The sequence below is a fragment of the Pangasianodon hypophthalmus genome, chromosome 17, assembly GCF_027358585.1.
Source record: "Pangasianodon hypophthalmus isolate fPanHyp1 chromosome 17, fPanHyp1.pri, whole genome shotgun sequence".
Taxonomy (NCBI): domain Eukaryota; kingdom Metazoa; phylum Chordata; class Actinopteri; order Siluriformes; family Pangasiidae; genus Pangasianodon; species Pangasianodon hypophthalmus.
Genome location: NC_069726.1, coordinates 8,066,392 through 8,138,480, shown reverse-complemented (window position 1 = coordinate 8,138,480; position 72,089 = coordinate 8,066,392). Strand labels below are relative to the sequence as shown.

Here is a 72,089-nt window from a genome sequence, read left to right as displayed (position 1 = left end):
TGTAGAGGAGTATTGCTTATCGGCTGGAGATATGGTGGGGCATGAGAACATTGTCTCTGTGTCCCACATGAAGAGTGCAATTGTAGTTTTCCTGAATGATGTCAATAGGGCAAGCAAGCTATGGTATTGTGATTAATAATGAGCTTACAATCGTTTCTCCCCTCAGTTCCCCATCAATCCCCCTTGACCGTAAGTCCCCACTGGTTAAACACCTGGTGTCTTCTAGGAGAATATTTTTTATGATTCTCAAAGATGGTGTAGAAGAACTAAACCTAGTGTTTAAATTCAGTGTTGATGGTTTTGACTACATTATCTTTGTAACTTCTGATGCAGACATGAAATGTTTTAAACAGTTCATCTTGTCCATGCCTTTCCTGAGAGACAGAGTGACCCCGGTGTTTCTAAGCGGCCAGGGCAGGATGCAGCTGAGCCTGCTGGGGCGATTCCTCCTGCGGCTGCAGCTTGGCTGGCTGCTGAGAGCCCCGGAGCTGCTGCTGCACCAGAGCCCAAGGAGAGCGAGCCCGAAGCCCAGCCTGCAGTCCAGAAACCCACTGGAGCCGCACTAACTCACGAGAGGCCTTGCTCAGCTGATCTGGCCAAGAGAAGAGTAGAAGAATTTTTAAATAGGAGTCTTTGAACAGTGAAAGCTTTTCATGAGAATGAGATTTTTTTTTTTATCTGCATGTAGATTCCCACCAGTGCAGTGGAAAGAATGTTTTTTTTTTCAGATAAGCTGAATAATGTATTTGTACTATATAATGTACTGCAGCACTGCCGATATTTTAATTTTGGGTGGGGAATTTAATTGCATAATTTAAATTTGAATTTAACTGATAACTTGGATAGGAACCATGCAGAACCTCATGTGGCCTCCCATAAGAGCCTATGGGAGATGATGGCCTGTGAATTAAGTGATATATGGAGAACTTTACATAAAAAACAGAGACAGTACACATGGGCCCATTCTATAGACAACACACTCTCCCTGGCAAGACTGGATCGGTTTTATGGTTTTAAACATCATTTGAGGTATTTTACAAAATGTTTTATTGTTCCAGTAGGTATGTCTGATCACAGTATGGTGCAGTGTACTATCAGTAAAAAATGTAAAACCTAGGAGAGCTTACTGGCACTTTAACACTGCACTTTCAGAAGATACTAATTTTAGAGAATCCTTTATTTATTTTTGGAAAAGTTTTAAATTAGACAAACTGGCTTTTATTTCTATACAACAGTGGTGGGATGTGGCTAAAATACAAATTAAAGTATTTTGTCAACAGTACACTCTTAAGTGACATTGTCAGATCTGTCAAAGCTCTGGAGATTGGAATAGTGGAACTTCAGTCTTTGGATACCACAGGAGATCGAGGACATATTCAAGCCCTCAGAAGCAAAAAGCCATAATGAATGACCTGTTAGGCATTACAGCACAGGGGGCGCTGGTTCTTCTATGATCTAGAGAAAAAAAAATGGACAGAAAAGATTCATACATGCTGTGCAAAGAGACTTAGGGGATCTCTTATCAGACATATCAAATTTGCAAGCAGACAGTCAGCTTGAAGCTGTACAGCAGTGAGTGGTCAGGAGCACAGATGGTGGAGGAGAGCTTTCTGAAGAACCTGTCAAAACTCTTAGAGCAAGTTGCCAGAGAAATAGACAGAGAGCTGACACTGGGAGAGCTCCATGAGGCTCTCCAGGGTATGGAGAATGGACAGGTGCCAGGCATAGATGGACTCCTTGTAGAGTTCTACAAAGCCTTCTGGGCAGTAATAGGGCAGGATGTGCTAGAAGTTCTACAGGACAGTGTGAAGGGAGGTAAGCTCCCGTTGAGCTGCAGGAGGGCCGTCCTGACCCTACTGCCAAAAAAGGGAGACCTGACATACCTGAAGAATTGGTGCCCGGTCTCCTTGCTGTGCACTGACTGCAAGATGCTCTCAAAAGCATTAGCCTCAAGACTGACAAAGGTAATGGAGCAGATCATTCACCATGACCAGATGTACTGTGCTCCTGGCAGGTCTATATGTGACAATGTATACTCAATTTGTGACATTTTGGACATTTCCAGGCTATTAGGTCTCATTTTTCTAGATCCGGAAAAGGCTTTTGACCAGGTTGAACATGAATACTTGTGGAAAGTGCTGGAAACCTTTGGGTTCAACCCAGGTTTTATAGCCATGATCAAGACTTTGTACAGTGAAATTGTGAGTGTACTGAAGGTTAATGGTGGTTTATGTGCACCTTTTAGAGATTACAGAGGCATTAGACAAGGTTGTTCTCTGTCAGGCATGCTGTACACTCTAGCAATTGAACCTCTTTTATGTAAACTGAGAAATCAACTATCTGTTTTTAATATACCTCACTTCAGTGCTCCTCTCTGTCTTTCAGCATATGCAGATGACCTGGTCGTAATGGTAGGAACACAGACAAATGTGAATATTTTAATTCATATTTTAAAAGACTTTGAGATTTTATCATCTGCTAAGGTCAGCTGGGTCAAAAGTGAAGCTATTTTAGTTGGAGAGTCGGGTGATGGACAGCCTTGTGGAAAAAGGGGGGTTTTAAATACTTTGGGAGTTTATTTGGGCAGCACTGAGTTTTTAAATAAAAACTGGGAGGGCACTGTTTAACATGTAAAGGGCAGACTGAGCAGGTGGAAGTGGCTGGTCCCAAAGATGTCCTACATGGGGAGAAGGCTGATCATCAACAACTTCGTGGCATCATTCCTGTGGCACAAGCTGGCATGTGTCAATCCGCCACCAAGTCTGCTACCAAACATCCAGGCCCTGCTTCTGGGACGGTCTGGATATCTCAGAGTATTCTCTGTCTGCCCAAGGAGGAGGCAGGGGGTGGTCCAACTGGCTAGCACAACTGCAGCCTTTCACCTCCAGAGACTTCTCACTGGACCCAGGAATTTAGAATGGACAGCAGTGGCCAATGGAATGTTACACTTCTGGGGTTGGACAGAACTTTGATTTTAATGGCCACAAGAACACTGGATGTTGCTGGATTACCAAATTTTTAAATTTTTATCATGGGCTTTTTAAAATTTGGACTTTTTTTTAAAAAAACAAAATAAGGGGTGCAGAACATTACACTGGCTGCTGGAAGAGCCCCTGGTTTATGGTGGGCATTTAGACATCTGTACTGTGGCACCTCCGAAACTGTCCAGGGTTTGGGTCTCCTCAGGGATTGTGACACTAAGGCAGCTGGTGAACATTACAGGGACAGACCTATCATGAGCAGAGGACTTGGCAGCACGTATGGGTCTGCAGTCCCTGCGTGTGGTCAATAAGCTTTTAAATCGCTGGGGATCCACCTTAACATGAGAGGAGCATGTTCAGCTGATGGACTACAAAACCAGCGAGATGGTGCAGAGGAAGAACCCTCAGCTGAGCATTGCTCCAGACCTAGACGGGTGTGGGGGTCCTCTCCTGGAGTGCAGGGTTGAGGGATAAATGAACATTGTCGGAAACAGTGTTGGGTAAGCTGCTGTACAGGGCTTGTGTAAAAGTTTTAAACAAGAAAAAACTGAATGGGAGGGTGGACACCCCATGGCAAAGTGTACTTGATTTTAATGATGATATTAAAGCAGGGTGGAGAGCACTGTACAAACCACCATTAACCAAGTGCTGACCTCCAGTGGAGGATTTTACATGGTATTGTCTTTGGGAATTCTTTTGTCTCCATTTTAAACCCTGAGGTCACACAGGAATGTCCATTTTGTTCACAGAGGGAAACTGTTTTTCATGCTTTTATACATTTATACATCCAGGTTGCAGTCATTGTTTGTGTTTTTACTAAGCATGTTTGTGTTTTTGTTTGTGTTTTTACTAAGCAAAATGTCAATATACCTGAGCAGAAAAAACAAAGTGGCACAAAGACTTATTGTATTACACAGACTGTAATACAATAAGAATTCTCTCCAGACTAATTAAATCAAACATTCTGATTGATTTTAATTTTTTACAAGAGTATGGGGGATTTGAAGATGTTTGAGGTAGTGTGGTGGTGTGAGGAGGCTCTGTGCTCTGTAGTGGAGGAAGAAATTTTGTTTTGTACGAGCATTAGATTGAATGAATCATCACACATTTTATTTAAATGCCTTTTTAAATTTTTTAAATTTATTTATTGAGTCACCGTGATCTTATTGTGTAAAATAAAGAACTGTAAAAGTCAAAGTCTCCCTCTCTCTCTCTCTCTCTCTCTCTCTCTCACACACACAGACACACACACACTCCTTTTAACAAAAGGAAAAAAAGGAAAAGAAAGTAAACAGCGCCCTCTGCTGGGCCTTCTGTAGCATCACTGATTAGGAAATACAGAGCTTGACTCATACACACACACTCACACTTAATCAGGTAGGGCCAGTGTGGTGTGCAGATGAAAACGACCGAGGCCAAGGCTAACTCTAAACAACGGGGATTTTATTACAGCAATACCGCCGGACAACCCGAGTCTCTCTGCAATCATCCGAGCTCTCTTAATCTCTCTCTATCTTATTACTTATCATGTTATTATAGTGCCACCTAGCAGTTATGTGCAGAATCACAGTGTTTCACAGAACACAACATCTTCCCTCTCTGTAAAGAACATTTCCTCAGTAACAAACACATTTCTACACGAACGGAATTATTGTCATAAGGCAGCAACAACAGTCACACAAGACGACACATCAGTATAACCATAATCAATATATGGCAATAACAACTGAAATGAAATTATTTCACCTACATGAAACTCAGAACACTTGCAAAGGAATATGTTTGACCTTGTGTAAAAACAAAGCAAAAGCAATTCTATACACCTACTTCAACATCTCAGTTAATCCCATTATGTAATCCTTATGCCACTTAGGTTTCGATCTCAAGCGTGACTGTTCTGAAGGATTATTCAGAGTGGGTTGTGTCGAGGTTGGCGTAGTGGGTAGTGTTACAGTTGGAGTACAGTCCAGACCTCCACTCTCAGGTGCGGAGGCAGAACGAGCCAAGTGTGTGGCATTCCATCTCTTCCCATCGCTTAGAAGAAAGGTGTTTGGTCCCACACGCTTTTCCACAGTTAAGGGAGCAGAGAATTTAGGGTGTGCTTTAGGAACAAAGCGAGGAATTCTGACCCTCACTTTCTATCCTTGAGCAAATGATGGTGTATGTGCATGCCGCTTAGTGTCAGTGTACTGCTTCATCTTGGCTTGTTTCTTTTCCACCGTGTCATGGACAGATGTGTTTGGCACATGCACAACTGGCAAAATGTCCAACTTGGTTCGCATTTTTCGTCCATAGAGCAGTTCATAAGGCGAGGTTGAGGTAGTTGCATGAGGTGTAGCACGGTACACTTGAAGCCAGTTAGTCACAGCCTCCTTCCAGTGCTGTGACTGCAAGATGGCTGTTTGTGTGCAGCCTTTCAGGGCACGATGAAACCTCTCGACTGCTCCATTGGCTGCAGGTTGTACACGGATGTCCTGTTGTGCTGTATACCTCTAGTCCGTAGAAAGTCACAGAAGGTAGCCGATGTAAACTGCGTTCCATTATCAGTGACGATGGTTTCTGGATTCCCATGACAGCTGAAAACGGTAGTCAGGAAGTCTAAGACTGCATCAGTTGTGGCAGACGGGCAAAAGGCAAGTTCTGGCCACTTCGAATAGTAGTCAGTCAGAGTCACAGCATACCGACAAGCAGGAACAGCAGTCTCAAATCGCCCTACAATATCAAGGCTCAATTTCTTCCAGGGGCTGTCAGGGAGTGGAACAGGCTGTAGAGGAGCTGGGTGAGTGAGAGCTGTCTTATCATTGGAAAGGCAAGAGATACAGGCAGATATGCAGGCCTGCACCTGGGAGTCCATATGAGGCCACCAGTAAAGGTCACGCAGACGCTGTTTAGTGCGTACAATACCCTGATGACCTTCATGGGCCAGGATGATCAGTATGTGGCGCAATGAGACAGGCACCACGGGTCTGGCACCACGGAAGATGTAAAGACCCTGGAATGAAAACTCATCCCTCAGCTTATAGTAAGACGTTAGATTTTGGGCAACGGCATGTATGGAGGGAGGCCACCCACGGCTGATCTGTTCCCGGAGAGCCACCATTTCTGAACAAGAAGAACAAGCACGGTCAAAATCAGAAACTGGAAGGGAACTCAGTGCTGAGGAAATCAGTGCTACCAGTTCTGGTTCCACATCTGTGGATGCATCTGCTGGCCCGTGCAGAGGGAGGCGGGAAAGGCAGTCCGCGGTGTGATTTTGTGAACCTGGTTTATAGACAACCTCATAGTTGAAACAAAGCAGGCGTGCTGACCAGCGAGCAATGCGCAATCCTGCTCTATTCATTCCCTTTGTAGTAAGCAATGTTGTAAGAGCTTGGTGGTCGGTACATAAGGTAAAACGTTTACCCCACAAATATGTGCACCACTTCTCCGTAGCCCACACACACGCGAGTGCCTCTTTTTCCACGATTGAGTATTTACTCTCTGTCACCGTCAAAGTACGCGATGCAAAAGCCACTGGTTTCTCTGTGCTGTCTCGCTGAATTTGGGAAAACACCACTCCCAGTCCATAATCACAAGCATCGGTCGAGATGACAGAGCGAAGGGAGAGGTCGTATAGGGCTAAGGCAGAGCTGCACACCAGGAGCTGTTTCACATCATCAAAACTGGCCTGTGCAGCTTCAGACCATGAGAAAGTCTCTTTGTCCTTGGCACACTCGTGCATGGGGGCTACCACCATTGCAAAATTTGGGATAAACTTCGAGTACCAGGATGCAAGACCCAAAAAGGATCGCAGAGCAGCAGCATCAGATAGTGGTGGCACTTTAAGTATTGCATCAACATGGTCATGGTCATGCAGAATACCATCTGCTGTGATGACATGACCAAGAAAGCGCAGTGTAATCTGTCGAAAGTGGCACTTCTCATTGTTTAGGACCAGTCCAGCCTCTTTTAGTTTTAGCAGAACAGTATCGAGAGTCCGGTCATGTTCATCAGCAGTGGCCCCATAGATGATTAAATCGTCCAAATAGTTCTGGATACCAGGTACCCCTTCCAGGATGGTTGCCATCATCTTCTGGAACGCTGATGGAGCTGATGCGAGGCCATAAGGGACCCTGCAAAATCGAAAGAGGCCTTTATGCGTAATAAAGGCTGTAATGTCCCTACTGTCCTTGTGGAGAGGTACCTGGTAGTATGCATTGGCAAGGTCGATAGTAGAGAAAATTTTAGCACCACGCAGGCTGAAAAGCAACTTGTCTACATGTGGTAGTGGGTAACAGTCAGTGACCACAGCCTTGTTTGGCTCACGAAGATCCGCACACATTTGGCACACTCATGCCTCCATTTTTTTTTGTAACTACAATGGGAGAAACCCAAGCAGAGGCATCAATTTCTTCTATGAAATAGTTAGGTCGCAGTTGTGGACAGGACAGGAGTGACTGGCATGGCTTCTGCAGTTGTGACTGTATCAGCATTAATCAGTAGCTTGCATCTCTCTATTAAGTCCATACCTAATAATGCAGTGCCGTCCTCTACCACAAAGAATGTGGCTGGAGCGCTAGAATTTCCTACACGCACCTGAGGCTCCTTTGTCTGAGACCATTTTTTTAGCTTGATCAGCAGCCGCTTCCATCTGCGTTGCAAGCATTACGGCTGTATCTAGTGTGAGGTCTGACTCCAGTAACAGCCTTTCTCTGATACTGTCACTACACAAATGTTCCAGTAACTGGTCTCGTATCATGTCGTCAGCTTTATCTTCAAAACCGCAAGTGGCAGCAAGGGCACGCAAAGCAGCTACATATTGCATGATAGTCTCGTGTGGAAATTGAGCACGTTTTCTGAATGCATAGCGTTCAACGACGACATTGAGTTTTGGAGTGAAATGTTTCTCTAATGCACTGATAGCAGAGGCATACGTGTCACCTGTTTCAGGTAGAGCATAGAAAATCCGCTGTCCCTCCGTCCCTAAAGAGTGGAGTAATGTAGCTCTTTTGCGGGCGTCTGGCCAAGCATCACCCGTCGCATTAATCACTAATAAGTAGTTTTGAAACATCCGCAACCACATGTCGAAAGGCATAGATGGCTCCCCAGGGCAGGGAAGAAACATCGCAGGTGCCGGAACATTCATGGACATTTTGAAATCAGCAACAAAACAAACTTGCAGGCGGGTTATCCTTGTCGCCAATTTGTGGTGTGCAGATGAAAAGGACAGAGGCCAAGGCTAACTCTAAACAATGGGGATTTTATTACAGCAATACCGCCGGACAACCCGAGTCTCTCTGCAATCATCTGAACTCTCTTAACCTCTCTCTATCTTATTACTTATCATGTTATTATAGTGCCACCTAGCAGTCATGTGCAGAATCACAGTGTTTCACAGAACACAACAGCCCGTCAATCACGCTCATACACTCTTACACACTATCACTCGTGCATGATTTCATGCAACATTCAAACCAATTATGCGCATCAGACTCAACAAACACAATACAATGACAAATATACAAACAACACATACAAAATACAATGACAAACACAATGACAAACACAAACACAAGGCCTTTTACGCAGACACTATGAATTCTACCCACTCAATGAAACCCGAATAAAGCCATTACTGGAGTAGAAACTACTGAACTGCAGCCGGGTTCTCATCACAAACAAGACAAATACAAATGTAAAAAATTCAGATAGCAAATAAACAATGTATTGATTATACAAATTTAATTTGCATACTAAAAATAAAAATGCCAGGTCTGTTTGTAAGAATCCAATGACTCTTAATTCACTGGCTACAAGATGCATTAAATTTTTGAAAGGCACCTGAGTTAGTGTCTCTCTCTCTCCTTCTCACTCACACACAGACAAAGGCACCTGAGCCAGCGTCTCTCTCTCTCTCCCCAAATTGACACCAGACAGAAGCTCACCGCAGGATGTGATCTGTGACATGTTTCCATATCTTAAAGTTTACAGCATTTATAGCAAAAGAACTTTGATGACTGTTGATCGGTCATTTTGTTTAGTAGCTAATGGCATTTGCCTTAGCTTTATGACTTAATTATAACTTTTAAAATTCATAATGCCAACAATCACCACTGCCAACACAAAAAATTAAGTAACTATATGACCCAATTTTTAACAATCCTGAGCCTGGAATTGATTCAGAAAAAAGCAGATAGGGAAGCTCAGCCCACCACCTATTTAAGATGTAAATTATTTAATCCTACAGAGACTACAGAGAATTTCTGCATTGTGAAAATACCCATGTTACTGTGCCACATTACCATGTGACTTGCAAGACCTTGCAAGTCTGCATCCCCTGCCCAATACTAAAAAGAATGGTTCGAAGTTCAAAGACAAAACTGGAAATAATATTCCATATTAAGTAAAAGATAGAGGAAAAATCTCTTAATTGTAAATGTATTTTTCAAGTAAAAATACATAAAAAATTTTTTGTGTGTGTGTGTGGCAGTGGTTTACAGCTTGATTCAAATCATTGCACATGTGCAAAAACGTCACGTTACAAATCTTGCCTGCCCACGGTTATATGGAACAAACAAAAAGGCTGGAATATGAACGTTTATACCACCATACTTGAAACAATTAATGGTAACAGCCTTTTTTGATATTATGCCATTTATGTTTAGATAAAAGTTTGTATTCAGCATTTTTGTTTGCTCCATATAACCGTGCATGATGAACAGACCGTACAGCATCTTCCCTACCTGACCACAATCCCTTCCCAACTTACACCACATGTTCGTGTCACAAATTGGTCTGTGCATAGCTGTAAGCCATAATGAAAAGGGATCTGCTGATGGAAGATTTAATGCATGCCGTGTGAACTTTATATATATGGAATATATAGGATATATAGAGACTGGTATGATTTCCGACAGTTGCCGAGACATGTAAAAACTATTTTAAAATAACAGCTTTACTGTTATTTAACTGAGGTGTTTGGTGTCCATGATCATCTGTGTACAGTGTAGATCTCTTTTTACCTTCCTTTACACATTCAATTCAATTCAATTCAATTTTATTTGTATAGCGCTTTTAACAATGGACATTGTCACAAAGCAGCTTTACAGAAATAAATGGATTCACAAAAATATATTGTAAATATTTAAATTTATCACTGTGAATTTATCCCTAATGAGCAAGCCAGTGGCGACGGTGGCAAGGAAAAACTCCCCGAGATGATATGAGGAAGAAACCTTGAGAGGAACCAGGCTCAAAAGGGAACCCATCCTCATCTGGGTGCAACGGATAGTGCAATTATAAATAAATCCCTTCTATTGTGTACTATATGGACAAATAGTGCAATTGTGCAACCAATAAATTCATCACAGTATTTGCAAGAGGTCCGGCTGGTTAAAATCTATCCACTGTCCACTGATGGAGTCCTGAGTACGAAGCTGCTCGTGGCAACTGCAGCCCCAAAGCCACTAAAGCATACAGCATACATCAAACTGCTTCCTGTTCACATCACTTAAATCATACCTAATTAACATTCTCTGCATTTGTCTCTAGATTTTAGCCTTTTCAGGTGCTGTTATGTGGCCAAATAATACTTTTATCAGCAAAGGCAGGCGTCAAAATAACTTCCACTTCTGCTGCTGAAAAATTCCTTTTCTTTCACCATGTTTCCAGCCCTCTGTGCGCTTTACCTTTTATTGAGTTTTGTGGGTGTCACTAAAAGCAAATGAGCTGTGTCAGGAACACAGTGTCACATTGTCTTCTCACTTTAAGGGTGACTTTGCACTTTAAGGGTGAATTCACATTCAGGTGAGTACAAAGAAAATCACTGTTTCCAAAACTTCTGTAAATCTGGCAGATTTTTTTAGTTTGGTCTGGCTTATGCAAACATTTACACATAAACTTTACAAAAGATTGATAAATGAGGCCCAATTAGGATAAGTTGCCTGGGAGTATAACTTTTATTTTGTCCAGCTACAGTCAGACAGAAAGTTAAGAATAAGGACTAGGAATCTGACTACTGAGTGATAGTGGATTTCTTTCCATGTATTTCCTACTTCTAGTTGCTCATCCACAGCCCATAGCTGAAGAATGTTTCTCCTCAGGATTCACAGCATCCTGAAAAGAGCAAAAGAGAAAATAGGATTTAGTCACCTCAACAAATCAGAAGGCCTTAGAAGAACAGCACACCTTCCTTATGTGGCAGATGAGTAGACCAGGAAAATAGAAAAAGAAGGGCAGAATGCTGCAATTCCTGAACAGGACAGAGAGAGAAAGGCAACACCAGGAAAGAGCTGGGAGCACAATTGAAAGTTGCGAGAGAAGCTCTTTTGTAATGGTTGGTCCTTGTGTTATGTTTCGTGATTTTTGTAAAATATTTTTGTTAATCAACATTGTCATAAAAAGCCAATTTATGAGAAAAATACAACAAAAATAAATCTGTGCACTTAAAAGAAATTATAGCTATTTCAAAATAGGTAACCCAGTCTTTATTTAGTGAATACAAAATAACATTTTAAATTATCTTTGTTTATTGGGCAATAAAGTTGGTAGGCCTACCAGTATTGAAAGCCTATCATGATGTATCTCTAAGAACAACTTGCATTGCAAGAATTGCTTTTAATATTAATTTTCCTTATAGCTTCCCTCTAACTGTTTTTGTTACATGTCTCAGACAGGAGACATTGTATGCAGAAATATACATTTATAAACAGGAAAAATAATGAGACAAGTGAAAGTGTTCACAATAAGAGAGAGTGTTCACAACAGGCTTCTCTTCATTAATGATTCAAATAGAAGTTTTGACTTTTCAACTACTCCCTCATTACAGTGCTCCCTCTAGAGGTCTTGTTAGTGACTGTGTCAGACTAAAGGTCACAAAGAAGTTGGCTGAATGAAACAGGGAAGAAGATGAGAAATTAAATTTTGAGACCCCACATACGTGGGGAGTTACATTTTTCTATATTTTTTTGTGTGGTAACTTTAGATAGATTTAGATAATAAATGGTTATAACCTGTTTTATTTCTTCCAAGCAAGTGTAATTTCTGTTACATTCTGTTAATTTCTGTAAATTTTTGATTATGCTTTCATCTATCATCCACTTACTGTAAATACTCTCAAATGGCATCTATTTATACTGTTTATGTTGCTAACCCATCTATTACATTTACATCAGGACTTTGAATCCATTGTTTGACTACTACTTGTGCAGCTTTTTGCCAGACTCTGGTGAATTAAAAAAGAAATACTTAGAACTTGGTCACTAAATTTGGTAAACCCTTGCAAAACCAGCTAATACCAAATGTATGTCCTTGACTAAGTTGTTCATTATTCACTAAGATTCATCATTATCATTCATTGTTATCAAAAAAAGGAAAAAAAAAGAATCCAAAAATCCAAGAATCCAGAGCCACAAGTGGTGATCACTGGGGTCCAAGCACTATTGGGCATTTACAAATGCTATTGCAGGCAATAGCAGTTAGTGTTAAACACAGCTATACCTCAAACTGCTGAATAGATTTTGCCACAACTATGTCATTTGACACCATGTGCATGTTTCTTTTTTTAGTAAGAGCAAGACATATTTCAATTTTAACATAACAATAGATGTTCCAGTTTTCCCTAATTGCCACAAGCCTGGGCACTGAGCAAACAAAACATTATGAATGTTATGCTGGTGCGGTACAAATTATGCAGGTTATAGCACAAAGGAAACTACCTGATTGCATGTGCAATTTAGAAAAATGCAAGTAGGCATAGTGTAATAGTTTTGAGATTTTTGTGTTTGGTTTGTCAAGGAATTGAAAGAAGCAAACATTTTTACTGAGCACCTTATGGTGCAGGAGTTATGGGCTTAAATGTAAAACATTATGGTATGGTACCACCATCAGGCCTATAGTAGTTCCTTTACTTGCATGAGAAGGGGGAAATTGTACCTTTCCTCCATATAAGAAGAATCGGAAGAAGAAAAATAGCTTCAAGCTACAATCATCAGGGTCCAAGCAACAATTGGCAGCTAAGTCCTAATTTGAAATTACCGAAACTGAAGCACTCCGAGGGATCAGGTAAAACAGTAATTATTCCATGTGTATGTGGTGAACTAAGGTTTAAATGTATTGGTACACATCTATTGGTGAAATGTTAAATCCTAAGGAGCTGTGGTATTTGACACCATAAGTATGCAACATGATTATTTTATTTTAACAGCTGGCTGTTGGGATGGAGCAGACAAAGAACAGGAACAAACAAAAACATAACGTAAATGGACCACACTTCATCCATTTTCTAAGACCAGTTAAGGAGCCAGGGAGTTTGGATGACTGGGAGATGCGAATGAATATCAGAAGACAGCTCAAATTCCCAGAGGAAACTGCAGTGCACTTCTGGCATCTGGTTGAAAGACATAAAGCAAGTAATTTTAATTGAGTTGACACTGCCCTTGGAAGAGGCAAATGAGTGAAAGCTTGGGAAATACCAGCATCTGATCTTCAAGAGTCAGCAGAGGAGGGGAAGGCCTGGAATCTCCCGGTTGAGCTCAGAAGAAGTTGGTAGTGGAGGAAGAGTGTCCATTTAAAAACCTGAAGAAGTTGCAAAGGTCTGATGTGTAGATATGGTTGTGTAGTGTTAGAAGAAACCCATACGGAACTGCTGGCACTGAGCGTGCATTAATGGTGCCAGTGGGGCTGGCTACATCCTTAGTCACTGGGAAGACCTGTATGGTTTTTGGTTGCGTTGGATTGTTTGTGATGGGCTTGATTCTGTGAAACACCAGTGAGGAAGTGTCAACCGGTTCACAAAAGTCACAGGGGGTAAAACCCTGTTAAGTTAGCCTGCTGCAGTGACCCCACTGTATTTTAGATGAACATAACTAATAGAGGTTCCAAATTTACCTAATTGGTGTGGTGTCCTGAGAGCACCACTAGGGAAAGTAGAGAGCTGGATGGGGAATGAGCTGAGTCTTGTGACAATGTACTGAATGTAGAGAGATGACTAAGTTCAATTAAAAGAGTTATGGTTGAACCACACTGCTACAGTTGTTCCTCCTATTATTGATATAATGATCCAACATATGACAACAAGGATGCCACTGAACTTCACCCAGATGATGCCTTTTCTTCAGATAGTGGGGGAGAACTGCTAGTACCTTTCAAGGCTTGGATTAGAGTGTTTGACAGCTGTTTGCTTGACAGCTGTTTGCTAGCCCTGGAAGCAGAGCTAATGAATACAAGAAAGCACACCCTTTTCATTCATTGTTGAAGAGCTGAGGGTCAGAGAATATTCTAAACCCTGACTTTTGATGGTGATATGTTTGCTACAGCTTCAGTGCTTCAGGAATTTTTTTGTGCTAGAAGGTAATGTGGTGGCTGAGTGCTATTGATTATGCCAATGTAGCCAGCACCACTACAGACCAGTGTATTTCTGCACTAAGAAAGCTAGCAGCTACATGCAAATTTGGGGCGTTGGAGGAAGAAATGATCCATGACCAACTGGTTAAAAAGACAAATTTGACTTGCACTTGCAACAGCTGCTCTTAGAAGTGCTGCACGACCTTAACAAAGTTGCTTGCCAGACTGAAACTGCCATGGCAGCTAAAGCTCTGACAGAATCTACAGCCAGTGCAGTTCAGGACAGCCAACTAGCAAACATGGGCTAGGAATCAGCAACAATAGACAGAGGACATGAAAGTGTCCATTCTACCCATGTCAATGTGTGAGTGATTCTTCTCCCATACTGCCCTTACTGCACCCAAGCTAAACCTGGTTAATTTTGGGAAGAATGCCATACACATCAATGGTTGTTTGAAAGCAGATATAAAATCCAGTGATCGTTGTGCCACAGCAGAGTTATACATTGTGAAACAGAGATCTGCAGTAGGTAGAGGCTTGTTTTTTCTGTTACAAAAGCAATTTCTGAATGGCTGTGTCAGCTCAGCTATATGCGCTTATCCTGTCCTAGAAATAGTCCTTGGTTGTGCAAGGCTCCACCACATACTGACATGGTCAACCTTTGTTTATGTCCCAAATTATACAGCTCTAACATTGCATGTCCTACTTTGGACCACTATTTTGCTTGTCTGGACAACAGAGGCACAGCAGAGTTTTCTCACTGTTACATGTGCTTCCTGCCCAGTACTACACAATGGCATGAGTTACATGCTTCCAGATAGCCGAAATCCTCAAAGGGGCTGCATTACAGTCTTACTTCAGACTGCAACATGACCTCTCCTTCCAGGATGACCATTTAGTAAGAGGGACAAACCACCTTCTGGTTCCGGAAGTCTTTTTTCTTAACACATCAGGGCACTGTTTGAAATAAGAGACTGGGAGAATTGTCCTGGTGGTCAGGAGGACAATGCACAAGTGGAAGCAGTCATCAAAACAAGTGTGCTGTGTCAGTGTTGCATGAGAAGTCAGCTGTCACACATACTGTACAACTCCAATGCAACCTGAGCCATATATTACTGATCTTGGGAAAACCTGGCTATTCACAACATGAGGCCATTTGACAATGCACCCACTGACTGTCTCATTCTGGTCACACTTGTTGACTACTATGACCTGAGATTGCATTTGTAACACCTGCTACAACATACAATGTGATCCAATTCTACCCTACTGTGTTTAGTAGATAAGACAACTTGAAAGAACTTAGATCTAATAATGGGCCCTAATTCATTACTCATGAATTCACAAGATGGAGGTATTGTTCATAGGAATTCATCTGTGTACTACCTTCGGGAAACAGTGAAGTAGACCACTTTAATCACAGCTTGAAAGACTTGGTTGCAGACTGCTTCACTGGAAGGAAAAGGGTGGAAGGAGTTTACCAAGGAGTTCACCCACGGGTCTTAAGATGCCAACAGCCAGCAATGCAGGAGGACTTTTCCAGAGTGGCAGCACAACAGGCCAAGAGCAAAGCCTACACAGGTAAAAGGAGAGGGGCAAAGCCTATAAGTCTTTCCAGTGTGGTTCAGTGTGAAGAGTAAAGAGAACTGGCCTCTCCAAAAACCCAGTTCAAGTTTGGGAAACCTCTCAAAATTGTGGATAAGAAAGGGCCATACACCTACAGGGTACAAGGAAGGCATGCATCAAGACTCTTCTCTGTTCTGGCACCAAGGTGGTGGAATGAACTTCCCCTAGATGTCCGAACAGCAGTCTTCAAACGACGTCTAAAGATTTACCTCTTCATAAAGTACTTAAGTACTTTAGTACACAAAAAAAAGCCCCAACAGAGTTTTGGACTGATGGTATTCCTAGTTTGTGACCTAGTGAGCCAATATCAGAATGTATTTTTGATAGACTTCAAAGCACTATTGTAAGTCGCTCTGGATAAGGGCGTCTGCCAAATGCCATGAATGTTAATGTAAATGACTTACAAACTATCTGATGGATGCTGCTGGAATGCATCTCACCTGGCTCCTGTGTCTCTACAGGGAGAGAGATTATTCAACTAACTTACTACACTTGGACTTTGAGACTTTGCAGCCTAAAGAAAACACACTTGGCATATCCCCAGTGAGACCCTGGACAGCACCTGTGTGGACTAAGGATTTTGTTAAATTTCTGAGATCGTATTGAAAGGTCTTCAATATGATCTCAGAAATAGAGCATGCCAGTATTGCAGTGCCAGCATGCATCCTAATTTTTAATATAGTTGTAAACCATTGAATTTTAGTTTAGGTGGTTAACATGTTAATGAAATAGATGAAAACATGCACATTAGGCACAGTTACTTATGTGAACAGTGTTTTTAATTTGTGCTGCTTTTCATATACTCTGTTTAACTAGAATTCTCAATTGTGCATTTTTAAGAAAGGGGGTTATGTGGTGTCCTGAGAGCACCACCACAGGCAGGAAAGAGCTGGATGGAAAATTAACTGAGTCAGGTAATGATGTATTGTACTGAGTAGGAGTCATCCTGTCCCAGCAGTTTGGAGAAAAACTGAAACTGCACCCTGTGGCTTATTTCTCCAAGAAACTCTCTCCAGCAGAACAAAACTATGATATTGGGAACCAGGAGCTGTTGCCAGTCAAGCTGGCTCTCGAAGAGTGGCGCCACTGGCTGGAGGGGGCCACTCATCCGTTTACTATTTTTACTGACCACAAAAATCTTGAGTATCTCAAGATAGTGAGACATCTTAACTCAAGCCAGGCCTGTTGGTCCCTGTTTTTTGCCCGGTTAGATTTTACCCTCTGCTATAGAACTGGTTCCAAGAATATTAATGCAGATGCCTTGTCCCGCATGCATGCAGCCAATCCTCGTAAAGAGAACAAAGAGCTCATTCTTTCCCCCTCTTGCTTTGTGGGGTCAGTCACCTGGGAACTGGACCAAGCAATCACTTGCATTTCTCTGCAGCAAATTCCCCGTTCATGCCCTTTGAACAAACTGTTTGTACCTGCTAGTCTGCGAGGGAGTCTCAAGCAATGGGCACACACTTATCTAGCTACTGGGCACCCTGGGACTCAGCGCACATATCACTTGCTACAGGAAAAGTATGGTGGCCCAACATGTTGGTGGACATGCACAGAACCATCTCCTTCTGTTCCATCTGCGCCCAATCCAAGGTTCTATGAACCTTACCAGTGGGTAAGCTTCTGCCTCTGCCCATGCCACATGGTAGGAACTGGGCCCAATCCTCCAGGTTATTGGCACAGAATGTTCTCAGGAAGCAGCTGATTTCCTGATTTCCTGGAGGCCGTCTCCACCTGTCCATTCGACTGTGGATGGTAGCCGGAGGTTAAACTGACCTTCACTCCCATTTTGTCCATAAAACTGGACCACACCCGTGAGGTGTTTTGAGATTTTGAGAATCTGGCTATAATGACCAGATGGTGGTGTGGCCATGAGATTCAGGAAGATCAGTGAATGTGGGACCATTGTCTAATGGTGGACAGGTGGAGACGGCCTCCAGGAAATCAGGAAATCAGCTGCTTCCTGAGAACATTCTGTGCCAATAACCTGGGGGATTGGGCCCAGTTCCTACCATGGGCCGATTATGAACAAAATTCACTGAGGCACTAAGCACACACTGAAAGGGGGTTAACTGGGTGGCTGAGTGCCTCAGTGAATTTTGTTCACTGAGGCACTCACACACTGAAAGGGGGTTAACTGGGTGGCTGAGTGCCTCAGTGAATTTTGTTCACTCAGCCACCCAGTTAACCCCCTTTCAGTGTGTGCTTGGATATCAGCTCCCTCCGTTTCCTTGAAATGTTAACAAAACTGAATCCCCAGCAGTGGACATCTGGTTCAGGAGAAGTGAACAGGTCTGTGAAAGCACCCATCAGCATCTAAATCAAGTGACCAGGTTTCATAAAGCTAACACTGACCAACACTGAGGAGAGAACCCACATTATCAACCAGGAGACAGAGTCTGGCTCGCCACGAATGACCTCTGACAAACCCAAGCTTGTAAGAAATTAAGCCCCAGGTACAAGATTCTGAGACCAACGAATGAGGTTACTTACAAACTGGACCTGCCACGACTACTGCATCACCCCTTGTTCCACGTGTCACACCTGATACCCGTCATACCCGGACCGAACCTGTAGATTTTATCATGGTATTCAATCTTTTTGGGTAAGAGTCATTGTCATCAGTTTGGCACATCTTCCTTGCAAAAGCATTCTAACTCCTGTGCACAGCCCTCTTCAGGTCACCCCACAGATTTTTGATTGGATTTAGATCTGGACTCTGTTTAGGCCATTCCAAAACCTTGATCTTGTTTTGGTGAAGCCATTATTTTTTTGATTTGGAGGCATTTTCAAAATATTATCAAACTAAAGAAAACATTTGGATTTATTGAATAGTAGGTTAAATTTCTATACCAACTGATTTTAACAGTTTATTAAACATACAGTTTATATCAGGGAACTTAATTATTTCCTAACCTGCCTAACTGGACAATGAAAGTTCTCTGTCCCAACTGCTTGTTAAAAGATTTTTTTTTCTGAAAATTAAATAAGCACCCCTATACACACAATTCTCACTCTGTTAGACTATTTCAAAAGATTTACCCTTTGGGGAAGAAACAAGGTGCTGCTAATTATTTGCTTGTCTGTAGCTGTCCTGGAACTTTAGACACTAATTCATGTGGGATAGTCGTGAGCACTATCTATTCAATTCAATTTAATTCAATTCAATTCAGTATGGCAATTAGGTGACCTAATGCCTTCTCTACTGTAAAGAAATGTGGTGAATTTTATTTATGGTGGAAAGGCCGTGCTTCCCTTCTTCAAAGAAATGACCAGTAGGGTAGCATTTATGGCCACTTCCTACATCTACCACCATGAATGTTTTAACAGTGAAGAACTAGTTGTCGGTTCAGATACAAACTGTGTACGAATTCTTCTTCATTTCACTGTGATACATCAGAGAGTGGATTATCTCACCACTGAAAGTGATCCTGTTGTAGTAGTTTACACCTTGCAATTTTTGCACATTTCTTTCTTAAATTGCTGCTAAAATACTGTAATGAAAATTTTATTCCACACTAGAACGGTGCACTGGTCAGCGCTGCACTGTCCTTTACTGTGCCTATTGTCCTGTTTTAGTAGTTATTGTGCTGTTTTGTGCTTTTTGCACATGTTTGCACACTTTATTTAGTCCTGTCTAGGTCTGTAGACTCTTAATTAGTTCTGTTTTGTCTCATGTAGCTCTGTGTTGTTTTACATAGCACCATGGTCCTGGAGGAAAGTTTTTTTGTTTCACTGTGTATTGTACCATAGGCACATACTGAGTACTTTTAGCCATATCTATCAGTTCCATGTTATAGGCCTCAAACAGAAAGTGCCCACAATGGCCCCCAGTTTAGGACACTTATTGTGGTATGGAGGCAAAGGTGAACATTGTTGTTAACATTGCTTAAAACATACAGGGGCTCCATCTCCATCACAACTTGAGTAAGAAGATCCTGTGCTTCTGACAGCTGTCGTGGTGTAATAAATGTGGTAAGAAGTAAAGCTATACCACTTTGAGCCAGTGATTCAGGTAATTGTCAGGAAGAATACCCTTAAGAATGGGAATGCTATAGAAAAGTAGCCACATCAACCATCATGGCCTTTCCAGTGCTGTCTATTATGTATGGATCTGGGTGTTCTGGACACATTACCTCCAACAATCTTTGGCCAAGTTATGGAATGGACCTACCTGTATATGAAGAGGACTGATGATTTTCATAGTTGAACCACAGTGAAGTAACAGATCTACTAATACTAAGTAGGACACTATGGACATGGTCAGGGACACATCCCTCTACTGTGTCAAATCCTGGTGGAAGGTGTAACACGTAAAGACCTTTAACCTGGTGTGCCTGTCTCAATAGCCCTCTCAACTAGCTCCAAAATCTGTCTAACATCTCTGTTCAACATCCTCCCTATATGGGTACACCCTGGCCTTGCTGGTACCGCAAACCCCATCAGAGGTACACCAATCAAAGCCAAGCAAATTTGCAAATGGTTCCAGATAAATATTAATTAGTGGCTTTTTTAGGACCAAACCACAATGATGTCAGCTTAATGAGTCTGGATCTCAGATGGGGAGGAAGTTCTTTGAGAGTGCACAGTAGGGGCCATATGAAAACTGTAATAAGGATTTAAACAAAGGTACACCACCACTGCTGAAAGTTATTGACAAACCGTTAGAGTTGTGTGGGGGTCGGAAGTTTCTCTGCAATTTTCTGGAGTCAGGGTTTAGTTTAGACTGTCTGTTGCCGACAGTCAAAATAAAATTCATGCTGCTCTATAGTGTTCCGTAATTGTGCTTCTAGAGGAAGGACAGTGAAATAGTGGCCCAATCTCATATGCTCTTTTGCATCCACTTCTTGGTCCATGTACGTTGCGTTTATTTGATTTTTGATTCTAAATTGAAAAACAAAACTCGAATTATGATGCCTTATTCGTTTTCTGTTTTTAAAATTAAAATGAAATTATGAAATAACTGTGTTTAAAAAGTATTTTTTGCCCAAAATGTAAAATATTTAAAATATACCTCATTTATAGTTTCTTGCTATCTTATTATTTGTTATTTCATGTTGTGGTATTCTTGAAAGACCCGGATGTGGGTTGGCATCATCATGGCATCATCGTCTCTCCGAGAAATTATGGATCACTACAAGCTTTTCAAAAGCAACAATAGAGTGACAGTGACAGTGACAGTGATGGGAGATGACATGTCCACTTAGAAAATTGGCAGGATTTTCCAGGTGCTGCTAATTAAGAATCTTATCATATTAATTAGGCAAAGGTGTTAAATGCACCATGAAGTTCTAGCTGGCTAGTGGCGGTTATAGACTGCACGATGAGATTGTACGTTAAGTTGGTTAAGTTTATAAAAAGGCAACAATAACAATTTGGCAATATTTTGCAGGTCTCCAGACAAAATTTGTATTTGACTGATGATATGAACATGGCGATTTTTCCTGGAGTGAATGGACTGTTCAGCACCCTCGACTTGACACCAAGGGGCCATTATGAAGTACATGGCGAGTGAGTCGCGTCTGTCACCATCTTCATCTGCCAGTAGCTCTAGTGGCAGTCAGCGCTTCTCATTTTTACATATAGCATCCAGTATTGCAGGTTCTTCTGTTGCATCCCCTGTTCAGGCTAGTGCTGCACCTCCAAGGGCGAGCATGTCCCGTTCATTTCAGAGGTAGCTATGCTCTCTCTCTGTCTCTCTCTCTGTCTCTCTCTCACTATCTATCTATCTATCTATATATGTATATATATATAATCTGCTTGGGTGTAACTAAGACATTGTTTGTTAACAAATGAACTTAATTGTACATATGTAGCTGTAAAAGTTGAATAATATCACCTTATTTTCATTGCTGAATGTTTGAATGGAAAATTGAAGCCCAGCAGAACTGTAGTTGTCCGGTTTATGAAGTTTGAAGCAACAGTCCCTGGCATTATGGCTAAAGTTCAAAGTGCCCTGAACAGCGAAGAGCCATTGATCCTTATGGATGCTCAGGGTAATGAAATAGTGGAGTATACCCAAAGGTATTTCATTGCCATTTTTTTATGCAGAATGCTTTAGGGTCATTAATACTGTTTAATGTGTTTCATTTATTTATTTGACACTTGGATGTTTATTCAAATGTTATCTACAGGTTCACTATACTGGAAGCAAAATGCTCACAAAATACTTGCCATTTCAGAGGAGGAATTTCAAAGATTTCAACAAGAGAACAAATGAAAGAGGCCTAGGTACAATACATCTTTTTTTCCCACAAGTACAGTACATGATACTTCTAATGAACAGAAATGGTTAAGTACTCAACACACATCTTAATTTATGATGGAGACTAAAGTTGACAAGAACATTAGATGACAACTGACATTGAGGTTACTCACCCTCATGTTCCAGTATACTGTATGACTTGTCCAAGACGATCTTAGCCAATCAAAGAATATTGACAACTGATAGCCTGTCAGTGTTCACTGTCATTTTATGGAGAAATTCATTTAAGTGAATGATTTCTTGAAAAACAGTCTGTCAGTCCCTACATAAAAACAAGGAATGAGATTTTTTTTTTTTGTCTCATAATTTCAGTCAGAGAGATGATGGCAGCAGTGGCTTGCAGAATGTGTTTGAAAGAATTGAAGAAGTTGTGCTGGCTGCTCAAGGCCTACAAGAAGTCGCTTCAGTAATGAAAGAGCTCTCCGACATTAACAGTAACACGAGAATCACACTGGTAATGACAGACTCCCAAGCACAACAGCTACAGGGAGCATTCAACTGTCATGTATGCAAAGTTTTGCACCCCAAATCATTATTTTTAACACAATCTGATGCTTTGCATAAAAGCTGTGAACTTTAACCATGTGTTAAACTTTTTATAAGTGCACACAGTAGTTCTTTGTATTGTTCAGTCTAATATGGTGGTCGTTTTGGACTTGCCAAAATGACTGCCATATTATGTATTAAGCATTGTGTAAAAACAATAGCTCAGTTGCTGCTGCCATTGCAGAAAGCAGCTGTTTGCAATGTTTTTTTTTTCTTTTACTCCTCCAAATTGCTGTTACTTTTTAGGAGATAACTTTGTAATGAGAGTGGGAAAAAACTGGAACTTTTAACCAGACAAAATGAGTAAGACAAACTTTATTTATTGAATCTCTTATTTCACAGGACCCTTCCAGAAGCCAATGTTTGCAGTCTGTTGCCGGAGCATTGTGGGATGCAAGGTATGTGTGCTGCAATGGCATGAAACTTCTAACCAGTGTCTTAAATGTAGAGAAGAATGCACCAATGTCTATGAAGTCACAGGCCTTTCTGATGCATTGTCTGTTCTGAAAGACATTATTTCTGTTGACTAAACTCTGAACGAATTTTTCTGTTATTTATGGTTCATGATGTGTATCTTCTGGTTGTGTTGATGAGATCCAGCAGAGCTAGTTTGAAGTACGGGAAGTCACCGTTCACAGTATTGTTGTAACATACAGAAATATCTGGGTGCAGTTCAGCGAAGTGGTGTTCCACACATGCTCTTTGTCTCCCTGAAGAGAAGGGATCTCTTCCAAACACTGAATTTCTGGTTAGTGAAGAGCCTAGTTCTGCCTCATAAAGGTCAGCTGCTTCATTGGTATGCGGCAACAGTTCCTCAGAGATTTTCTTCAGACATCCACCCTCTGCCAAAACATTGGGAATGTCATTGCCTGGAGTAACAAAATTTCAAGTCAGATTGACAATTCTTAGTCATTGCTATTTTAATAAAAATGTATACCTGGAATCCTGTGTTCATTCCAAGCTTGTATAACTCTACTGATGCCAAGGTGACATAGCCAGCATGTGAAGTTGGAGACACAATATCTGACAAGGTTGTCCTCCATGTCCAACAATTCCTGGTCCACTAGCTCTACAAGTGCTGTCTTGGGTGGATAATTAACCCTATTATTTATCTCTGGTCACATCCTTTCAACTGTGTGGTTCTGTGATTGTGAAAACAGAAGAACATTGATCTAAGTAGTTACAGTTTAAACTGCTGATGTGAAAACAAGATGTTTTTGAACAGCATGATCAGCTTTTGTAGTAGTTGTATGTGAGTCCCTCAAAAGTCTTCATTGTAAAAAGATGGATCTCAGGACCTGGAGGACAGTTCTGAAGAACAGGGGTAAGTTTAACTTCTTAGGACAAACAAGGGACTTATGAACAACTACCACAAAACATTCATACAGCCGTTGTCCGGGCAATAATGCTTAGTATTAAGAATCAAGCCTATGTAAACATTTCAACTGGTAAATGTGGTTAATTTGCTTTGTGGATTATATGTAAACATATGTTGTGAAATTGCTTTTTCAAGGCAGTACAAAAAAATCTTTTTTATAATCCCTCTTATTTTGTAAAAAAATTATTAACATTCTGGTGTATGTAAGCTTATAACCACAACTGTGCCTCTTTGTTATATGCACTAGCAGCTGTGATTTTCTTCAATATTGGTAAAAAAAAAAAAAAAAAAGTCTCTTCACAGTTGCCTATATTATGCAAATAGCTCATACCTTAGTTGATTGTGTTTGCATGTAGGGTTGTCTCTCTCGTCTGTTTCAGTAACCTTCAATCATTTCTTGAATGAATAAGGATAAGTAAAATTCCTTTCCATGATCCACTGTAATTTGGTCTCACATCCCATGGTTAACAACTGCAGATCTGGGAATAATAATAATAATAATAATAATAATAATAATAATAAATACTACTAAAATGCAAATTCATGAAAATTGCTCACCTGTAAATGTCCTCATAAATTAAAAGAATGTTCTTTATCGGCATAGATGAAAAAGAAACAATTTTGCTGCTAAATCCATCAATCGCCAGGATTGCTGGATTGCAGGTTGCTCCGGTTTTTCATTCTGGTCAATGTGCAATTTATGGCCCATGCATTCCGCGGTATAAGGAATAAAACTGGAATCAGGTTACGTGCACCCTGAACACACAATAAAGTATGGGTTATTGTTGGTGTAACATCCATTATAACAAATTCAGGACATGGTCACCAAGACCTGACATTAGTAAGCTGAGGTGTCTCAGCCTAAACAGCTTTATTGTGCGATAATGACCGTACTGTACGTTATCCCACTTTATTGGCCAGCTGCCAAATAAATAAATACAATAAATATTTTAGTTATTTTGAGAGTAGAGACCACAGAGCAGTTGATAATAAACCAGCTTAGACACCCCACTGTAGCCTATTTATTAGGCACACACACACTTACATGACATCGCGCTTCATGGTATGGTTGTTGGATGGTCCGCAAAAGTCGGCCCACTCTGTCCTCACCCGCTCTTAACCCATTTGCTGACAGGTATCCTATCATGAGTTTTCTGCCAAATGTTGGCCCTGTCTATTAGGACACGAAAAGTACCGTAATTAGCTACCCAAAACAATGAAATATTGTCCTTACCTCACTTATGGCATTAGCTATTGCCAGTTCTAAATGGGAGTCTGATACATGTCCTCTTCTTACAATGTTGTGCCGTGCACAAAATCTTCGGATAGTCATTGCAGGATAACCCCGACCAGCACCATGTTGAACTGAATGATTGTCTGAGATCTCTGAAAAAGTTGCTCCAGTTTGTATCATATTAGAAATCATTTGCTTATATTGCAATTAGGCTTAGCTTCACTTCCAAGTTAGGTTACATGTTAGAATGGAAATACTGTGCACTTTAGGGCATTCATCATGTTTGGTATTATGAGATTTTGATTACTACACTTATTATGATTAAACAAATAGAGAAAAATTAACAAACAAGCTATTTTCTCTTTTTTGTGTGTGTTCAGAAACAATAAAACAGCATTTTCCAATTTTTCTTCTTTCAATATTAAATCAAAAAACGAATAAGGCATCATAATTTGAGTTTTGTTTTTAGAATCAAAAATCGAATGAACGCAATGTACACGGACCCTTCTTTGATGCATTTTCAATTCAATTCAATTCGATTTTATTTATATAGCACTTTTAACAACAAACATTGTCACAAAGCAGCTTTACAGAAATAAATACATTCAGGATATACATTTTAAATATATGAATTTATCTGGGTGACACTAAATAGTGCAGTTATAAATAAACCCCTTCTGTAACTGTGTACTATATGGTCAGAGAGTGCAATTGTGTAACCAGGAAATTCATTACAGTTTTCACATGAAGTCTGTCTTGTTGAACTTATCCACTGTTCAGTGATGGAGACTTGAGTGCAAAACTGCAGTTGCAGTCCTAAGCCATCATAGCATAACTGTTCATATGAATTGTGGGCCAAAGTTTTTTGGTTTTTAAGTGGTACCTTCCTCAGTAATCTCAATGATCTTCAGGCTGTCCATGTGGGTCCATCCTCAGCAGCAGCGAGTGATTTCCTCTCATTTTGTGTGTCTGACTCTGTCACTTCCTTTCTCCATCAAGAACGTACACTCTGAGAAATAATGTTGAATAAGAATGAAATTCTTTATACACTGCCTTTGTATAGATGATATTTGCTGCTTGACACTGAGTGTTGACTGGTGATGGCATTTATTACTTTTAATGTGTCTTCAACTGCATCATCAGTCAAATTATGTTTTAACTTTAAAGCAAGCAAGAGTAGTTCATGTTCTTTCCTTTTTTTGGTCATGGCTTGCTTTTTCACTGTGTGGCGAGAGGCGAGTAAGAGGAGAAGAAACAACAAAAGAAATTACAAAGCAAAAAAAAACAAAAACAAAAAAAGGATAGAAAACCTGTGAATGTGAACCAGATGTTTCCCTAAGGGTAACACCACACCCAATCTCGCAATTTACTGTTATACCAACTACGCCACTCTGGTAATTTCACCCAGAGAAATATTGAACAGGGCACACAGATCTGTTCTGCAGGAAGAACCAGAGGTAGGGTTTGGTAATAATAAAATAGAAACTTTATTACACAATTTGTATTAAAAATAACAATACATTCACATCAAACATATACGAAGGCTTACTCTTTCTAAGACAAGGGATAAAGATGACAGGGTGAGTAATACATGTCACATAGTTACTGCATACAAAAACATATGAATAAAGTAGACAAAAGGAACCAGACAAGCAGACCAATCAACTAGTAGTCATTTGGAGCTGAGGTTTACCGGCAGAAAGAAAGACAGAGCAAATCCTCTCACTCTCTACACTCGCCACCATAAACTTGAGCACCACATACACTCTACCAAGGTAATGAACACCACACGCAGTGAAGGAACCACCACCAACCGAGAGGAGATATAAATATTCCTGCCATCGCCCTTAGCTCCGGTTAGACGGCCGCACGCCAAACAAATGGTAAGAGAGAAAAAAAAAAAGTAACACACAGACACACAAACAGTAACTAGCGCACAATGTGCAAAACCCCAATGAAACAGAATGCGGCCTCCAGATAGAGCCCAGAAGTCCTCCCCAGCAAGAAGCAGAGAAGCACGCCCACCCCAGCAATAAGCAATAAACATCTCCTTTCACCTGCCAAGCTGCAATAAGCGCCTCACCTTGCATGTCTGAGCTGCTATCCACCTCTGATACCTTATCCTAAAAGGCACAGAAACACAAAAAGCCTATCGGTTATTTAACTGAAAGCAATACTGAAAAAACTAATACTGAAAAAGCAATACTAAAAAAAGTTTTTAATAATGTTGTAATTCAAATGTAGTTTATTGCCTAGCAATAAACAAAAAAAAAAATGTTAACCAAGATTGGCTCACTTTGTAGAAACAATGAACTGTAGATAAACTGAAAAGGTGGCATGCTCAGAAAAAAAACCTGACACCCTGACACCTTTTAACCTATGCCAGAAAGACGCATGGATGAAATCAGTTACAGACTTGTGACATTGTATATCCTTGAATGTACTAACTTTTAAAGACACCTCGACTAGCTTGTCTGTTGTGCTTGTATCCTGGTGTTCTGCTTCCTTGCTACTGCAGCTTGGTCAACCTAAAGGCACAAAACACAAAACCTGTTGTTTATTTGACTGAAAGCAATACTGAGGATTCTAACTTTTTATATTGGTTTGCAAAACATAGAAGTCCACACAGCAACAATAAGTTTGCCAAAGATTGTCCACAAAACAACAGTAAGTAGTGAATGTTAGTGGTAGTATATAGAGCTCCTGAAAGAACTGAACTTCTAAACTTTTAGTAATACTTGTACACTGTATTTAACACTGCGTTACTGTATAACACTATATTTTTTATATAAATGTCTTTACTTACAGTCTCTTTGATCCTTACCTGTAAAACTGTGTTTGCATCAGCTGGAGCCCCTGAGTGTTGCATTACTTTGAGTGAGCGGGTACATCTGCAATGCATTAGTGTGGCATTGAATCATTTTGTAGCTTAATGTTTCAGCATAATATCGCAATTAATATTGCTTCACTTATAAAAATTGTATCATTTAGAAAATTATTTTTACTGCCCAATGAAAAAAAGAATGGATCCGGTGTGATTTGTTCAGCCTTTTGATCGTCAAATAGCTTCAGCGTATGGCTTAAGTCATCAGAACTGAATTAATTCAATCATGAATTACAAATGAATAAAGTGCACCTACCATCTCGAGTGATACTGTGTGCTTTTCGGAACTTCAGTAGCTTGGTCCATGGCGACACCATCCGGGTTAATGATGTAGCCCATGAAAAAAATCATGCAATGTTGAAACTTGCATTTTTCACCCTTGATGTACAGCTGATACTGTGAGAGGCGCTGGAGTATCTGGCGAACATGGAGCACATGGGTTTCATAGAAGGGGGAGCAGATCAGGACATTGTCCATGTACTCAATGATGTATTTTCCTAGCATGTCTCTCAGGACATCATTTATGAGGCACTGGAAGACCGAGGGGTTGCAAGATAGCCCATATGGCATTAGGCAATATTCATAGTGGGCAAAGGTGGTGCTAAAGGCCGTCTTCCACTCATCCCCCTCCCCAATGTACACTATATTATATGCACTGTGGAGATTTAGTTTTGTAAAGTTCCAGGCGGAATAGAGCAGTCTGAGGTCTGCAGGGACCAGAGGTAAGGGGTACCTAGACAGTTATTTGCTTGAGTGCACAGCAGTCAATGCAAGGTGTAAGGCCACCCCCTTTATTCTCCACAAATTCAATTAAATTCAATTTTATTTGTATAGTGCTTTTAACAATGTCACAAAGCAGCTTTACAGAAATAAATGGATTCACAAAAAATATATTGTAAATATGTGAATTTATACCTGTGATTGTATCCCTAATGATCAAACCAGAGGCGACGGTGGCAAGGAAAAACTCCCTGAGATGATATGAGGAAGAAACCTTAAGAGGAACCAGGCTCAAAAGGGAACTCATCCTCATCTGGGTGCAACAGATAGTGCAATTATAAATAAATCCCTTCTATTATTGTGTACTATATGGACAAATAGTGCAATTGTGCAACCAATAAATTCATTACAGTTTTTGCAAGAAGTCCGGTTGGTTAAAATCTATCCACTGTCCACTGATGGAGTCCTGAGTACAAAGGTGTTCGTGGCAACCGCAGCCCCAAAGCCACTACAGCAATCGCAGTCCCAGGCCATTACAGTACAGCTCCCAATATGTGATCCCCAAGCCATCTCCACAGCCCCCAGGTGGCACTATCCCCAGCAAACCAAATAGTTCTTCAGGCCATTAATATGGGGCCACCCCCAACAGCAGTGAGCGAACTCAACCAATGAGAAGTCCAACCAGAAGTAGGGCATCAGGATGGGTCAGGCAGCGAGGAGGAGCAGAAGGGGCATCAGGATGGGTCAGGCAGCGAGGAGGAGCAGAAGGGATCAGGATCACTGGCATCTCAGAAGTAGCAAGTGTAGCTTGACAGAGAGTGTGGGAGAGAGAGAGATGGAGAGAGAGGGAGAGATTGTTAGGTAAGCTTTGTCCTCTAATGGTTAAGGACAATGTACTTTGTGTGCAGAGTGCAAGCAGGGACTCCGGCAAGACTAGCTATGACAGCATAACTAAAAGGGAGAGCCAGAAGCTAACACAGACATGAGTGCACCCTGGGACATAAGGCAGCCAGCCACTCCACCGTCGACAAAACTGAGTGAACGCGAGAGTGGGGGGCGACAACATCCAAACATTCCAGTTCACCACAACACTCTATGCCTGTGAACCCTCCAGACCTGCCCCTGTACCTAAGAAAAAACTATTCACAAAAGGCTTGACTAAACAAATACGTTTTCAGCCTAGACTTAAACACTGAGACTGTGTCTGAGCCCTGAACACTAAGTGGAAGGCTGTTCCATAACTGTGGGGCTTTGTAAGAGAAAGCTCTACCCCCAGCTGTAGCACACACTATTCGAGGTACCAACAAATAGCCTGCACCTTTGATCTAAGTAGGCGTGGCGGATCATAAAAGACCAAAAGTTCACTCAAGTACTGTGGCGCGAGACCATTTAGCGCTTTATAGGTCAATAGTAGTATTTTATAATCAATACGAAATTTGATTGGGAGCCAATGCAGTGTGGATAAGATAGGGGTGATGTGGTGATATCTTCTGATTCTAGTAAGGACTCTTGCTGCTGCATTCTGGACTAACTGGAGCTTGTTTATGCATCTACTGGAACATCCAGACAGTAAGGCATTACAATAATCCCACATAGAGGTAACAAAAGCATTAACTAATTTTTCTGCATCGTGTAGTGACAATATATTTCTTATTTTAGCAATATTTCTGAGATGAAAGAAAGCGATCCTAGTTATATTATCTACATGAGCTTCAAAAGAAAGACTAGAGTCAATGATCACACCAAGGTCTTTTACTGCTGCACATCATGAAACAGAAAGGCCATCCAGAGTTATTATGTAATCAGAAAGCTTACTTCTAGCTGCATGTGGTCCTAGTACAAGTACTTCTGTCTTGTCAGAATTAAGTAAGAGAAAATTAATAAGCATCCAGTTTCTAATGTCTTTTACACATTCCTCAACTTTATTAAGCTGGTGTCTGTCATCTGGCTTTGCTGAAACATACAACTGTGTGTCATCAGCGTAACAGTGGAAGCTAATACCATGTTTAAGGATAATTTTGCCCAGAGGTAGCATATATAAAGAAAAGAGCAATGGGCCTAAAACAGAGCCTTGCGGGACACCAAACTTTACCTTAGTATGAGAAGAGAAGTCACCATTTATGTTTACAAACTGATACCGATCAGTCAAATAAGACCTGAGCCAGGAAAGGGCCGTTCCCTTAATGCCTACATTTTCCAGTCTATCGAGGAGAATAGCATGATCAATGGTATCAAAAGCTACAATAAGGTCAAGCAGCACAAGCAAGGAGACACAACCCTGATCAGAGGCCAGTAGTAAGTCATTTACCACTTTTACCAGTGCTGTCTCTGTGCCATGATGAGGCCTAAATCCTGACTGATACATTTCATGAATGTTATTCCTATGTAAGTATGAGCATAGCTGCTGTGCTGCAACCTTTTCTAGGACCTTGGAGATAAAGGGGAGGTTTGATATTGGTCTATAGTTAGACACGTTTCTGTTAAACACAGTAGATCAAACTCCTGATAAGTAATGGTTTCATTAACAATAAGCGCTTTAGATGTAAGAGATCTAATATTCAACAGTCCTAGCTTCAGATCAACGGTGCTGGCTATGCATTCAGTTTGATTTAATTTTGTGTTAATTAGGTTACTAAAACAAATTGTCTGAGTATGTCTATAATTTTGTTTAGTTTGGGGAACAGACACAGTCTCAATACGGTGGATCCTAAGTGACGACTCAGTGCAGCTAGCAGACGGTCGGTTTAGCCTGCTTGTCTGCTCCCCCTGGTCTGCTCACCGATTAACTAGGCCTGTTCTGAGACTATGTGCTATGCTACAAGAAATGAGAGCAGCACCTTCCCGAGTAGGATGGACACCGTCCCGCCCTAAAAGGCCAGCCTTGCCCTCAAAGATAGTCCAATTATCTATAAAGCCCACATTGTTTTCGGAGCACCACCTGGACATCCAGCAGTTCAGCGACCATAACCTGCTGAAGCTACATCGCCATGCCGCATTGGGATGGGGCCAGAGCATACTACACTTGCTGAAGCATCTCCTGGACCCTTGCTGAAGCATCTCCTGGATGTATTCCTCCATGGCTTGTTGTTCCACTATGGAAAGTGGGTAAATGTAGTTGTGTGGAGGGGTGGTTCCAGGTAGTAGCTCAATGGCACAGTTGTAGGAGAGGTGTGAGGGTAGACCACTGGCTTTTCTTACTAAACACCGCCCACTGATCATGGTATTTGGATGGGATGTTTAGGAGTGCATGGTTCTCTGAGATTTCCACAGTGATTGAGGCCACAATGAGCTGAGGCACCTGGATACAGCAGTTATGACAATGAGACAAGCAGCAGGTGATTTCTTTGTCAGTCAAGGAGATTTGTGGATCGTGGAGCTGCATCCACAGGAACCCCAGGATGATGGGGTGTTTAGATGTGATGGTCATGAGAAAGGAAATCTTCTACTGATGTAGTGTGCTGACTCACAGGAGGAGAGGCTGGGTACAGAAGGTGATGGTGCGGCGGTTCAGTTGTAATGTTTAGGTGGTTCGCAGTTTCCTGGTTGATGAAATTGCCAGGTGGCCCTGAGTCGATGCTGCTGAATGTTGTAAAGTGGCTTGGAGCATAAGTGGTGAGATAACGAATGATAGGGACTCACTGTTTCAAAGTGGGAGGTGGTGCTCCTGCTCGTGGCTAGTGTTGGTAACGTAATCTGTCAGGAGTGGGCGGAGACAGTCAAAGAACAGGCTATGTTCAGACGATCAGCAATATGATAATAAAAGATAAAAGAAATAAGACAAACTTAAAAAAAAAAAAAAAAAGATACAAAAACCAGGAAACAATCAGCATCCAAACTAGAGTTAGCAATCACAGAGACAAAAGGCTTGGTAAAATCAGACACTAAGCAAAACTAAGTGTCACTTTGTGGTGTGATTGGGAACAGGTGAGTGTGACCAGAAGTCCGGTGATTGGGAACAAGTTAGCAGTAGAGGGTTCTGGGAAATTCAGTCTGGGGCGGCCATGTTTGTAGGCAATGGTGCATTTTGGGAAACTGAGTTTGTGGAGCTACACATGCTACTTCTGAGATACCAGTGATCCTGACCCCTTCTGCTCTCTGGACCTGCCTGATCCATCCTGATGCCCTGCTTCTGGTTGGAGTTCTCATCAGTTGGAGATCACTCGCTGCTGCTGGGGGTGGCCCCACATGGACAGCCTGAAGATCATTGGGATTGCTTGGGATGGAGCTGCTTGGGGGCCGTGGAGATGGCTTGGGGATCTCATATGGGGAGTTGTACTGTAATGGCTTGGGACTGCAATTGTTATGGTGGCTTTGGCACTGCGGTTGCCACGAGCAGTTTTGCACTCAGGTCTCCAACAGTGGACAGTTGATAGGTTCAACAAACCAGACTTCATGTGAAAACTGTAATGAATTTACTGCAAGGCAAGGCAAATTTTATTTATAGAGCACAAGTTTAACACAACCGTAGTTGATGCTAGGTTCTTTACAATAAAAAATAAATCTGAATTTAAAAGAGAAAAGGAAAGATACAGATACAGATACAAAAATTAAAAAACAATTAATATGAAAACAAAAATCAAAAACAATTAAAATGAAAATACATAAAACACAATTTAACACCAATTCAACTATTCAAAGTACATACACAGCATCACGCAAATGCTAGAGAATAAAAATAAGTCTTTAAGCTGGATTTAAAGTGATGGAGAAGCTCTGATGTTCAAAGGTAGACTGTTCCACAGCTTTGGGGCTACTACTGAGAAAGATCGATCACCTTTTGTTTTACAACAGAGGACAGATAAAAGTAACTGATCACAAGATCTTAATGACCTAGGGGCTGTATATGGCCTAATAAGATCACAAATATAATCCGGGACAGAATTATGCAATGCCTTGTATGCAAAAAGAAGGATCTTAAAGTCAACTCTAAATTTTATAGGGAGCCATAAGTGCTTCACTTTTGCCACTGATCTGAGATGAAAAAAGCTACTCTTCACAACTGCATTTACATGCTTGTCAAATTGGAGGAGAGGATCAAAAAGGACTCCAAGATTTTTTGCATGATTGTTTAGGTTATTACTTAAGAAACGTAACTGTGTTTTAATGGAGTTGTTAGTAGCAGCAGGACCCAGTAGAAGCACTTCAGTTTTATTTTCATTCAGTTGCAGATAGTTATTTGTCATCCAGGTCTTGACTTCATTAAGGCATAAGAAAAGATGATCTAATGAAAAGTCATTTCCTGGGTTGATTGGAAGATATAGTTGGAGGTCATCAGCATAACAATGATAATTAATGTTATGTTTCTGGAGTATTGAGCCAAAAAGGAGCATGTAGAGAGAAAACAAAAGAGGGCCGAGAATGGATCCCTGAGGAACACCACAATGGATAGGCGCAGGGGGTGAAGTAAATGACCCGATATTTACAGAAAAAGTCCTCCCCTTTAAGTATGAGGCGAACCACTCTAAAGCTAGGCCCTGGACAACAAAATCATGTACCTAGACAACACACTCAATTCGTTTCATAAGAATATCGTGATCAACAGTATCAAATGCGGCACTCAAATCTAAAAGTATCAGGATAACAGATGACCCAGAATCAATGGACAGCAGAATGTCATTTGTAACCTTCAGCAATGCCGGCAATACATCGGATTGACAAAATGTGAATTTCATCTGAGAAATTATTTTGAGTAATTGAGATGAAGACACTGGCTGTAAATTTGTAAAGCTACTGGATGAAAGGACCAGATGAGAGTGATCTATGTCAAAAGGAAAGAGGTGTGATCTAATATCTTGTATTTTCTGAACAAAGAATTCTGAAAATTGTGTGCATGTCTCAATGTTGACAACAGGAACTGAGCAAACAATGGGATTAAGAACAGAATTTATGGTTTTGAGGAGAACTTTGGGCCTATTGGCATTTTTTGCAAACCAAGTTTGAGAAATATATGGATTTTGCCTCACTAACGGAATTTTGGAAACTTGGAATAAGACTCACAAAATTCAAGAGCAGTAGTAGCCTGAAAGGCATGAGAGTAATGTACTGGCCGAGAAAGGATGGGCTGATCATATGAAATGACAGGTTCAAACACAGGGTAATGATCAGAAATGCCAGCATCAACTATTTCACAGATATGTACAGAGAAACCATGAGTCAAAACAAGATCCAATGTATGCCCTCCGTTATGTGTAGGGCTGGAGACCAACTGTACAAAACTGAATGAGTCCATTAGGCTCATAATGTTTTTAACCATAGGTTTAGATGGACAGTAGACATGAATGTTGAAATCCCCTAAGACCAACAGCCTGTCACAAGATACTTGGTTAGACAGAAACTCAGAAAGCTCAGAAATAAATGTTGTACTGACTTTACGAGGTCTATACACCAACACACAGAATAGGGGGCCATTCAGATCTTTTAGGATTTTTAGGAGTTGTGCCTCAAAACTAAAACAGGCATCAACAGGTAGAAGTCTACATTTGAATGAGTTTCTAAAAACAGTGGCTAAGCCACCACCATTTCCACTTGGTCTAGGAGTGCTATAGAAAGAACAGTCAGAGGGGGATAGCTCGCCAAGAGACGACATGTCACCATTCTTTAACCATGTTTCAGTTACAAATAAAAAATCCAAGGCATGAGAAGTAAAAAAATAATTTAAGACAAAGATTTTATTTGCCGATGACCTAGCATTAACTAGAGCCATTTTACTGGAGGTTGAGCTATCATTGAGGATGTGGTAGTGCCTGGCAGAGCACCTGATGAAACATATTCCAGATGACGGAGGTTCGCAAAGTTTACGTTCCCATCTTCATAACGTGTTTTAGTATGTAGCCGGCAAAAGGAAGACCAAACGGCAGGTATAGTACACCCAACAGCTGAAGTTGTAGGTGCAGTTGCACAGTTTGCACTATTTTTCCATGTAGTACACAGTTATAGAAAGAATTTATTTATAATTGCACTATCTGTTAGCACCCAGATGAGGATGTTGTTGGCACCGTTGCCTCTGGCTTCCTCATTAGGGATAAATTCACATATTTCCAATTTTATTTTGATTTAATTTAATTTTAATGTAATTTTTTCTGTAAAGCTGCTTTTTGTCCATTGTTAAAAGCGCTATACAAATACAGTTGAATTGAATTGAAATGAGTTTGTTGACAGAGGTGACCTGACAAAGAGCTGTGAAGAAAACCCAAAAACAACAGTGACATCACCAACAACCTCCACAGGGCAGCGGTGAAGGTATCACAATCCACTGTTTGAAGAAGACTTCAAGAGCGGAAATATGGACAATACAACGAGATGCAAACCAGTCGTCAACACTAAGAATCGGAAGGTCAGATTGGAATTCACAAAGAAATACAGGGATGAGCCACAAAAATTCTGGAACCAAGTTTAACTTTTGCTGCATGGAATAGCATTTCCCTACAGCAGTACCAGCAATTGGGTTGCTTCTTCCTTGGTTTGAGTGTCCTTCATCACTCGATATACCCTACCTGCCACAGAGGATGCTGGCAGGTGATCCTCTGCTAGCTGGATGGCTTTGTCCAGGGACGATGATCAGTGTCACTGGACCCACTTTGCTGTTCCTGCTGGAAGCCATGTGATGAACTTGAAGCAATTAAAGATGCAGAAGCACTAAGGTTGACCTTAATGCTTCCATTATAGTCACAGATAGTCTCATTAGTGCTACAGGATATTGCAGCCCTGCATATAAATCCACAAAGCATGCAGGTGAATATTAAAGAGCTGGCAGAATCCCTCGTAAAGCATCTTTTGCTATGGCAAATGTTGGTTGTTTGAGGTTGGTTGAGCACAGCTGCCCCTGGCCCTTTTTGAGATAATGGCCATAACTGTGGGGGTAATGGGTACAGAAATCCTGCTGGCAACACTAATCAAACAATAGAGGCATTGCAGTGAAGTACAACAGAGCCGTGGAATTGTTAATGCAGATGAGAAGGCAAGTTGGCTGGCTCAAATTAATTTCTGGAAGCCTGATAAATGCATAATTCACCAAAGACCTGCTAGTTCCTGGCAGGTCTGTGGCACAGAGGCCTGGCAGGAAGGTCTGTGGCACATGGGCCTGGCAGGCACTAGGGTTGTCATGATCTCAGAATTTTGACATTTTATACTAGTACCACCTTTAGTATCCTGATGTTCAAAAGTACATTTTGTAATCTTTACATGTAGTGTACCTTTAAAATATCACTCTCAAAGCTAATTAGTGTGATCGTTAGTGTGGTGTGGGGAGTATACCACCATAGTGACAACAGATGGTGCCGTTTAACATGCTTTTTTCTGAGTGTTCCATGTTTTTATAATTATTTCACAAGGCTGAACTTGGATTTTCCATTCTACCTCAAAAATTCCAGTAGTTACGACTTTGTGCCTGTAGATGGCACCTTGAGTGCTGCTTGCACAATATGAAGAATCAAATCCCCTGGTAGAGCACAAGGCATCCTCACTGCACTCCTCAAGTGGATGTTTTTGTTTTAGGGTAGGTTTATAAAATTACATGAAACATATTGCTTAGTTAAACTCATGTTTAGGCAGTTATTTATACCAAAAGAAAACTTTTATTCAAACAAAACGTGGGGGTTTATGTTTGCTCCTATAATTCCCCATAGCCTTACATCAGTCTTTAACGATGCTTGTTTAAATTTATGTGAAAAATTAAAGACATTTAACTAAGAGCAATAATACTAATAAAAATTAATAATAATTAACCCCGTTAAAAAGTCATGAACAAGAAATATGAATCATGATACAATATTACAGTGAAGATGAAGTTAACCAACAGTTTTGGTGATAGCATTGTACACTCTCTCAAAAATGCTATAATGCAGCATTTTCCGAGTAGTGTTATATGTTAGTAGTAGGCTAACATATAAGGGATATCCTCTACTAGTTAAACCATGTACGTATGCTGCACCATATACTGTTTCAGTATTGGCTGAATGCTCACCACCTGTCAGCCATATGATAAAAGGCATGTGTTATTGGAGCACTCTTAGGTGTTGGTCCAGTGCTTGTTTCTCCTGGCATGAGGAAATTGTAACCACAGATGTCTCCTAGCAAGGCTGGAGGGGAGTGTGATGAAAACTGAAGGTGAAAGAAAGATGGAAAAGTGTTGACATCAGCATATTAATGTGCTCAAATTGAAAGGTCTGGCAAGCAATCTCTGGAACCAGACAGATGAACACTTGTCTTAACAGCTTCCTCCCTATCGGGCCCATTCAATCAGGTAGGGGATGCTTGGTAATGCAACAACCATGCGATACAGGGACTGGCAATATTTTTCAAGGAAGTGACTTTGAGTGCACACTAAATGATTTTAGTTTAAATTTCCCTGCTACATAATTTTGAAGATCAGTGACAAATTCATCTGCTGTCATGCACAGAAGATCCCTGAATCCAATTCTATCATCCATCTATTTGTGTTGGAGGGTGAGGACAAAATATAACCACAGTAATATTGCTTCTGTAAGAAATTATTTGGTATACCCAAGATATTGTTAGGAGCAGCAAAAATAAAAACAAATATGACCTGATTCTTGATGGTGCACAGTATAAAAACAGCTACTTTTTTGCTCTATACTGCCATTTCTCTTTGAAGAACAGACAATCCTCACTGCCCTAACCAATCCTTTCTCCACATTTTTTCTTACTTCTCTTTTATCTTGTTTGCGTACCAAATGTAGTGCAGAAACAACCACCACAGCTAAAGTCACAGTCACATGATACTGTAGACAGCTCTCATGTTTATTTTCACAAGTAATTGGGATTTGGGGACCATTTGGTCTTTGGATCTCTCCAGGTAAAAAAAATCACGTAGTCTCTTTGGTGACTGCTTGTGTAGTGTTCACACCCCTACATCCAAAAAAAATAACAGAATGTAAGTGACAAAAGTCAAGTAGTTTGAACAGTGCAATGATTCTGAGATTTAGAAAGACATGTAGTGTGTATTTGGCTTAATGTGGAACACCTATAGAAGTGCAGAAGTTGATATGTTTGCAAACATACAGACAATATACTGCCCTGTGTGGTTCAGGGACAGAACAAAAACAAATTCTTTTTGCCAGGATGCATTATTGCACAAGTCAAATCTTCAGCTGTCTGATGTACAATTAGGGGGATGGTGGACTGGGATTTTTTCACATTTATCAGTGTGGATGACACCATTCCCACATGAGATAGCGCATTAGGAAGAGCATTAAGAAGTTTTCTTACGATTTTAGTTGCGCCTTTAGTTGTGAAAAGCAGAGCTCACTGCTAGTGGCAACCCCAATAAACACCAGACACACCCCAAATTGTACATGGGCCTACTGACCATGTTATCTCTATAAGCAAACATGGTTTACAATCAGATTATCTTCCCAAAGAACTGTTATATTTGTCCAAGCATTTGCAATTTTATATATATTTTGATTGCTTTCAATGGCACAACTATTATATTATATAACTATTATATAATTGCCAACTTTTAAGGTAAGCCTTATAATTGGCTCTTTTTTTTTGAGCTTCTTAACATCTGCTTCTTAACATCTTTCATTGCTATTTCAGTAGGCAGTGAAGAAAGACAAGTTGTAACCTCTGGAAGTTACACTATGAAATTCAGCACAAGTTTTCTCAAATGAATCAAACTTTGTAGCAAACATACAGTGCCTGCTTTCTAATAGCAGTACTTGTCCACCCTGTGCTTCTAAGCAAAACGACCACAGAAGAAATCGTTCAGAGCACAGTGGCATGCCCCCCCCCCCTCCCCCCCCTCCTCTATGATTACTCTAGCAGTGCATGCTCAGATCCTCAAAAAGGAGTCTTTGTGCAGCCTTATTGTAAACAGTACTGGTACTCATACACACACCCTTAAACAGCACATGTTGAGTTTGAACTGGACCAGCATTGGTGAAAAAACATGCAATGTTTCTATTTTTCTATATATTTTTTCACATGAATGGAGACCTGATAGACAACATTGAAATAAATATAGGCCTAGGCTTAAGCACATTTCAGAGGCATACAAAGGAAAAACTGTAATAGTGAATTAAAATGTACTAAACTTTTCAGTAACATTTGGCTCTGTGTATATACTGTATATGAACTCAATCCATCTAATATAAAGTGACCTTGATGAATTTTTACATGACATTTTGTTACTCAGAAAGTTACTAGTAATGAAGGTTTATCTGCTCTATTCTTACATGTTTTTCTTACATGCAAAATAAATCATGGTTTTTAATAAGATAGACCTTCATTAATAAATTTTCAAAAAGATTTTTTGGCTGAAATGTACTAAAGGCTCAGATGTGGTGTATGATATGCCTATGTATTACAATTAAGTTTTCCTGACTCATTGGTTTTCAATCCAGTTTTAATTTTCCCTCGAGGCTTTTGTTAATGGATATGATCAAAATCTTGCAAAGGGGTAACAAAAAATAATGTAAAGCATCTGCTGATTAAACTAGTGGCCATTGTGTAGCTCTGATTGTATTAATGAAATTAAAAAAAAAAAAAAAAAAAAAAGGTTACATAAAATAGGCTATATTGAATCTGGGCTCCCTAAGAATTTTTTTTTTAAAAAGTAGGGTGAACTATGCAAAAGTGGGACAGTTTTTGGTAGATTCACCATTGCACAGTGACTTAAGCTTCATATTGCTAGCCTTTGAGCTTTTTGTAAAGACACAACCCTCCTAAATGTAAACATATTGAAATAATATTTGATATAGCTTTATAGCTTGTCCCACTTTATCTGAAAATACTCTTTCAGTGAAAAGCAGTGCCTAAGGGTGTTCAAATGTAATAATGATTGACATTTGAACACCCTTAGGCACTGCTTTTCACTGAAAGAGTATTTTCAGATAAAGTGGGACAAATCATCAGCAAAAGTGGGACAGTGATTTTAAGTTAATAAAAACATGTTTGCTACAGTTTAATTGCTACAAAGGTTTTATTTAGAACAATAAGGCATTTAATAACATTTTACGAAGGGATACATTGTCAGAAAATGTTTAATATTTGAAATATATGTGAGCCTATACAATCTTTAAAAAGGTTAAAATTTCCTTCATGCTGAAAAATTAATTTCATAAACTTCATAGATAGAAATTTATTGAGCCTAAGATTTCTTAAAGATTCACAATATAAACAGGTAATACATATTGAATGATGGAAAAATGCTATATCCCCTGAACACACAAACACACACAATCATCCTTTTTAAATGATGATGCCTAATTATGAAAATCAATAGGCCTTCTAAACAAAAACAAAATCCATTTTGTTGACTATGCTTTTAAAAATCATATCTCCATAAAGCATTGCTTACAGACAACGCAGCATCATCTAAAGCGCCATCCTCTTCTGCACAAGACTCATGGTACCAGGCATCAGAAATGCTGCATCTAATCCACTCTTCGGAAGCTTTTGGATCATCACTGGAAGCATATTTTCTGTGGCAGCCTTTGCATTCATCTGAGGTACTTGTCGTCATTCTGTTGTGTTCTTCATTTTATTCATGCTTGTGTTTTGATTGAAGTGTTCTGGGCTTGTTAAAATGTATGAGCCCCTTCATGTCCCTTTCACTTTTTGGCCTGACAACATCGAATGATTCCATTCCAATAGCTGGTGGCTGGTCAGAGATGGTTGGCATTGCAGTGGGTGTAGATGACACGACAATCTCAGCTGTGTCCAGTGTTTCAATTAGCACCTTTTGTGTCAGTGTGCTGGTCTCAGTGCTGGGATGTGTGATGTTTTCCAAATGGGAGTGGGTGCTGTCTGTGGCAGGGGGAGGTTCACACTCGTAACACACTGCCACTTGGGGTAAATATTTCACTAGGGATGGCAAACGGATTTAATGGGAACATTCCTGTTGCCCTGAACTCAGCCTGGGCATTTTCTACAGTGGCGATCTTCCTCCATGCTTCCACAAAAACAGAAAAAATGTGATTTAGGCAATTTCATGCCTCCATTTAACCAGTTCCACTTGCAACCTACCTCACACCAGTTATGCTTCAGACTCCTACACAGAGCTCTGTCTGCTGGCTGCATGGGTGGTGTGAGCAGGATAGCACATAACCTCCACACTGTTCTCCTTCATTAGAGTTAAGAAATTGAGGTTGAAGACATGATTATTGTGGCCATCAAGGAGCAGAAGGTGGGAGCTGTGCCACAAACATTTCCCCCACTCAACAAACGGTTCTGCCATTATCCAACCATTGTCTGAGGTTCTGACACACACATTTTCTGGGGAACCATACAACCACTCACCCTCTTTTCTTCAAAAATTATGAGTGGAGGAGCATATCTTCCAGTGGCATTGAATCCAGCACTGTTGTAGTTTCCCCCATCTCACCAGCTGTAATCTCAATACAGGGCTTCCCTACATCCCCAACAACTTACCCAGAGGAGAAGTTGTCTTGAAGCCCTGATTCATCACAGTTCCAAATATGTGACAGTATATCTTTAATTCCCAAGGCACTACTTTTTGAACCATTTTACCACCACCTCCTTATTCATTCCTGCAGCACGAGCTGAAGATAAGCCTTCTGGGTTCTATATTTTAAGACCTGGGTTTCTCTTTATAAAACCCTCAAACCAGTAATACTCTGCTTTACGTTTCCCTTCAGAAAAATCTTGAATGCCATTTCTTTTAGCAAATGCAAAAGCTGGAGACTGAACATCAGTCTTCTTTAGAGGGAACATTTAATAAACACAATAAAAGTTTTGTTTTGATGATTTCTATACTTTATAGAGGATTATGTTTAAGAAGATTCTCATTTGTCATTGGAGTAAGTTCTGGCTGATAAAGGGTAGATTTTTAAACCGGGCCACGCCCACAGCGATGTTGTCAGGCGCATAAAACATTTGACCAATGACAAACACCCTTGTGGTATATCTTGGCTTTTAAAATTGATTGGCTCCTGATATTTAAAGCGCTAGCTAGCATGAAACGTATTTGTCCCACTTTAACTGAATATAGTTGTTCCACTTCTGCTGAACTCAACCTACTGCAACGTTGGCAATCCAACCCTTTACTATCATGGTTAAGCACATCTGTCTACAATATATACACAAAGGTTAGACACAAGAAAACCTAATATAGAAACTGTGATTATTTTATATTTATTCACCCCCTTTAAAAGGAGAATCTAAAAGAAACGTTTGTAGTCTATGTTAGTTATTATTCTACAGTAGTCACCTTAGGCTTTTAAAACATAGAAAAACAGCAGGCTAATGTTTTATAATGCACATTACCATTAAATTATGTTAATCAAAAAATAATAATTTATTTTTTAAAAAATAATTTATTTTTGTACCGGATTGTTCTTTTTCCCGTGTACCTCCGCTTCTGATCGTAGACTACTCGGTTACATAGCCACAAAATCAAGATTATTTATTTAATAAATGAGATAATACGTATTTTTGGCATTTAACGGGCTTCTAACGCAACTGATGTGTTGTAAGCCTCTTGTTAAAATAAAGTGTCTTAAGCGAGTCGAAAAGAGGCTTCAGCGACGCGGTCGGTGTGAAATGGTCTGAAGCAGTCCGGCCAGAGGACGATATAACATCATATCAGTATGTCAGTGAATTAAATATTCTAAAAGTTTTAGTCTTAAAGTTTTTTTTTTAATGATTGAATAATTTGTGTCTTCTTAGATTAATCCGTCAACACAAACGCAAGGACCCTGCAATCACCTCGAACCCCATTCACCCCGAATGCTGCTATGCCTGACAGCACTTCACAAACAATGCAATACAGACTGAAATAATCAGTGCAATAACAGCCCTAGTGATATACGCGGATTTGTCTTGTATAGCTATATTATAAGTTTTTTTTCTTATATTACTCTTGTACTGTTGAAAACTGCTTTAGGATTGTTGTCAATCGAAATTTCGTTGTACACGTTACAATGACAATAAAGCTTCTTCTCTTCTCTTCTCTTCTCTTCTCTTCTCTTCTCTTCTCTTATCTTATCTTATCTCCATTAAACATTGACAGTTTAGCGTTCACTGCAAAGCTCTAAAATTACTTAAAATTACTTAAAAACGCTAACAAAAAGACGGAATACCGGCATTCTTTTTTTAATTAAATTTTTATTTTTTATACCACTTCAAGCACTGCCCAACACAGTGGATAGTCCTGACAGGCGAGCGTCTGATTCGACGTCATGAAAACGACATGTCATCAGCTGTCATTAGCCTGTTTCACGCTGGTTGAGGCAATCGTGAAAAAAGGATGAATGAAAAGTCCATTATAAGTAGTCTAAGCAACGGGATGTGTGCCTTTTTCAGTTATTACCTCGTGTGACGTAGGCGCGAGTAAAAAGAAAACGCTCCAGAAATTATACGGCAGCGGACGCAAGTTCTCTTTTTCACGAGGTAAGACATACGGCTTCTCACTTTCATTCTCTTGTTGTTTATTCGCACAGAAGAAATGCTTATAGCCCACTTTTAAAGGTAACGGGGTTTGTCAACTTTTAAACAGGCTGAGAAGTTAATTTCGATAAAGCTACCCGACGACTCAATTAAAATACATAAATGCATATCGCTGTGAGGAAAATGTCGTTATGTCGTTTAATCAGTACTGTTGCCACAGGCCAAACAAAATAATTCAGAATAGCGGTTAAATTAGGAGGTCTAAATATTTGGGGAATCTATTAACTGGTCGTTCTCAGATTCTAATAGGACTGTAAACGACTGCTTTATTAAAGGCCATTGGAGGGTAAATGTGATAAGCCTATAGACAAAACACTGAACTGCAGAACATAAATGCGGTGTTTGCTACAAGTAATAAAATGACAGCATTTTCATCTGTAATGTAAAAATATGATAGTTTAAAAGCTTGTCTTTGCCAGGACGTCCTCACGTTGAGAAACTACATATTATCAAAAGACAGAATGATTGTGATATTCAGTTTAGACGGTTATTCAATATATTCAATATTCAGGCGGGAGGGACTGAAGAAAAATTGTTGACTGTCATGCAGTGGGACCTATGGTTTGGGAAAAATAGCCTTGCAACAGAAATGCATTACTAAATGCATTTTTTTCTTTTTAGTAAATTTATTTTCTGTCACTGAAAGGAAGTCTGTCATTGATTGGAAGTCTGGATTTACACAGCATTGAAACAAGTAATTTCTTGCTGGGTGCATTATTCAGGCATACTGAGAGGTCTTTGTGTGAGCTAAGGTGGTACGAGGGTGACGTTACAGACTTCTAACTGACATCCAGGATGGGTGGACTGTGGTATGAACCTACCCCATTTACCGCAGGAGTAGGGTGGAGGTCTTTTTCCAACAGAACTTTCTTTGTTATTTATAAAGATTTTGTAAAAAAAAAAATCTTTAAATAGACTTTTCATTGAAGGAAACATTGAGGCTATAAATTAACTTATGCTTCTCTTAGTTTGCTCTGAGCTTAGATATAACATCACAATGTTCATATCAGGAAAATGTAATTATCAGGAAAGCTGAAATTGTCAAAATGATCTCAAACCCAAATGTGTTCGGTTTATAGCAAATTAAAAAAAAAAAAGGAAAAAAGAACTGGCCTTGCTGTTCCAATACTGTTCCAATACCAATTCCATATATGTGTGTGTGTGTGTGTGTGTGTGTGTGAAATAGTTGGAAATATTTAAATATATCAAATATTTAAACATTTGAACATTGTGATGTTAAAGCTAAGTTTTGAGCAAAGATCCTTACAAATAACAAAGAAAGTTCTGTTGGAAAAATGACCTCCACCTTACTCCTGCGGTAAATGGCAGGTTCCAAAAATCTAGTTAAAAGCCTTCCCAGAAGAGTGAAGGTTATTATAACAGCAAGGAGTGGGGGGGTGGGAGTGGGGGGCAAGTACAAGTACAAGTACATTTGGGTGTGTTTGGTCAGATGTCCACATACCTTACACATACACACACCCCCACACACAAAGCAGTTCTGTAAGCCGCTCTGGATAAGGGCGTCTGCAAAACGGCAAAAATGTAAATCAGTCTAAAAAAAAACTCTGTTGGGAAGGTAATATAGTAAGAAAAACACACAGACAACACAAGAATGTTTTAGTGTATATAATAAAGTGTTAATTTAAGTACTCCATGAAGAGGTATATCTTTAGTCATCATTTGAAGACAGTTGTTCAGATATCTAGGGAAGGAAGTTTATTACTAGGAAGTTTATTCCACTACATAGGTGCCTGTACCCTTAGACATGGTTATAAATTAGCAATGTGAGAGAAAAAGGGCTACACAAAGTTGTGTAAAGTGACAGAAGGTGATATCTGAGAGTTGTCCAAGGAGATGACAAGATCCTGATGTGGGGATGAATCACCTGGGATGCACAGCAGTTCAGTTTTGCTGGGATTACCTTTCAGCTGATGAGCTGCCATCCATGATGAGATGTCTGCCAGACATGCTGAGATCTGAGCAGACACATGAGTGTCTGGTAAGGAGAGAATAAGTTGTGTGTCATCCGCATAGCAATGGTATGAAAACCCATGTGAGGGTATGACCTCACCAAGAGATCTAGTATAGATGGAGAACAGAACAGGTCTGAGCCTGGTGACACACCAGTGGAGAGTCTGCATGGAATAGATGTGGATCCTCTCCATGTCACAAGGTCTGCCTGACCCTCCAGGTAGGAAGCAAACCATTGCCATGCTGTGCCACAAATTCCAAGACTCATGAGGATGGACAAGAGAGTCTTGTGTTTGACAGTGTCAAATGCTGCTGAAAGGTTGAGGTGGATGAGGACTGATCAGATATCGGTAGTTACCGATCTCTGAGGGATTCATAATGGGTTTCATCACGATGGGAATAACCCTTGCTCTCTTGAATGCAGCTGGTGCATGACCAGATGTTATGGAGCCATTAATGATAGTAGAGATGAAGGGGAGGTCTTGCGAGATGGTCTGGAGCATTGTCAAAGAGATGACTTGCAGGATCTCTTCTGTTGCTAGATGAGAAAAATGTGCCAGCAAAAGAGAAAGGGAATCCCAAATGTGTAGTGTAGGAGGCAGGGTAGGAGTGAAGGTCTGGCAGATTTTTTTCAAGTCTTCAGCAGTCAGGGAGGATGGAGCAGGAGGAGCCAGCAGGTTAAGAAGTGAGTAAAAGATGCTGTGGAGCTAGCGAGGATCTTGTGCATAATCTTTCAGATTTTCCTTGTAGAAGGCAGTATTGGCAGAAGTGACATCAGATGAGAATTTGGACAGAGGAGTGTGGTAAGAGACTAGATCCTTGTTGAGTTGTAATTTCCTCCACTTTCTCTCTGCTGTTCATAATTCTCTTTGGTTGCTGCACAACACATCTGATAGCCAAGGAACAGGCTGAGAAAGCTTCCTGGATTTAGAAGATAGAGGGCAGAGGAGGTCCATGGATCAGGAAAGTGAGGAGAGGAAAGTGTCTGTGGCTAACTCCAATGGTAGGGAGGAAAAAGGAGTCAGGGTCTGGAAGGGATGATAGGGTCCACTAAGCTATGGAGGAAGCGGAGATAGAGTGGAGGTTTTGGTGAGTGGGGGAGAGGTATTGATAGCTGATGTTAGGCAGAATAGGAAGGGGGATGGGGAAGGATACCAAGTGATGATTGGTGATGTGGAGTGGGGTACCATTGATGTCTGTAGCTGGAGAGGGGCGACTGAAGACCAGGAGGGCAACTGTTGGATGTCAGGGAGAAGGAATGCAGAAGAAGGAGAAGGAGAGAAGACTAGAGCTTGGTGGAGGGGAGAGTGAGGTCTCCAAAGACAGTGAGAGGGGTGCTATAAATGGAGCTGCATGGAATTCGAAGGATAAGATGTTGAGACAGGGAAAGGGATGTGAAGCAACATCTCAGAAACAACAGCAAACCTGTACCACCACCCCTGCCAGGTTCTCGTGGAGTTTGAGAGAAAGCTCATTTATGCAGTTATTCAATCAGCCAATCATGTGGCAGGAACACAATGCATAAAATCATGCAGATACAAGTCAAGAGCATTAGATAATGTTCATATCAAACTTCAGAATGGGTAAAAATGTGATCTCTGTGACTTTAACTGTGGCTCGGATGTTGGTCCCAAACTGTGGGGTGGATATATTCTACAGTGAGAAGGACTGTTTACAAATGGAGAGCCAATTTTCCCAGGATTGGGCATCCCAGCAAATTCAGTCCAAGGTCAGATTGTTTTATGCTCAGAGTTATAAAGAAAAACCCAAGAGCTACATCATCTGACCTACAGGGCTCTGTAAGAACATTAAATATTTATGTTCATGACAGCACAATCAGAAAAAGACTGAATAAGTTTGGCTTTCATGGAAGGGTGGCTAGGAAAAGCCCCTTCTCTTCAAAAAGAATATGGCAGTGCAACATAGTTTTGCAAAATTGCATCTGAACAAACCACAGAAGGTCTGGAACAATATCTTTTCGACTGATAAGAGCAAGGTGGAGATGTTTGGTCATCATGCACAGCGCTATGTTTGGTGAAAACCAAACCAAACATCCACAACATTGTGTCACCACAAACACTTCATACCAACTGTCAAGCATGTTGGTTGAGAGGTGATGATTTGGGCTTGTTTTTGCAGCCACAGAAGCTGGGCCAAAATTGAGTCATGCAACAAGACAATGATCTCAAGCACACCAGCAAATCAACATCTGAATAGCTAAAGAAAGAAAAAAAATCAAAGTTTTGGAATGGCCAAGTCAAAGTCCAGACGTCCAACCCATTGAGATGTTGTGGTGGGATCTTAACAGAGCTGTGCAAAAACAGATGCCCTCAAACATCAGTGAACTGAAGTATTGCTGTAAAGAAAAGTGAGAAAACATTTCTCCATGTATATATATATATATATATATATATATATATATATATATATATATATATATATATATATATATATATATATAAACATTAAAACCACTGAAAGGTGACATGAATAACCTTGATTATCTCATTACAATGGCACCTATCAAGGGGTGGGATATATTAGGCAGTAAGTGAACAGTCAGTTGTCAAAGTTGATGTGTTGGAGGCAGGAAAAATGGGCAAGCGTAAAGATCTGAGCAGCTTTGACAAGCACCAAATTGTGCAGGCTAGACGCCTGGGTCAGAGTATCTCCAAAACAGCAGGTCTTGAGCCGGCAAAAGGGTCGTGGGTATCCAAGGCTCACTGATGCGTGTGGGGAATGAAGGCTAGCCCTTCTGGTCTGACGCCACAGAAGAGCTACTGTAGCACAAAATGCTGGCTATGACAGAAAGGTGTCAGGATACAAAGTGCATCACAGCTTGCTGTGTATGGGGCTGTGTAGCCACAGACTGGTTAGAGTGCCCGTGCTGACTCCTGTCCACCACTGAAAGCACCTACTGGTTAGACTGGTTAGAGTGCCCGTGCTGACTCCTGTCCACCACTGAAAGCACCTACATTTGCTGTGTATGGGGCTGTGTAGCCACAGACTGGTTAGAGTGCCCGTGCTGACTCCTGTCCACCACTGAAAGCACCTACATTGGGCAAGCGAGCATCAGAACTGGATGATGGAGCAATGGAAGAAGGTGGCCTGGTCTGATGAAACACATTTTCTTTTACATCATGCGGATGGCCTGGTGCGTGTGCGTCACTTTCCTGAAGAGGGAAAGATGGCACCAGGATGCCCTATGGGAAGAAGGCAAGCCAGCAGAGGCAGCGTGATGCTCTGGGTAATGTTCTGCTGGAAAACCTTGGCATTCATGTGGTGTTACTTTGACACGTACCACCTACCTAGACATTATTGTAGACCAAGTACACCCCGTCATGGCAACGGTATTCCCTAATGGCAGTGACCTCTTTCAGCAGGATAATGTGCCCTGCTACAAGTGTTGACTTGGCCTCCAAATTCCCCAGATACCAATCCAGCATCTGCAGGATGTGCTGGATGAACAAGTCCAATCCATGGAGGCCCTACCTTGTAACTTAAAGGATCTGCTGCTAACGTCTTGGTGCCAGATACCACAGGACACCTGCATAGGTCTTGTGGAGTCCATGTTTCAATGAGTCAGAGTTGTTTTGACAGCACAAGGGGGACCTACACAATATTAGGCAGGTGGTTTTAATGTTATGGCTGATCAGTGTGTATAAAATGTATGTATATACAATATATGTATATGTAAGGTATGTGGACATCCGACCACTCACACCCATATGTTCTTTTGGAACTTCTCATTTTTTGATTTAGTTTTATGTTTCCAAACATTACTTTTCCAACAAATTATATTGCACAAAAAATGTTTTTTTGTAAATAAAGAAAGTAATTATATTATGTAAGACACCATGCTTAAGATAAAAACCGTAATGAAGGCTGCTTGCTTTTGCATTCAAAAAAGGCTTGTCACACCAAATATTGACTTTATTTAGGTTATTTCTGTTACTGCTCTTTATAGTATTTCTTTTATTTAGAAACATTTAATTTCACTACTTTTGAAAGCGTCTTTGTTTTACAGCATTTTCTTTGCATGTGCGTAAGACTTGCACAATATTGTATATATTGTATATAATGTGTGTAATGTCTTGTGATGGAGTAAAGGATGGAAACAGGCAAAAGGTCAAACTGGCTATCCCAGGCAAGGCAAGGGCAGAAAAAAAAGAACTGAGGGGAAAAGGGTCACATAATGAAAGAATGCACAGACAAAGATAAGGCTCAGTTACAAAATCACTGTAGTAATTGTGGCAATACTGGCTAAGACTAGCAAATACAAGTGAGACTTTATCCATTGCAGGATAATGAGATACAGACAAATGGACTGATGACATGGGGGTGAACTATGTCAGGAGTACAGATAGACTGGGAGGTGGTTTCCTTGTATATTACAGTAAAAATCCTGTTAAACATGCCGATTGGTGTCGTAATGAAAATCGGTTGCTAATAAATTATGTTTGTCTCATTAGTGTTCTATGGATTCTGTGTCTTTAATTTGTCAAAATGACAGTTTATTTTCTGACAGACTGCAATAGAAAACTGGGAAAATTACAAATGTCTTCATCAAATTTATCTATTATTTACTATTCATAGCAGATCCCTCCCCCCATTTTCTCCCCAATTCGATTTCATTTCATTTCGTTTGCCAGTTCCCACTCACTACCTAGCTGTTCCCTATCACACAACAGCTACCAACTGGGGAGGGTGAAGGAAAACACTTGCTTCCAATGAGGCACATATAGTCAGCCACTGCATCTTTTCAAACTAATGCACATGCAGCATCAGGGCAGAATAACATGCTTGTAAAAAAAAAAAAAAAAAAAAAAAAAAGTGCTATCTGCCCTGTTCACATACATGAGCTCATAGACGCCCATGATTGGCTAGTGTCACTCTAGTGCCACTCCACCCAGAGAGCATGGCAAATATTGTGCTCTTGACTCCTGGCAACGGATGGCTGTGGCATCGTTTGGATTCGACCCTGTGATCTCCAAACATCTATAGCAGATTTATAAATAAATCTGATAATTAATAAAACTTATTCATATCAGATTTATAAATTCTTACACTTAAAATGTTAAAAAGGGACTTATTGTATCTTTTTTGATATCAAAAAATTATTTATAGTTTTCCTTTACATTAAAATGCATAAATTTAAGAGTCAGCTTGTTTGAAAGGAGCAGTCTGTAGATGTGGGTAGCTTAAACACTTGTGATCTAATTAAGATCATAATTATTTTTTTCTTTCAGTGTCTTACAACCCACAGTGTCATGCAACCCACAGAATAGTTTTTTTAAATTCTGCATGAAAAACCTAAAATAATGATTAAAAAATAACAGACTTTTTCAACCTATCTGAATAAATAGATGCCCATAAGATTTCTCATCTGGTATTCAGGAATAGATTTAATTAAACGTGAAATTTGAAAAGAAATTAAGTTTTTTAGTTGCATACAGTAATGGAAAAATAAATGAAATCTATAAATTTCTGAATGATTGTCTAAAAGTATATTTATATTATATATATTATACAGGCAGGTTACCCCACCCATGTTAACTCTTCAAGGAGGAATCTAGAGTAATGGCTGAAAACCTTTCTATTTGACAGATACAGTAAAAACACTAGAGATTGTTTAGTAAGCCAAAGCAAAGTTTACATTTAGAAGTGTTGAATTTATTTTACAAATAAAATTATAACAATGCAATAAACCTATGGGCTGTAATTATTAACAATGTACAGCTATATAAAATAACTCTTTTTTGGTCCTAGAATTTCACAGACATTTTCAACAAGCCACAGTAAAATGTTGTAAAATGTTGCAATATATGTTGTCTTTATTAATGTGACTAAGATGAAGGCCACATTTTAGTAACTCTTGCCGAAATTCTGATCATCTTAAAGGGCTTGTATACGTTTTACATAATAAGAGGTAGCCTATGATTTGTGTGTACTGATGATTTTATAATTGAAAAGAAAAGGAAAATACCTTTTACCTTACAAAAGGATTTTTGAACTATACTGGCATTTATTTGACATCACTGGCTAAAAGCTCATTTTATCATAAAAAAAAACTAATGAATTTTTTATATTTATGATGTGATTTTTCATTGCTGTACTGAATTTCAAATTTGTTCTGTTCGCATGTTTGTATGTTTTTGTGTTGTTATTCTTTTCTCCTCCTTCAGGAACATAATTCACTACTATTTTAGATTGGGTATGCTAAAACATCTGTGCTTTAGAAAAGATTGGGTATGCTAAAACATCTGTGCTTTAGACATTTGTTTGTTCTTGCAAATCTTATCACTGGTGGATTACTGGCATGTGTAATGACTATTTGCAGACTATTTGGACTGGTGGTGAAGGGGTGGGGGCTGCTCTGCAGAGAGAGAACAATTTTGTTCTGCTGACTGCAGAACCACTACCTGGCACACTCCGCAAGTGCGTCAGCACTCTGAAATGAATGAAGAGAAAAAAGGATCAATCAGTGTTACTGCAGTGAGAGAGAGAGAGAGAGAGAGAGAGAGAGGGAGAGTGTGTACAAAACCCATATCCTTCTAGCTCAGATGTATTTGTGACAATATCTGCACATGCAGCTTGCTATTAGCTAGGACTGTATACTGTGTAAGATGGTAAGTCTGCTACCCTCTTTAGGTTTTGCCACTGTGCTCAAGATATGTGTCTGGTAAAGTTGTGCTTGTGTGCTGCTCTCTGTTGATATGTATAGTTTGCTTCCTTTTAATACACATAGTGTTCTGCATGGTTGCAGCATTTGGGTGAAGAGTCTAACTGAAGACATTTGGAATTTCCACTTGCATTCAGAGGACACATAAGATGAAGTCATGAGATTATAGAATTGGTGCTTTATATGTGCCGCCATCCTATTTATGCTTTGCATGAAATGAGGGTTCATAGTTGCAGTAATAAGGAGACAATGTGCTATGCACTACAAGAATAATCACAGTGGTTCACCAGGGAATTAATGTAGATAGAAATATACTGGAGGTTCAGAAGGTTCAGAAGAAAACACAGCTTTCTGTTTTAAAAAGGCTAGAGTGCATACAAAGGAAAGTGAGTTCTCCTTTGATAATTATGGCACCAAAATGTTACTTTTTAGACATGCAGTGGAAGTTGTATTATGTTGAAACTGGAATTGCTGGAATGACTCTGTGCTGCTCTGTTTATTTGTAGTGAAGTAACGGCACTAATGCAATATAGCAAGATGAACACTCTGTTTCTCCTCACCTTCCTCTACGTGTGCCATGCAGAGAACTTTGACCAGAATTATGATTTGGCGCCTTACAGGACTATTTACATCTCAGGTAGGTCAGATGATCAATATCACACATGTATTTTGAAGTGCATAGGGATGCAGACATCCCCACACCCATTCATTTGTAAGATATTTACAAATATTTATTATATTTGAATGACTGTTGTCAGAATATGTTTTAGTAGCTGCCATTTCTTAGGTTTATTAAGTGTTTAAATAATTAGTAAGTTCTGAGGTATGCTTTATTTACACCACACTGCCTTTCTTGAGATGGTGTTATCATAGCCAAGTGAACTGGAGGAATAACAGCAGTGTTGCAATGCTTGGCTTCAGAGTCTTTCTTGGCACCCAAGTCAGTGCATTTAGTTTCTCTGTCAGCTCAAGATCACCGTAGAATCATTAAGAATTATAGAACACATCTAATAGTTAACATAGAACCTAAAATCAATCATTTATCTGCTACATTGCTTGGCTGACATCGGGAAACTCCATAACATCCATAACCTTAATAACATCTGTAAAACCCAATGTAAGTATTTTATGTTGTGACGGGAAGAAATAATCAATAAATATATTTTATGAAAGAAATTGCAAACAGACCACAGGCAGCTTTCATGATGTTAGAAGTTCTTTTACCAAAGCGTGTAAACCAGGGTTGTCAAACTCAAAGTCTGCCCAGGCCACATCTGTACATTTGTGAGCCTTTGAAGGGTCATAAAATAAAGCCCCAAACTGTTGCCACAATGTTGGAAGCACACAGTTGTATAGGATATCTTTGTATTGTAGCATTACAATTTCCCTTCACTGGACCTAAGGCCCAAACATGTTTTAGCATGGTAATGCCCCTGGGGACAAAGCTAGGTCCATGAAGACATGGATTGCAGCATAGATACCTGACCTCAACACCACTGAACTGGAACATGACTGCATGCCAGGTCTTCTCATCTGACATCAGTGCCTGACCTCACTAATGCTCTCGTGGCTGAATGGGCCAACTTAGAACATGGCACCTTTGGTGGCAGCCCACTTACATTTACATTTATGGCATTTGGCAGACGCCCTTATCCAGAGCGACTTACAATTATCTCATTTCAACAGTTAAGGTTAAGGGCCTTGCTCAAGGGCCCAGCAGTGGCAGCTTGGCGGTGCTGGGATTTGAACTCTCAACCTTCCGATCAGGAGTCCAATGTCTTAACCACTGAGCTACTACTTCCCACTTAATTGTTAGCTGAGCAAAAGTATAGGAACAGATAGTCTTAAAGTAAATCTGCCAAATGCCATAAATGTAAATGTAAAGTAAATTAAAATAATTTATATTTAATATTTGGTTTCAAAAACTGCATCAAGTCAGCAAAACACTGACATCAGCTAACTGTTGCATTCTTCTTTTGTGATGCTTTTCCAGGCTTGTACTGGAGCTGCTTTCAGTTGTTTGTTTGGGGGGTTTCTCTCTCAGGATCCTCTTCAGGAGGTGAAATGCATGCTCAATTTGTAGTCAAGAGGTCTGGTGATTAACTTGGCCAGTCTAAAACCTTCCACTTTTTCCCCCTGATGAAATCCTTTGTTGTGTTGGCAGTGTGTTCTGGATCATTGTCTTGCTGCATAATGAAGTTCCTCTCAATTAGATTCAAATTCAAATTAAAACAGATTGAATATATTTCTCTGTAAATTGGCAGACAGAACTACATTCTACAGTTATTGTAAACTTCTCAATTCATTCTGGTGATACCATCATGAGTTACATCATCAATAAACATTCTTACTTCTGATCCCTGGTTTGAATATTGTGGTATGGACTCTATGTTTCTGCTCTTCAGATCTTCTTCAGATTGCAATACATTCATCCCTGTCCTGCTGAAGTTGTTGGTGATGTCACTAACTGTTGTTTTTGGGTTTTTCTTCACAGCTTTCACAGTGTTCCTGTTAGCAACTCTGTTGTTTTCTTTGGCTGACCTGTTTGATGTCTGGTTACCAGTAACTTCTTTCTATTTTTAGGACATTCCAAATTGTTGTGTTGGTTATGCCCAATGCTTGTGCAGTGGCTCTGATTGATTTTCCCACTTTTCTCAGCTTCAGCATGGCTTTCTTTTCTCCTATAGGCAGCTCTCTTGTCTTCATGTTGGTTTATCCATTTTAACAACAAATGCAGTCTTCAGGGTGAAACTAAGGGGCGAAACCCAAGGCTCAAACCAATAGTATACATTCAGTTTAAACATTAATTGTCAATCAAACAGTGCCATGTTTCAAATTGTTTAACACTTTTAGAGTAAAGATCAGGAAATGAAAGCTGAAATTCTGATCTATTGTCTCATATTCATCTTTTCATTTCAAATGCAAATGTCTTCAGTGTATATAGAATTGGCCTTATTGTACCAATACTTTTGGAGGAGACTATATTCTGTGTGTGTGTGTGTGTATATTTATATACAGTCAGGTCCAGAAGTATTTGGACAATGACAGAGTTTTTGTGATTTTGCCTTTATACACCACCACAATGGATTTGAAATAAAACAATCAAGATGTGATTGAAGTGTAGACTTTCAGCTTTATTTTAACGGTTCCACAAAAATATGGAATTTACCATTTAGGAATTACAGCCATTTTAAGCAAAGTACTTCCATTTTTAGGGGCTCAAAGGTATTTGGACAGCTGACTGACAAGAAGTTAATTGACCAGGTGCGGTCCATTCCCTCGTTACTTCAAGACAAATGAAGCAGATAAAAAGTCTGGAGTTGATATCAGGTATTGAGTTGGCATTTGGCAGCTGTTTGACTGGAGCTATCAATATGAAGTCCAAGGAGATCTCAATGCAAGTGAAGGAGGCCATCATTAGGCTGAAAAAACAACATAGATCTATAAGAGAGATAGCAAAACCCTTAGGTGTGGCCAAATCACCAGAGGGGTACATGCTTAAAACGAAAGAAAGCACTGGTGACCTCAACAACATCGAAAGGCCTGAAAGACCACGGAAGACAACTAAAGTGGATGATCACAGAATCCTTTCCTTGGTGAAGAAAAACCCCTTCACAACATCAACAGAAGTCAAGAATACTCTGGAGAAGGTAGGCGTATCATTGTCAAAATCTACAATCAAGAGATGCCTTCATGAAAGTAAATACAGAGGGTTTACAACAAGGTGCAAACCACTGGTAACATTCAAGAACAGGTAAGCCAGATTAGACTTTGCCAGAAAACATCTAAAAAAGCCTCCCATGTTCTGGAATAAGATTCTTTGGACTGATGAAACCAAGATTAACTTGTACCAGAATGATGGGAAGAGAAAAGTATGGCGAAAGAAAGGAACAGCTCATGATCCAAAGTATACCTCATCATGTGTAAAACATGGTGGAGGCAGTGTTATGGCATGGGCATGTACGGCTGCCAATGAAACGGGCTCACTGGTGTTTATTGATGATGTGACTGATGACAGAAGTAGCAAGATGAATTCTAAGTTGTATAGGGCTATACTCTCTGCTCACATTCAGCCAAATGCTACAAAACTGATAGGATGCCACTTCACAGTGCAGGTGGATAATAACCCTAAACATACTGCTAAAGCAACTCAGGACTTTTTGAAGGCAAAGAAATGGAATATTCTTCAATGGCCAAGTCAGTCGCCTGATCTCAACCCAATAGAGCATGGTTTTCACTTACTGAAGACAAGACTGAAGGCAGAAAGACCCACAAACAAGCAGCAACTGAAGGTGGCTGCAGTGAAGGCCTGGCAAAGCATCTCCAGGGAGGAAAGTCAGAATTTGAGTTTTGAGAACCTGGGCTCCAGATTTCAGGCAGTCACTGAATGCAAAGGATTTTCATCCAAGTATTAAAATTATGGTTATATTTACAATTATGTGACTTTGTCCAAATACCTTTGAGCCCCTAAAAATGGAGGTACTTTGTTGAAAATGGCTGTAATTCCTAAATGGTAAATGCCATATTTTTGTGGTACCTCTTAAAATAAAGCTGAAAGTCTACACTTTGATCACATCTTGATTGTTTTATTTCAAATCCATTGTGGTGGTGTATAAAGGCAAAATCACAAAAACTCTGTCATTGTCCAAATACCTCTGGACCTGACTGTATATCAAGTCAGCTGCCAAGTCAACACCTTGAATTCTTTGTCATGTTCCTCAAACCGTTCCTGAACAATTTTTGCAATGTGGCAGGGCGCATTATCCTGCTGAAAGAGGCCAATGCCATTAGGGAATACCTTTGCAATGAAGGGGTGTACTTGGTCTGCAACAATGTTTGGGTAGGTGGTACGTGTCAAAGTAACACCACATGAAAGCCATGACCCAAGTTTTCCCAGCAGAACATTGCCCAGAGCATCAGACTCCCATAGTGCATCTTGGTGCCATTCCCTGCTCAGGTAAGCATTGTACGCGCACTTGGCCATCTACATGATGTAAAAGAAAATATGATTCATCAGACCAGGCCACCTTCTGCCATTGCTCCGTCATCCAGTTCTGATGCTTACATGCCCATTGTAGGTGCTTTCAGTGGTGGACTGGGGTCAGAATGGGCAGCCTGACCCATACGCAGCAAGCTGCAATGTGCTGTGTGTTCTGACACCTTTCTATCATAACCAGCATTAACTTTTTCAGAAATTTGTGCTACAGTAGCTTTTCTGTGGGACTAGACCAGAAGGGCTAGCCTTCCCTCCCCACACATATCAATGAGCCTTGAGTGCCCATGACCCTGTCACGGGTTCACCGGCTGTCCTTCCTTGGACCCCATTTGGTAGGTACTAACCACTGCATACTGGGACCACCCGACAAGATCTGCCATTTTAGTGATGCTCTGACCCAGTCGTCTAGCCATCACAATTTAGCTTTTATCAAAGTTGCACAGATCCTTACATTTTTAAGAAAAAGAAAAAGAACAGAAACTATAACAGTATGCACTATTAGGTGATAACATATACCGATTAAATTAAATTGTATTTTTTTGTTAGGGGCTGCATAGACAAATTGATTACACTAATATATTCACTAGTCACCACTGTGGAGATGCCGACTAACTGGGGCGGATGGTAAAAAGCCAGTCTGAATGTAATATTTTGGAGTAGATGAAAGAAATTGCTTTAATGGAAGGTTTTCACTTTCATATGACCTTGCATGAAATGTACTGCATTAAACACCTGTTTTTGCTTTAAGTATGGAAATGTCAGCTAGTAGATTAGTTCAGTACTTTTTTGAAATCCTTTTCTGACCATTGCTTGACTAGTTGAAAAGTCATGAAAAATCTTATATAGGCTATAAACTTCTTATATGTAGTTTCCACATATCAAAAATACTGTATGTAATGGTAAAAAAAGAAATTTAAGAAGAACTCTCACAGAGTTTTATCTGCTAAGAATATACAATATACTTTACTCCAGAAAGTATTCACCCCTCAATGATTATTTCTCTTTTTGTTGTATTGCAAAATCAAATTTAAGTATATCAGAATTTTTTTCCTGCTCCTTTTGAAGTAACTCCCTACTGAAATAAAATTCTGGACTGAAACAGGTTCTTCTCAACAATTTGCATATACAGTCCCCTCCGAAAGTATCAGAGCCAGCTTAATTTACTACTACATCTACTAAATGTATAAAAAAAAAATCAGAGCCACACATTCATTCATTATGTCAAACATTCATTAGGACTATCTGAAGTAGGCTTTTAGTTAGAAAGTATCTATTACCAATTGTCAGTAACTGTGCCAGCAGGCTTTTACTCGGTGAAAGCTGCACTCTGTGGCGGACCACTTTTGACAGACCACATTGTGCACAAGCTGTGAAAAGGCTATGAAGTTAAATCTCATATTCTTTTTTTTATATTATTGATCATCATATGATGATCAATAATATAAAAAAAAGAATGTTCATAGCCTTTTCACAGCTTGTGCACAATGTGGTCTGTCAAAAGTGGTCCGCCACAGAGTGCAGCTTTCACCGAGTAAAAGCCTGCTGGCACAGCTCCGTCCACTGGACAGGATCTGGTGCTCCCTTTTTAGTAAGATCAGTCTGCGGGCTGCTGACGTCCAAATAATTAGCTATAAACCTACGATAATAGCTAGCCAGCCCCAGGAAATGTCTCACCCCCATTTTGGTCTTGGGTCTTGGGCAGGCCGCATTCGCTACAGTCTTATTAATTTGGTGACGCACTTGCCCATGACCCAAGTTGAAGCCCAGATACCATACTTCCACCCGCCCGATTGCACACTTGTTTGGATTTGCTGTTAGTCCCACCCATCTCAAGGAACTCAGGACAGCCCTTAGATGTTTTAAATGTTGCTGCCAATCATTATTATAAATGGTAATGTCATCGAGGTATGTGGCAGCATTTGCATTGTGCAGGCGGAAGATGCTGTCCATGAGTCGTCCATCAGTCCAAACTCTGAAGTGTATAGAGCTATACTTTCTGCTCAGATTCAGTCAAATGCTGCAAATTTGATAGGATAGCTCTTCACAGTACAGATGGATAATAACCCAAAACATACCATGAAAGCAACCCAAGAGCTTCTTAAGGAAAAAATTTAAATGTTCTTAAATGTGACCTTGACCCAACTGAGCATGCTTTTCATTTACTGAAGACAAAACTGAAGGCAGAACGACCCAAGGGAAGAAACTCAGCATTTGGTGATGCGCATGGGTTCCAGACTTCAGGCCGTCACTTACTGCAAAAGATTTGCCTCCAGGTTTTTAAAAATAATCCTTATATTTATAATTGTTAGTTTGTCTAATTACTTTTGAGCCTGTGAAAATGGAGGGACTATGTAAAAAATGGCTGTAATTATTAAACAGTTAATGCAACGTTTTTGTTAAACTCCTGGAAGTAAAGCTGAAAGTCAACACTTCAAATCCATGTTGCTTCATTTCAGGTCCATTGTGGTGGTGTACGGAGGCAAAATTATGAAATTCTATGTCACTTTATTCTTTGAATTTTCCCTATGGAGGATCAGTAAAGGTACACCTTATCTTATCTGTCCACATACTTATGGACCCAACTGTATGTCAGCTGATGCAGTATACAGTTTTTGCATTCAGTTATAATCATGAAATATGTGTGAACTATAATTACTTGCTTGACTGCTGCCACTGCCTCTTGAGAAGGTATACACATTATTTCTCTCAGTGGCCCAAATCCAATGTGCTGCATGCTGGGAAAAAGCTAGCTAGGTACATGTGACCGGGAAATATATCAGTAGAACAGAATGCAGTCTGGTTATGATTAGAAACATGTTTTATTGATTGGTAAAAGTAAATGAACATCTTACTGACACATCCTTTTTTTGAAGCTAATGTTATGACATTCCTTATTGGACACCAGCCACCACTGACACACAGAATCATGTCACTGGTCTGTGGTCACAATTAAGATAGGCAGTGAATCAAACCACTATTATGCATATTGGGGGTGGGTGTCATTATAAACGTTGTAGAAGTGTTGTTTTGCGTTTGCATTGCATTGCATTGTTGGGGTGTATTTGGTTTGCAACAAATATTATGTTTTGGCTTTAGACCAAATGGCTCAGTTTTAGTCTCATCAGACCACAGATCTTTTTCCGAAAGCTCTTAGATTTTCTAACATGGCCTTTCTCAGAAGTGGCTTCCTTCTGGTCACTCTCCCATAGAGGCTGGATCTATGAAGGGCTGATGATATTGAGGGCTGCACAGGCTCACCTATTTCAGAGAGTGAGCTATGTAATCCCTTCAGTGTTGTAGCTGGACTCCTGGACATTTCTCTGGCAATTGCAGCGCTTGCCTGAGCATTTAGTTTGGCCTGATCTTGGTAGTATATGGGTTGTACCATGTTTTTTCCACTCTGTTATAATGGATTTCACAGTACTCCTAAGAAGGATCAAAGCTTTGCCAGTGTTTTTTTTTTAAATGTTCTCCATCTTTTTTCTTCCTAATAACTTCATCTTGAAGCTTCATAGGTCAACTCTTGGTCAACTCTCATAAATTAAATACTAGTCCTAATTACGTTACTAAAGGGAAGAGGGTAAATAATTATCAATAATGCAGTTTAAAAATTTTTTTTTTTTTTTTAAATTCTGAGGACATCTAAATACTTTATTTAATATTATGTTGGCAGTAAAGGTGCCAACAGTGGCTTAGTGGTTAGCACTTTTGCCTCACATCTCCACGGTTGGGGGTTCGAATCCCCCCTTCTACCCTGTGTGCACAGAGCTTGCATGTTTTCCCCGTGCATCTGGGGCTTCCTCCGGGTATTCTGGTTTCCTCCCCCATTCCAAAGACATGATTGGAATTTCCAAATTGTCAGTAGTGTGTGTGTGTGTGTGTGTGTGTGTGTGTGTGTGTGTGTGTGTGTGTGTGTGTGTGTGTGTGTGTGTGTGAGAGAGTGATTGTGCCCTGTGATGGGTTGCCACAACTTCCAGAGTGTCCCCCACCTTGTGCCCCAAGTTCCCTGGGATAGGCTCCAGCCTCCCCCTGCAAGCCTGTGTAGGATAAGTGGTACAGAAAATGGATGGATGGATGTTTGTAGAGAGTCACTTCAAAATCACATTTTAATATGCTTAAATTTGAGAAATAATCACTGGGGTGAATACTTTCTGGAGATACTGTATGTATTGATATATCTTACACAAATTTAATACATTCATGGGAAATAAAATGCACCAAATGCACCAAAATGAAAAAATCCTCTTGAGAACAACTCACAAAAGCAATCTATCATTTGGAACAACTCACAAAAAGCAACCTATCATGTTTTATTGGAACCACAATTAGAATTGTGTGTAATAATGAAATAAGAAGATAACAAAATCATGCATATTATCAGCATGTTTTGTGAAACATTTGGATTGCATGTAAAGAAATCCCACAGTACAATATGGTGATGGATTTACAGTCATGGGAAAAAGAAAGTACACCCTCCTTCAATTCTCTGTTTTTATTTATCAGGGTCTAAAAAAAAATTGTCTGGTCTTCACCAACTTCTATAGACAAATAAATTAAGGGACAAGAAGAAAAACAAACAAAAAAAAACACACACAACAGATTTCAGTATGTAGTTTTTTTTTCAAAAAGTAAACCATATTCAGATAAGTGGGAAAAAATAAGTACATCCTGTAATTCAGTGAAATGTACAACCAGCTTTAGCAGCAATAATTTGAAGTAAACATTTTCTGTGAGTTTATCAGTCTCTCACATTGTTTTGCAGAAATTGAGGCCCACTCAATTTTTTTTTTTGTTTTTTCTTCTGATGTCTTTTCTTCTTGGCATGACATACTCCTGAGTGTTCCAAAATACCAAACTGCCAAAAGTTCAGCTTTTATAGAACTCATCAGAATTCTTGATGATTAACTAATCTTGTGCATTTCATTAGCAACACCTGGCTGCTAATTACTCTCCTAATAATTGTGGAAGTAGGAAGGGTGTACTTATTTTTTTCCACCTGGTTTCTGAATGTTGGTTTACTTTTTGGGAAAGAATGACTACATATTGAAATCTGTTCTGTGTTTTTGTTGTCACCTGGGGTTATTTATTTGTTTATAGAAGTTGGTGAGGACCACACAATTGTTATTTAGGCCCTGATAAATAAAAACATTGAAATTGAAGGAGGGGTTCATTTTCTCATGTATGTATTGGGGCTGTTTCCCAGTTGTGCATGCATGGCTCTTATGAAATTAACACAGAAATGATTGCAGGAACATGAACTCAGTGTTCTGCAATGGCCATCTCATTAAACTCTTTTGAAAACCTGTGGTCTGATTTGAAGATGGAAGCTTAAAATGTTGTGGATAGAGGAGTATGCAAGATCCTCTACAAGTGTTTCCAACCTTGTTACATTTTACAGGAAGAAGCTCAGAGTACCTGGAATACTGGCTACAAAACAGCCCTAAAGAATCAATGATCCAGTGGGGCTTCATCAAATATTAATTGTGGGGTTGCCGATAACTGTAAAATCAGGCTTTTGTAGAAATAAACTGTAATACTAATAAATGATAGAAAAAGATCAGCATCGTTTACTGATAGTTAATATGGACTGTCATTTGTGCTGTGATGTACTATGAACTAAAAATGCCCTTTCCACATATTTTTAAATATGGTAAATGATTTAGATTTGTTTTAAAAAGAATTAAGGTGCTTTTTAAGCTTTCTCTCTCTTTTTTTCAGAAAATGGGCCTGGACTGTCTGTTACTACAGAACAAACCAAAGTGGTGACTCACCGGGGGGGCAATGTAACACTGCCGTGCACATTTCAAAGGAACCCCGCGTTTGTCCCCAATCCCAAAATAAGGATAAAGTGGACTAAGTTAACATCAGATTATCTGAAAGAAATTGATGTTTTTGTAGCTATGGGTTTCCATAAGAAGAGCTATGGTAGTTTCCATGGCCGTGTGCATCTACGAGGTGCCAGTGAGAATGATGCGTCACTGGTCATTAGTGAGATAACCCTGGAGGACTATGGGAGATACAAATGTGAGGTGATTGATGGTCTGGAGGATGGCACAGCAGTGGTGTCCCTCAATCTGCAAGGTAAAATTGTCACAAATTAAAATTTTTTTTTACAGTGTTATAGCTTAATTATGAACTTCACATTTCACACTCAACTAGCAGGTTCAAAAGCTAGTATGAGCACTTTGGAGGTGAAAAAAATATTTCTTGATAAGCACAAGATATTCCACTCTTTTTCCAAAGTCAGTGTTTAGGCAAATTCTTATTCAGGCTTCAGTTTGGTGGAATTTATATCCATATGCTTAATAATCTGTGACTGGAAGGAATGAAGTATAAAAAACAAACTAAATAAATAGTTTTCCCATTTGAGTCATATTTACTGTTTGGTAAAATATTTACATTCCATTACTGTTATATAATGACACATTGCTAAATTCTTTAAATGAATGAATCACAAGATGTGTAAAATCACAAATTATAAGGACAAGAACATGATGTGACAAATCAGGGGTAAACATTATTAATTTAGACCAAATTTATATTAAGATGATAGATTGTAATAATAAATAGAATAGAAAATAATCAGATGTAAGGCTATAATGAAAGACACCAGGCTGCCTTGCAAAGGAATTGACTGAGAAATCTTTCCGCAGGTGTAGTTTTCCCATATTTCCCACCTCATGGCCGCTATAACCTGAACTTCCAAGATGCTGAGAAAGCCTGTAAAGACCAGGATGCCATTGTGGCCTCTTTTGACCAGTTGTATGACGCTTGGAGGGAAGGGTTAGACTGGTGCAATGCTGGTTGGCTTAGTGATGGATCGGTACAGTACCCAATCACCAAACCTCGAGAGCCATGTGGAGGGAAGAATACTGTCCCTGGCATAAGGACTTATGGAATCCAAGACAAGGAAAAGAACAGATATGATGTCTTCTGTTTCACATCAAAGTACAAAGGTTTGTATAAATGTATATTTGTGAAACTTCTAAAAGAAGAAAGCTAATTTTATTAAGGCATGCATTACATGATTAAATTATAATACAAGTTTCCCAGTTGGAGATAAATTTTACTTATACCAAATTTTAATGGCCATTTTATGCCATTAATCTTTACAGCTGGTGTAGGCAAAATCATCACTGGCATTCTAAACCAAACATGCCATGCCAAGTCAAGCATTGAAGCAGATACACGCTATCAATCCTAAATCATTTTAATAGAAAATAAACCTTCAAAGTGAACAACCAGAATCTTAGAACCTTAACACTGCATCTCTGTACATTATTTTGGACTCTGTAGGTCGTTTCTATTACCTTACACCCTCTTTGAAGATGACATATGATGAAGCAGTGCTGGCTTGTCAAAAGGATGGTGCTCAGATTGCTAAGGTGGGACAAATGTATGCAGCATGGAAGCTGCTGGGCTATGATCGCTGCGATGTTGGCTGGCTGGCTGACGGAAGTGTGCGCTACCCCATTTCACGTCCACGTCGCCGCTGTAGCCCCACAGAGGCTGCTGTGCGCTTCTCCGGTTTCCCAGACAAGAAGCACAAACTCTATGGGGTCTACTGCTTCAAAGGGTACAACTGAGACATGATTAAATAAAGTTTAATACAAAAAGGAAGTGTAGAGGAGGAGTCAGCATGAGTAAAACTGTGACCTTATTCAAATACTGTATTAAGAAGGTATTTAAGAACACCTTGGGTATTTGGTGTTTTTGAAGGTTTTGAAAACATGATAGCAAAAAACTCTCTTCTCAGAAGTATGTTTGTTCCATAAAACACCAATACCATAACATTGTTCTCAGAAATGATGCAAAAAATATTTTTGGGAGTCTAAATGGTTATTTACTCATACACTATGTAGCTATTTACATTTTAGGAGAGACAAGACTTCCACGTATCATATGAGGAAGTGAGAGTGGATAACTAAATATAGATTCACAAAATATACTAAACATCGATATAGAATCTCAGTAGTAATATGGCAGTAAAGCTTCAAAATATCTGACTGATACGTTTGAGCACATTGTTATTCAGTAGTATTGTACTCAGCTAATTGAAATGGTGGATAAAATAAACTTTTTTTCTATAAAGAGAAAGATCAAACAAGTAATCAATCTAGTATTTAGCCATTATTTAAACTGATCTCTCTCTCTCTCTCTCTCTCTCACAAATATAGTTTTTTCACCATCCTTACAGGGTGCTAAAAGGTATTATGTTCTTAGGCTATGTTTTTAAAATTTTGTTTAAAAAAAGACATTTAATGTGTGGACCAAACTTTAAGTCTTCATACTAAACATTAAATCTTCATACTGTCATACTGAAAACCCAAACACTCACAGTGTTCTATAATTGATTTTACAGAAATATTACAGTAATCTATAATGGTATCCCTGTTGTGTATCATTTTGAAATGCCATATTTATACAATTGACCCCTACATCTGTACTGTTGTTATCAAGTATTTTAGGACAGTGGTCCATCTACTCAGAGAGTAAGATGCAAAAAACTACACTGATCTCATCATTATTTATTGGTTCATTCCAAGTGACCAGGAAGAGGTAGCATTTTTCCTCAAGATATTAAACAGCCTACATCATTCAGACATGGATTTTATTTATTGTAGCATGTTTTTATGTTCTCTATTTGTATTTTATGATGTTTTCAAGACAAAAGACAAAACAGTAAACTTGCCTTATCTGTGTGATCAAAGAAGAATTGAGCAAAGACATCACTGTTTTATAATATATAATCTTCAACTTCAAAAAAAAACACCTTCACAGTTTGAGTGGGGGGAACAACACTTCCTTTGAGTTGCACAAGTGGATGTTTTAAAATCTCAAGAGGACAACACTGATGTTTCTGTTGAAAGAACTGTAATGTATGGTCCACCATGTAAGGGAGGAAAAAGAGCACAAGGGTCTGTCCAGTAGCACACAAAATTTAGATGTTAAGGTTACTGAAAACTGAATTGAAATCTGAATTTGAGAATATTCAAAAATTTGAAATAGACAATAGGTTTTTACTCAAGTTACTCAAGTTTTAGTTCTCTCTTAGGCAACTGTATCCTACAGATGCCTTGTTTACAAACTCAAACATTACTGGTTTTGGAATAATTTCGTCCTGGATTTGTATAGATAAAATGTTAAGATAAAATATTGCATTTAGGCTTTGATCTGTGTAAGGAGACCATTGAACCAGAAAAAAGAGAAAAATAAAACCATAAAAGAAATGAGCAGTATGGATTAAAATTTACTTGGAATAAGGAGCAAATAATAATTATTGTATGATATCTATTTTGTAGCAACAGAGCTGTACTAAATTAAAGAGAAGTTTCAAAATATTGGACTGACATTTTTGAGCACATTTCTTGAGAATCAAGAGGGTGGACAAATATATATCCACCCTTTCGATTCTGTTAACGCTGGTGTTATGGCTGATCAATATGGATATACATCCATATTGATTAGCCATAACATTAAAACCACCTGCCTAATATTGTGTAGGTCCCCATTGTGGTGCCAGCTCTGACCCATTGAGGCGTGGACTCTACAAGATCTCTGAAGGTGTAATGTGGTATCTGGCACCAAGACGTTAGCAGCATCCTTTAAGTCCTGTAAGTTGTGAGGTGGGGCCTCCATGGATTGGACTTGTTTGTTCAGCACATCCCTCAGATGCTTGATCGGATTTAAATCTGGGAAGGCCAAGTCAACACCCTGAACTCTTGTCACATTCCTCAAACCATTCCTGAACAATTTTTGCAGTGTGGCAGGGCGCATTATCCTGTTGAAAGAGGTCACTGCCATTAGGGAATACTATGACCCTGTCGCCGGTTCACAGTTTGTCCATCTTTTGGTAGGTACTAACCACTGCATACTAGGGACACCCTACAAGGCCTGCTGTTTTGGACATGCTGTGACCCAGCCATCTAGGCATCACAATCTGGCCCTTGTAAAAGTCACTCACATCCTTACACTTATGCTTTTCCTGCTTACAACTCATCACCATCGAGAACTGACTGTTCACTTGTTGCCTAATATATCCCACCCCTTGACAGGTGCCATTGTAATGTTAATCAATATTCTCTTCACCTATCAGTGGTTTTAATGTTATGGCTGATTTGTAAAAAAAAAAAAAAAAAAAACTATTATAACTAGTATATATATGTATATATACTATTATATATTTTACCCCCACATACAGTGTATTGTTGTTATCAAGTATCAAGTATTTAGTACAATAAATGCTATTTTTGTCTTACTTTATTTTGTCAATTTGAACAGTTTTAGTGATGCTTCTCTAACTGATATTAGAAACTAGAAGCAATTTTTATTAAAAATGAATAAAGCTTTTTAAAAAATTAAATAATTAAAAAAACACGCTATGAAAAAAAAAAATCTATGGCTTGAACTGTGTTGACATTTTTTTCCAGGGCAGAAAATTCTTCAAGCCCCTAGTCTTTCATTCATGTAGCTGTTTTTATAAGACTAATAGCAATGAGCAGTACATCAGAAATCTCTTGCCTCCTCACAAACCTGCTGACAAGTAACAAACATTTAAAATAAGTGCTGTCCAGGAATTGCAGAAATAAATAAAAATGTTTATGACTTGAATTGTGTTGACATTTCTGTTAGGAAAAATGAATCTCCAAGCACCTACTCTAACCCTCCTGTAAATGTTTTTTTTTTAGTTTGTAGAAATCTCTTGCTTTCTGACAAACCTGCTTAGGACCACACATCCATAAGGAGCACTGCAGGTGATGTGCATGTACACTTTGAATAAATGAACTAATTGCACCAAATGCTTGGTAAAGTAAAAAGTGCTTCACAACTTTTGAGGACTGCTATATACTCAATATGAGTAAAGGCACTGAACATTCTCACTGGTGAAGCTTGATCTTCAAGCTTTGAGCTTTATGGGACAGCACCCCATCAAACTCAGTGATAATCTTTTGTAGCACTTCAAAAGTGTAGCACAGTTTTATGGAGTAATTCAGGTTCAGAGCATAGATGAGTCTAAACACGTTAGATATGTGAAGGACACATTCTCAAGATCCACCACATCCTTTAAGATCAATTCCTATATCATTGGATTATAAAGATAGTAGTCTTGTCTAAGATGCTCTGGACAAGATGCCCCATGCCCCAGATTAAGCATAAGGATTAATCATGATTTAAAAAAAAAAAAGGAATCAGAAAGGCAGTATGTAACATGATTGTGCTCTGCATTTAACCCATTCAAGTGCACACACACCTGGAGCAGCAGGCAGCCTTTTTTTTTTTTTTTTTTTTGTTTTGCTGCGGCGCCCAGGGAGCAGTCAGGGGTTTGGTGCCTTGCTCAGGGGTCATGGTATTGAGGGTGGGGGAGAGTGCTGGTCATTCACTCCCCCCCACCTACAATCCCTGCCAGACCTGAGACTTGAACCCATGACCTTCAGGTTCACCTTTGGGTTACAAGTCTGAGACCATTAGGCCATGACTGCCCCTTATAGAGACTTAATCAAGTTTTAGAGGTATCCCAAGGTATCCCAAGAACAATAAGAAAAAATAGATACCCTTTACCACAGCGCATACCATTCTCACTCCCAACATGCCAAACACTGAAGCATGGGCAGAAGCCTTTAGCATCACTGCACACATTTCTCACTGTGATTAAAAGGGGAGAGAGAATGCCACCCCTCCCTCCCTGATTGCACAGCCAATTTTCTCGCTTGGGCTCCTGGCTATGAAAGGCCATGTGGCATCATCAGGATCCGAACTCGCGATCTCCAAATGATAGAGCAAACACTTTTATTTTGCGCCACTCAGGAACATGTTTGTGTTGTTCTTTAGTCCTAAACCTATCCATCCATTTTCCATACCACTTATCCTGCACAGGGAGCCTGGAGCCTGGAGCCTATCCCAGGGAACTTAGGGCAGAAGGTGGGGGACACCCTGGACAAGGTGCTAACCCATTGCAGGGCACAATCACACACATTCACACACCCATTCACACACAGTCACACAGCCAATCGGCCTACAATGCATGTCTTTGGACTGGGGGAGGAACCCGGAGTACTCGGACAAAACCCCCGAAGCACGGGAAGAACCTGCAAACTCTGCATACACAGGGCAGAGATGGGATTCAAACTCCCACCCCCGGAGGTGCAAGGCCACTGTGCCCCCCTCTGCATAGGTCACTATATTTAAATTTTTTTATTTTATATATAATTACATATATAATTATATCAAATATTTATCAGTAGACAATGGTCTTATTACTTGTCTGTGTCTTTTTACTTAGAAGTAATAAAGCACAGAAATTAATACATGAAAATACAATATATAATAGGAAGGTCATGGGATTAAGTTTAGCTATAGGAAACTGATGTAGACCCAATAATTTTCCCCAAAACACAGGGAAGTGTTTTGATCAGCCAACATAATTGTGCCCCGAAAATAATAAACATTAATGAAGAGGCTTCCACAAACAATAAACAGTGAAACAAAGTGTCGCTTACTGATAAATATCATAATCAAAATAATAATACTGCAACAGTGGTGGCTTGTGACTCACAAAAAAAGCTTTGAATCTTTCTGGTGACCTGGTCTAGCATTTTTGATCATCATGATCTGTGGAGTTGGTCGTCCAGCAGTCTTGATCCTTACCTTTGCTGCATAATCCAAACTGTGGAATGACTGTGACAACAAATAATGCACAAGTGGTTCTTCCCCATCCCACTCTCTGCACCCATGCCTCTCTGTGATCCCCTCACTCAGGCTGCCGTTATTTGCCTCGTTAGCATCCATTCTAGCCGTTAGACTAACGGTCCTTCAGGGCTGCCACAACAAGCTAACTCTAGCTAGCTACTTCTCGATTAAAAAAAGGGAAATGTAAATCTGCAAAATCTAAAAGTGGTTCACAATTTGCACTTATAATTTCTCTTTTCTGATATGGTACTGTATCTATTGCTTTACCACCAGTTCGTCGCACTCATACAATACAGTCGTAGAGAATTGAAGATGAAATTTGGAAATTATCATTGGACGAACGTGATGTCAATATTGTATTCTGGTTGTTGATTGGTTAGGAAGGATGTCCTCACTTGGAGCATTATTTTACATGAATGTGATGTCAATATTGTATTCTGGTTGTTGATTGGTTAGGAAGGATGTCCTCACTTGGAGCATTATTTTACATAGCAGATTAGCATGAAAAAAATGAAGTACATTAAATTGATATAAGAGATCCTGCCCTAAGGAGGACAGCAGGAGCCAGTCCTCCTCTGCCCCCTCCACCACTTCACACAGCCTGCCCTTTCCTCTCTGCCTGCAGGTGTCGCTGTTGAAGCATTTTAATCAGAATTTCAGTATTGGTTTTTTCCAAAGAAGAGAGAAATTATTTTATAAATGACACTGAGATTTGGTAATAGCTAATTCAACCACTTACTTTTTTTTATATTTTGATCTCCCTCTTGCCTCTCAAAAATAGAGGAGAAGCAATCTCCTCTTCCTCTATGGACCAGCCTCCTCTGCACTGCAAATGCCACATGAGGATTTACACACATTTCTGCTATAGTCAATAAAGATTGACTACAAGAGTATTGAAAAGTACATAATTCAATTAAATAAAATTTAATTTGTATAACACTTTTAACAATGGACAAAGCAGCTTTACAGAAATATTTCAATTCCGGATATACATTTTAAATTTATAAATTTATCCCTAATGAGCAAGCCAGACATGATGGTGGCAAGGAAAAACTCCCTGAGACGACATGAGGAAGAAACCTTGAGAGGAACCAGACTCAAAAGGGAACCCATCCTCATCTGGGTGACACTGGATAGTGTGATTGTAAATAATTTCCCTTCTATAACTATAAATATATATGCAATTGTGTAACCAGGAATTTATGAGCTTATAAGCAACCTATGAATATGAGCATCAGAGTCATTTCTGAATTCATTATAGTTTTAACTTGAAATCTATTCTGTTGAAGTTGTCAACTGTTCAGTGATGGTAACTTGACTGCAAAACTGTTCATAGCAATTGCAGTCCTAAGACTATCCAAGGAA

At 39.8% G+C, this 72,089-nt stretch overlaps 1 protein-coding gene and 1 long non-coding RNA gene across 5 annotated transcripts; both read left to right on the top strand.

The window, feature by feature from the left end:
- The first annotated feature begins 21,302 nt into the window (after positions 1–21,302).
- On the top strand, positions 21,303–22,794 carry LOC128320773 (uncharacterized). The gene is made up of 4 exons (XR_008304360.1): positions 21,303–21,603; positions 21,808–21,953; positions 22,064–22,160; positions 22,507–22,794. It is a non-coding gene; the product is annotated as an uncharacterized LOC128320773 (long non-coding RNA).
- Positions 22,795–23,942: 1,148 nt separating this feature from the next.
- On the top strand, positions 23,943–68,182 carry hapln1b (hyaluronan and proteoglycan link protein 1b). Of its 4 annotated transcripts, none has more exons than XM_034312258.2 (5): positions 23,972–24,064; positions 53,548–53,678; positions 63,756–64,118; positions 64,691–64,993; positions 65,334–68,182. In XM_034312258.2, exons 2-5 carry the CDS (start codon positions 53,564–53,566, stop codon positions 65,621–65,623), a joined length of 1,071 nt encoding a protein of 356 aa, XP_034168149.1. In that variant the 5' UTR covers positions 23,972–24,064; positions 53,548–53,563; the 3' UTR covers positions 65,624–68,182. The 4 variants fall into 4 exon arrangements, with proteins under 4 accessions (XP_034168152.1, XP_034168149.1, XP_026799839.1 ...); XM_026944038.3 differs by lacking the exon at positions 23,972–24,064 and adding an exon at positions 44,142–44,331; XM_026944040.3 differs by lacking the exon at positions 23,972–24,064 and adding an exon at positions 52,764–52,988.
- Positions 68,183–72,089: the final 3,907 nt, after the last annotated feature.

Bases quoted from the DNA above. Each gene is read 5' to 3' on its own strand.
- hapln1b (XM_034312258.2), top strand. From the start codon at position 53,564: ATGCAATATAGCAAGATGAACACTCTGTTTCTCCTCACCTTCCTCTAC. The intron at 53,679-63,755 runs GTAGGTCAGATG...TCTTTTTTTCAG, and splicing joins CAGGACTATTTACATCTCAG to AAAATGGGCCTGGACTGTCT. The intron at 64,119-64,690 runs GTAAAATTGTCA...ATCTTTCCGCAG, and splicing joins GGTGTCCCTCAATCTGCAAG to GTGTAGTTTTCCCATATTTC.